The sequence below is a fragment of the Echeneis naucrates genome, chromosome 15 (assembly GCF_900963305.1).
Source record: "Echeneis naucrates chromosome 15, fEcheNa1.1, whole genome shotgun sequence".
Classification (NCBI taxonomy): Eukaryota; Metazoa; Chordata; class Actinopteri; order Carangiformes; family Echeneidae; genus Echeneis; species Echeneis naucrates.
This window is the reverse complement of record NC_042525.1, coordinates 21,645,416-21,706,363: the sequence shown is the minus strand read 5'-3', so window position 1 is coordinate 21,706,363 and position 60,948 is coordinate 21,645,416. Positions and strand designations below refer to the sequence as shown.

Here is a 60,948-nt window from a genome sequence, read left to right as displayed (position 1 = left end):
ATATGACCTTGTTCTTAGTTTATTGGCAAATTGAAAACATTAAAGATAACACAATCCCCTGAACAAAAGATGGTTCTTTTTAAATGAAAACATACCTGGGTCTCGGTAGGATAATAACAATAAGTAATATAACAAGGCTCAGTTAAAGTCAGATCAGTCTACTCACATTTGTTTGGGTAGCTCAAGCTCAGTGAGGCTGGTACGTCCCACGTGCTAAACGAGGGAGATAGGATGGGACAAAAACATACGGGGCTTTGCGATGGTGTGACGTCATCAGGAGGAAACGATGAGCAGGGAGTAGTCCCCTTGCTTTAGTGCTGTAATATTTTTGGTAAGTTCGGCACACACAATGTTAGACCTCTAGAGGTTAGCTGTCTTATTGATAAGTTTCCTTTGTTGGACCTGAGTAGGATATTTGTCTCAACCTATCTGAGCAGCATAGAGAAAGACAACATTAGTTCACACCCACAGTGTTCCGTATTTTCAGGTCTTGTCAGTAAAATGTTGACGGATAACTATAGTGGAGTATTACGTTCAATATTTGTCATTAAGATGTAGTCAACTAGTATTAAACGCTTCCACCTGCTGTCACTGTTTTATTAGTGCCAGGATCGACCAGGCCATGTTATTTTATTATATGTGCCACTGAAAGTCAGTTCTCCGCACGGGAAGTACCGGTGTGTCAACCGATTTGGTTCCCCATTGGAATTCGTGTTCCCCCTCGAAAAGCCATGTTAACTGACGCCGCCCACAGGACCAAACCAGAACAACTGGATATACGGAAAGCGAAGTGGTACAAAAATTTAGAAGACTTGAGTGAGATTGCAGCGAAAACAAGATTTCCATGTTGGTTTGAATATATGTTATTTAATTTGGTACTACCAGTCATTGATTGTAATGAAAAAGAGGTAATTGCAAAATCATGATTTCGATTCATGATTTTCGCGCCTGTTGTTTGGTTTACACTTTTGAATGAATACAGAAATACCATGCTTTTGTGTTGAATTGTTATTTTGTCAATGCGACAGTTTAATTTTGATCATCTCAATGACATTTACGTAGGCCTATATCCTTTTTATGGGCACGTCCTATCACAGATAATGGTTAGGCTTTCAGAAAAAAAATGTTCAGTGAATGGATCATTGATTTGGGTGACCATAAATGAATAAGCTTCATATTGAGGTCCAAGATAACGGAAGGGGGTGTAGGCCCTCTCTAATATCAACATCGGACAAGCAAAAGGATTTGTCTCCTTTTCACGGTTTGGCCGTGAGCTCGAGTTAAACATGAACATGTCGGTTACTTTTTCACTCTGTTCTCACTCTAGTTAACGAGCGGCTCCACTCTAACTTTGAGGAAAAAGTGATTTGTACTGCTCCTTTGAGGGCTCGTAGCGTGAAAAGTATACGATTTAGGAGAAAACGGTTTGATGTTCTGGGAAGAGCACAAGATCTCCTCCGTTTTAAAGTTTGAATAACATTTCTACATGGAAGTATGACTGAGCTACTCGACTGAGAAAATATGTGAAATTTTGAGGCGATTTTTCGTCGGCTCCCATTCATTCTCTATGGAAAATTTCGGCTGTTTTTTTAGGAATAAGAGTGCACAGTCTTCTACTGTGTAGAAGTAGTGCCTCTGAGCGAAAAATTTAGAAACACTAAATTATATTGATTATTATTATTATTATATTGATTTCTAAATATTTACGTGGGAGCACAGTCTCATAATTTCGATGGCTGTCTTTAGCAAAATATGTAAATTTAATATACTGGCCCAGCTTTTTCATAAACACAAAAGTTTCATTTAGGCAAGTCTGCATTGGTGGTTGCAAAACTTTGCATGAATTATGACATTGATTAAAGAATATTCTTTATCAACTAAAATATCACTCTTTATAAAACCGAAAATAATAAACCTACAAATACCTTGCCACAATGTACGGGTATTTTTTACATTTCCAGAAGACAGAGACAACAGTCTCAGTATAACAGTCAAAGTAAGCATAATGTCCATCTATATCATCATATTTTAATGTCATTAAAAAGAAGGATCTAATAATTCTAATTATAAATGACACCTCTTTTATCTATAACCACGGAGAGTTTTTGAAGCAGGGACCAGATTTTTTTCCAAACATAAAGTATTCACACTATTAATCAAGGAAGATATTCCAGGAGGAACAGAAACAATATTACATTGGAAAAGAGAACAGATCTTACGGTAATTTTTACAGCCGTATGGGTTGAAGCATACTTTGCCAACTGGTGAGCCAGATACATCAGTAAAGGGAACATTAAGCACAGAAACAGAGATCAGCCAACACACTGAAAGTTTTATTATGACGGTGAAATTAACGTAGCATGGGCTACTGCAGTTAGCCTGGTGTGACGTTTTTCCCATTTCGCTTTCCGTACATCCAGCTGTGTTTCCATTTGCGTTTCTTCCGTAAGTACGCACGATAACATAGCAACCACGCACGACTCGGTCGTGAATCAGCGTAAAGGGGAACAGGAACCTGGGGGGAACCAAATCGGTTGACACACCGGAGCACAGTGCGACTCTGATAAACATGGACCCGAGGTCTTTATATGTGTGCCCGGTGAATGTCAGCAGCTTTTGGTCGAAACTATCGAAATGGACAGCAAACCTTTCACTTTGTCAACTGGAATATTTAAACCACTATATCGTTTTGCCATTTTATTCACTGTCTCCAAACACAGAAACAGTCGCTTTTTCCGACCCATTAACAAACAGAACTAACGATAAAGCTTTGTAATGAATGTCATATTATATTAATTGACTAGTCCAATGATTTATAAACAAGGGTTACGTGCCAGCGTTTTTCGTCAAGATGTAGGTTAAAATTAATATACATTTTAAGCAGGCACTGCCTTAAACACCTAAAATGTCTGTGACAGCTTTGGTTTTTTTCCTTTTTGCAGACACAGCAGGAAGGAGGTAAGGTGTGACCACTCTCGACCAAACGCCTTGTGACAAATTCTGTTTTTTTGGCTAGTATGAAGGTTGGTACTTTGTGAGAACCTCCCTGATCCGTGAACATGGAGGGACGTCTGTGGTTTTTCCTCCTCGCCGTGTTGAACTGTGCGCTGGCCGAAGACAAGCATGTGTACGTCGCGCTCAACGACACGCTGGTCATGAAGCCTCGTCTGTCTGAACAAATTACAACAATCCTCTGGAAGCACGAAGGGAACCTGCTGGCTGAGTGGGACAATGGAAATATGGAATTCTTCGGGGACTTTAAGGGGCGTACAAACCTGGATTCAAAAACTGGAGAAGTTAAAATCAAAAGCGTGACTTCTGCTCAGTCGGGGTTGTACACAACGGAGATCAACAACAATGTCCAAAAGAATCGATTCAAAGTCAGCGTGATCCAGAAAGTTCCCGAGCCTGAAATAGTGGTGAAACCCCTGGCCTGTTCCAAAGCCTTGGATAATTGCACCCTGCACTGTGATAAAGCCACTGGGGAGTATGAACCTGTCACCTACGAATGGAAGGACGACGATGGAGAGTGGGTAGCAGGGACGAAGGAAAAGCTCATCAAGAAGGACAGTCACAAGATCAAAACCTTCTCCTGCAAGCTAAAGAACCCAGTCAGTGAGCGAGTTAGTGGCATCTTTAAAAACCCGTTCTACTATGAGTTTCAACATGCCGCTGTTATTACTGTGATTGTGATTCTTCCATTTCTTATTGCTGGTGTGATATTGTATTTGAAGCGAGAATCAATCCGTAATATCTGTGCCAATGACACTAATCGCCCAAAAGAGACTGCTCCCACAACAGAGAATGAGCAACTCGACGAAGCCAAATCAAACTCTGTCATTTAGTGGACTCTGGCTCATATCGGGATTCTGATGCCCTTGCCTTTAGAGCAAATCATACACAAGGCTTCACCTGCATTATTTTTTTCAGGGGGAAACAGAGTGATTGCACACATTTTATGCCATTTTATTGTGATATTGTGTACAAAAGCTTATGTTCAATCCCTTTTAAACTAATGCTTCATTACCAGGAGAGTGCTGGCGCTGACGAATTAATTTGATGTAGACTGGAAACCTTGCCTTGAACATCTGCAGGAGGTTGACTAAAAGGTCCAAGCTCAAACTTACTCCCGCCAAGCACCCTGATACTTAAACTACCGTTGCGTCATGTATGGCTTGAACCAGTCAAAGAAGAGGAACCACTGCCGCATATTCATATATCGCTGTAGCTCAAGTGGGTGAATTTTTGTTTGTTTTTTTATTTATCCAGATTTACCTGCTGAGGGGTTAGAGAATAACTTATTGTGTATTATATAACGATGTGATTGTCACTATCTGTGGTCAAGCAATCATCGCAAAAAAGCTTTCCTCTCTGATATTTTGTATCTACTATACATTTTGTGTTAATAATTTTTAAATATTGGTTTTACATTTTGTGTGTGTGTTTTTATGCCAACTCCTGTTGATGAACATGTGTTTGAATACCGAGTCTTGGTTTGACATGACTCAAAATACGGGAAGTGGAGCGAACCCGGAAATGAAAGGTCCGTCTCTCCCGTTTCGTTCTTCTTCGGTGGTGATGCTAAAGCAGAGCTCCTGCCTGGGATGGATGTAGAAGACGCGTTTCAAACTGTCGGCGAGTTTGGACCCTACCAGAGGCAGGCGGTAGCTGTTCTCGTCCTGACTCAGGTCGGTCAACGTTGGCGTTGAAACAACTGTTTCATGTGTCAGAGACAAAAGCCCCGGACGGAGTCTGGAGGTTAGCGGGGCGCTCAGAGCTACGTGGCTTCCTGAGCTCTGCCGGAGGGCTCCGTTGAGAGAGTGACTCCTCAGAATCAAAGACACGTTCAACATTTAAACCTTGAAACTGTCGCTACTTGTTGTCAGAGGGTGGTCATTCTGGGGTTCAGAAATATACACCAGACCTGGTTCAGAAAATGCACAAGAATAGTGTTAGCTTGTATACCCACGGCTCTGTTTAATCGGTCTGGACGAGCCACAGCTCGTTTCATCACACCAGACCTCTTCTGGCGTCGCCTTTCGGCTGTCCCGGCACCAACGGGTCGGACACACGCCGGGAAACGTAACCATTTCCACATTTTTGAAAATGGCCTTGGCTAAACGATGAAAGGCCCGATTATTCCTAAGCATGTCTTTGTATTTTCCCACTGAGCTTGTATTGTCTGCAATAAAAATGTATAATCACAACGTCCACATTTTTGAATGAGGTTTGACGAAGCGACCATCCCTAGTGTCCAAGCTGATCTTCCCGTGATCTGAAGGCCGAGTGTTTTCTTTAACAGAGTGAGATTTAGAAAGCTTCATGTTTTTATCATTATGTTAATATTATTTATTCACTTCATAGTTTGTATTAGTCAAAGCTGATTCTAGAAATCCTGAAGTATGGACACTATGTTTTCCATATAGTTATACCTTAATGGTTTCTCATGTTTAACATGCTTTACGGAATACCATACCAAATTAAATGTTAAACCGTACAAACAAACAAACAAACAAACAAAAAAAAGGTAAGAGACAGTGTGAAGCACCCTGAGTTCACCGTATCATTTCTGTGCAGGTCTTATTTATTTCTTTGAAATATGTAATCTGACGGCACAGTGAGGCTTCATTACAGTGCTGCTAATTCTGCCAAGTCAACTTTCACTGGCGTTTTTCATCCACCTAAATTGATCTAAGTCCCGATTAAAGTCTTTTTTTTTTTTTTTTTTTTTTTTTTAAAACAATGACTAGGATATAGGCTTTAATCAATCCCAGCACAGGTTTTTGAACTTGAACTCTGGATGCTGATGGTGATGACAGTATATTACATGTGACCTGTGCGTTTCAGGTGTACATGGCCTCTCAGTCCATGTTAATTGTTCTGGTTGGAGCCACACCAGACTATCGGATTGAGCCGCAGAGGAAAGAAAACCCATCCAGCCAGCAGGAACTCCCTCAACATGTCACCTTTACAGAGGACATTGACTCAATAGTGACCGAGGTCACTAAAGGGGGCTGGACCTTTTGTTTTTCCAGCTTTCATTCTCATTACTTTAATAATAATAATAAAAAAAAAATAGGTTCAGAAAAACTAATTGGTTTCTGCTTTTGTCTGTCCTTCCTCAGTGGTTTCTCATCAAGCAGCAGGCCTATAAGGTCAGTCTAGCTGGATCATTGTTCTTCGCCGGGCTCCTAATTGGAAACATTGTCTTTGGGCCACTCTCCGACAAGATTGGCAGGAAACCTGTCTACTTAACTGGTGAGGTAACCCACACATCATTATTAAAAAGGTTTTCTTGGGATGAAATTTGAGCTAGCTTTACTGTTAATTTACTGATGTATTTTAAGATGGTTTTCTTGAAGAGTCTCGAAGTGTTTGGTTTCCTCCAAAATGCCCTAGATAGTTGTAATGTTGATTATACTTAAATTTAATCAATTATGTAAATGTGGATTTAGTATGACACAATTTGCATGAAACTGTATCATTATTCTAATTGGTTAATGATTGCTCATGAATTTGAAACAATGTATTAACACCTATGTTATTGAAAAAGGTATTGAAAAAATTTCAGTCTGTGAACCATCAAAAATTCAGGAGTTTAACATATTCATGCAGTACATTGTAATTTAAGAGTTTGCTAAAGGCTCAATAAGATGATCCTACATGCAGCGTTGTACAGGAAAATGATCAGAAACGATTGGCAAACAAGCTGCGGCTGACAGGTGCTCAGAGCAATGAGACGACACAGTAAATATGCCACAAAACTGAAACTATTAGATAAAAGAGGTGAAAGCATTGAAACTCACAGAAATATTAGTTTTATTGCCTTCAGAGGATCCTGTCCCTCAACAATCTCCCCTCACTCTCGTTCTCCTAGGTCTGTTTTTTGAGGTGGTCTTTGGTTATGTTAGCGCTTTAGCCCCCAACTACGAGGTGTTTGCTTTATCTCGCCTCCTGGTGGGGCTGATGAATGGAGGGATCGGCCTTGTCTGCTTTGTCCTCACTCAGGAGTATGTGGGCAAGTCCTACTGGGCCATGACAGGTAAGACACCACCAGAATAGTCTAGTTTAGGTACCTGTCAGTGATATTTATCAGGTAAAGTGTTGTAGGGTGTGTGATTGTAACTTCTAAATGAACTTGCTCTGTTAGAAGTTTTTATTTCTGTTTTCTTCAGGGACTTTGACCAGTATGACATTTGCAGTCGGCATAGCCTTGTTCGGAGCTCTGGGCTACTTCATCCGGCCATGGAGGAGTCTGACCATGGCGGCCAACTCATCTGGTGTCCTTTTCTTCCTGCTCTCAGTGTGAGTTGAGTCACTGCCACACAAAACCAAAGCATGTAAAGACTATACGAAGGGCAGTTTTGAATAGTGGATTAAATATCTTTTAATGTTTTGATCAGGACTAGAATTTTGAGATTCCGCCTCTTCACTGTCACTTCACTGCTCTGTGACTGAGAGAGAGTTGGATATTATCCACACATGTTTATTTTTCTTGTTCAAACACACTGTTTTCTTAACATTAGCTATGAGCCAAGAATAACCAGCTATACTAGTCAGCTTCAGCCCACATAGTGTTCCAATGTTAACCATCATAATTGTAATTGTATATGTCTGTAAGCTGTTTACTTCATCAACTAAAGACTGAGATGAGTGAAAAGGAAAGAAAGAAAAGAAAACATCAGAAATTCATTGAGAAACTCATCTCGCCAATGTCTGTGCAGCACTCTTCCAGAGTCTCCTCGTTGGCTGTACTCTCAGGGTCGGACAGAACAAGCTGAAGAGGTAAACCATCTGTAGCTTCGGTGTCTCAGTGCTGAGCTGATTCTCATATCAGTCCTTTCTCTGGCCAACACACACAAACCATGTCAACATCAAGTGTGTTAGATGAACTGAGGTTTAGCTTCACAAAGACTGATAGTAACAATTAAATGTCGAGGGAAAAATCACAACATCCACATGTGCAGACGTTTCAACTGTGAGTTGACAAGACGTTAACTGACGAATCAAGATGCTGTGACATTAGGTAAGCATCGGGACTCCCATATCACTGTTAGCTCTAACCCTACATGAAGAAAATAAGCCTGGATTTTTACTGTGAATGAGTTAAATCTCTGAATCCAATCGAGTGTTAGCGCCACAGCTTCTAACATTGCTGTAGCTGGTGACCACATCCAGGTATTAATAACTAAAGGTTTGCTTTTACACATTGTGGTCAACTTCTTTGTATTTATGTATTTATTTAATGCTATGACAGAGAACAAGCTGAAGATCAGTCCTTTGAGGTGGGTTATTTAGTAAACCAGCTGTGGAAACCTAAACATGCATGTCTTTAGATGGTGGGAAGAATCCAGAGTAGCTGGAGGAAACCCACGCAAGCACAGGGGAATCATGCGAACTCTGCGCAGAAAGGCCCCAGGCCCAGTAACCGAACTGACAGGACAGCCGCGTCTCAGCATTTGAACAGTGTGGAACCTTTTTGCCTTTCCTGGTCTTGTAATTAAAATGCGGTTTTTTGTCACCTCAGTTCCGTAGTGTTCTCAAAACGTAGTGTTGAGAGACCCTTACACCAACTGACTGTGGACCATCTCACCAATATAGCTTGTGGAGCAGTTACTGACTGTATTCAAGGGCAGGAGTGGAGCAACTTTCTTCTGCATCTATGAAATTTAATTTAACCAGCCTGTTCTCATGGCGACTAATCAATAGTTTAGCATGCTTTAAGGATCCTCTATAGTACACACGTTTATCAAGTTAGTTATTTGTTCATGTTGTTTGTTAGATTGTAACTGGCAGTAGCTGACACAGTGTCTTCATCCGATCACTCACTACTCCCTCTTCAGTCCACAATATCGTCATTATGTAGTAATTATGAAGTAGTGTCTGAATGTATACAGATAATTATTATACCTACACTGTCTCGTAGTATCCTGTAATTCATCATGAAATCTAATCTTAAATTAATGGTTACTAACCAAGCAATATATTATATTGTGTTTAGTTCACAGTGAAATAGTGACAAATGGTTCAGAGGAAAAAAGTGACTCAAAATACGGGAAGTGGAGCGGAAGTGTTTTTCAGTTTTACTTCTACTTCTACTTTACCTCATTTTATAGTTGATGGAACTGTCTGCCTCGTGAGGAGGGAAGAGGGAATCAGTGAGCGATTTCAAACACAACCAGTGTCATAGGTTGTGCTAATGCTAAGTCTGGCTCCCTGTACTGACAAGCTTTCAGGTTAATTTAGCCTGGTATCACAAGTTGACAGGATTGGTTCCTGTTTTTTTTTTTTTTTTTTTTTAATGCATGAATTCTTGACTGTCTGGATTTGTGAGACTGATTCAATGGGGATTTATTTAAAAAAATCACAATATTGATATGTTTACAAGATCTTATTGGCTGTGCTACTGTGCTCTGATTGGAGGTTCTCCGTTACGTGGCACTGAGAAATGGCAACACTGCCAACAACCTTATGCTGCAGCGAGTTGGTGTCGCTAAAGGTGGTAACTGTGACAACAGGCACACAGGCATCCTCCAGCTAGTGATACATCCAGTTCTCAGGCTGAGGACCATGGTGCTCATGTATGTCTGGTGAGTATCCCACCATAGAAGAGAGAACAGAGTACAACAACAAGCAATTAAAGCACACACACACTGCCCCCCGACACAAGTACACACCATAGGACTGGAGTACAGAAACACTCCAAAATCTCATGGATGCAGTCAATCTGTAGTCAACAGGAAAACCCTTTCCCCCTGACATCATTCATTCATCTTCTACCACTTATCCATTTCTGGGTCGCAGGGGGTGCTGGATCCAATCCCAGCTTACACTGGGTGAGGGCAGGATACACTGTGGACAGGTCGCCAGTCCATTCCAGGGCCAAAACACTCACACTTAGACCTACAAACAATTTAGAGTCACCAATTAACCCAAATATGATGTCTTTGGATGGTGGGAGGAAACCCACCCAGGCACAGGGAGAGCATGCAAACTGCACACAGAAAGGACCCAGGCCGGGCAGCCAAACCAGAGGTCTTCTTGTTTCCAGACGTCATTACATAATATAATCCTGCCGCTTCCATGTCCTCATGTGGCCTCCGTGTCTATAACATGATGAAGCTTTTTGAAAGTAGGCTTGTGTGATTTCATCACAACTGCTTCCTACCTTTTTAACCGCTTTGTTTATAGACGGATTCTGGTTGTTTATAGAAAAAATTTGTATATGAATTTGGTCACGGAATGTCACGGAGCTGCTGTGTCATTAGTGAAAATATGTGTGTGTGTTCTTTGCAGGTATGCATGCAGCCTTGTGTACTACGGTCTGACTCTTGGGGCCAGTGAGACCTCTGGTAGCCGTTATGTTAATGTCGCCATGTACGGCCTGGTGGAACTGCCTGCCTACCCGCTCTGTATATACTTCATCAACAAACAGTGGTGAGACATGAACACTAACCAAATGGAGACACAGACACACGCTTGTCCTCAATTTTAGATTTCCTCCCTGGAAAACTATATAAAAAAATACAAAAAATTAAAACCAGTTATCTGAGGTCGTTTTCTATCACTCTGGAGTCACTTCGTGTCATAAAGCAGAAGTGTCCAACTCCGGTCCTGGTGAACTACTGTCCTGCATGCTTTAGATGGTTCCTGCTCTGACACACCTGATTCAAATGATCAGCTCGTCATCAAGCTCTGCTGAAGTCTGATGAGGAGTCACTCATTTGGAGCAGGAAACATCTAAAACATGCAAGACAGTGGCCCTCCAGGACCATAAAGGTAGAAATTTTCATCATGTGTGTTTAGCCCACGCTAACTTCCATCTGTTGTGCACCATTATTCTGCTGTACAGGGCTGGGAGGAGGAAGAGCATGGCCAGCTTCCTGGGTCTAGCTGGCTCCGCCTGTCTCTGCACTATGCTAATCCCCGAAAATACGGGTAAGAAAGAGATGATGCAGTGGGATCCTTGCCCAGATGGTGAAAGTGAAATCATCAGAGAATTTCAACACCGAGAGCCATTTTGAGCCACCTTGGTCTGGATAGTCTTGACCTAAAACTAAACCCTGATTTTAGTGCATCTTTTTCTGATTTATTGTGAAATGTTTTCAACTTCAGGCAAAGAGTAGATTTAAGTGATTTCCCTGGATGACACCAACAGACTGGACTGGGCTATTCTGCCCAGTGCACTGTGTTATGCAGCAGAATCAGAACAGTTAAGCTGCTGCACCACTGATTTGCTGCAAACATTTTCTGTGGTTTCAAACAAATTTTGGTAAAAAAAAGGAAGAATACAGATAGCAATTAAGCAGATCCAACTTTCTGAATCCACTCACACATTTGGCATATTTAACGCTTGCAGGTTGTGTTTAACAGTGTGTGTGTGTGTGTGTGTGTGTGTATATATATATATATATATATATATATATATATATATATATATATATATATATATATTTTTTTTTTTTTTTTTTTTTTTGTGTGTGTATAAAGATCACACCTGCTGTATGTTACAAAAAATATTGATGGAGCAGTGATCCCAGCTGCTTCTACACCTACTGTGACTCAAAGTCAAAGACACTCGTTGGAGTGGATGATGCTGTCCTCTCGCTGCCCTGTCCTGGTACTTGTGTGAAAATGATCTTCTTTGATTTTGTGCATTTTTGTGGCTCACAGATGACGCGGGGGGGGGCAGATGGGCCAGGTGTAATGTCTCAACATATTTTGCATATTATACCGGTTTGGTTTGGTGTTGTTGCAGGAACATTGTTTAGCATCACATCGTTGGCACTCCTGGGGAAGCTTATGGTCAGTGCAGCATTCAACATCGCTTATGTCTACACCTCAGAGCTGTACCCAACAGTTATCAGGTGGGCTGACCACGGTCTGCATGTCAACCGATTTAGTGACATCACAACTTCTGTAGTTGACAAAGTAAGGTCATGGTGTTTCTTCTCAGCATAATTTAAGGTTGGGCTTTTTCCTAATTCATTTCAGGAATGCTGGTCTGGGAGTGTGCTCCATGTCGTGCAGAGTAGGAGGAATCCTTGCACCATTTGTTCCTTCCATGGTAAGTGCGTGTGTGTGTGTTTTGCTAAAACAACAGCACGTTTTTTCCTTTTGTTAAAAAAAATGATCAACAGAAAAGGATTCATATGTGCCCAATGATATGGAGTCAGGACTCTCGTGGGGCTTTCCATGAATGCACATGCTTTGTTTCATAGTTGTAGTTTGCCGTTTCATAGTCGACTGAAGGACAGTCGAAACACATCAGGTAAAGAAAAAATTTGCAGTCAGAAAAAAAGAAAAAAACCTCACACTGTTGTTTTTCTGATGTTTGTGTGTGTCTGTGTTGCAGCGGGCTCTCCACACCTCCATGCCCTTCACTGTATTCTGTCTGAGTGGTCTTTCTGCAGGGTGCCTGGGTCTCCTGCTACCTGAGACCCTCAATGGGCCTGCAGCTGACACACTGGAAGAACTCAGCAGCACCGCTTGTGGTCGAGTGCTGGAGAGCAAGGTAATCCAATAAAATCACTTGACATACTTGTAAGCTGCTCAGCCCAACTGTGACCCTGTTCAGGGGAGATCAGACACAACTTCATGGTGTTACAGCCCAGCCACATCTGTAGGCCTCTCAAAGGAGTAAAATGTTTATTCTGATTGGCAGGGTAGCTGTGGTTGAACCACCGATTTATCAACATTTCTTAATATGACAGAAAAATTCGCAATTTCTCTATATACTACTGGAATAGAAGGATAAATGATAGGAGGTGGATATACATTACACAAAGTTAATTTATGAAACATAAATTTACACATAAGCTTTTCCCAGAAATGGATGCTCATCATGTTCTGCTGTTACTTCTCTCCATTCTCAAACGCAACGTGGTTGTCCTGTTCCGACAGATCGACTGCCAATGTTGCTTTGTCATTAGTTTGTTTTATCAACAACCACATCCAGAAAACATATATCTCAAACTAAATTTTCAAGGTAAATTTACTGTCATTTGAAAGTTTGCAATTTGTATTCAGGTCAGGAAGGATAAGATATATTAAGTTTCAAAATAATCTGTAAGGTCATTTTCGAGTTTATACAATGAATTACAAACTTGCCATACCCTAAATGTAAAAATAGGCCTGTCGACATAGTTCAGCAGTAGAACATATTTTTTGCATTCAGAGGCCCCGGATTCAAACCCTAGCCACAACACAAACAAGTGTTAGGCTTTCTATATACATTGTTCCTGTGAAAGCTTTGGTTAGCTAGCGTTTTAGAAATGTCATGAATTATAGGTTTAGTAATTCAGTGGTCCAGCTTTTGGTAGCTGCTGCAGTTGTGCTTGCACAGTTTGGCTTTGTCATGGTCACTTTGTCTGAACTGAATTGATCTCATTCACCATATTCATCTTGTCTTTTTGACCTCCAGGCTGTTTTATACGAAGACAATAAGTAGAAAACGAACCACTAATGAATCCAGAGGCTTCGTCTTCACCACCTGAGCGAGAGACAGCAGACAGACTCTCTCTCTCAAACATCTAATTCCTTTTGGACCTGCTGCCTAAATAATGTGTTGTGAAAATGTGAAGGCTGGTCACCTAGTTCCCTTTTACATGAGTGAACCATTTTGTTTCAAATGCAGCAGGGATGCAGATCCTGCCTCAAGAAGAGCATTCAAGGCTTCTCCGTGGAACGACTTCTACAGAAAAGCTGTTTGGTTAAAATCTCCAACTTTGATTAGTATTGCTGAATGTTATCACTGAGTTTGTGCCTTATAGGGGGGCAGACAGGCGATGAAGAGGGGACAGGTTTGCAACATTCAGGGAATGCCGGAAAATTAGCAAATCCAAAGGTTGGTTTTTAAAGTACAGTTAATTGTCAGTCTGGTTGTGACCAATCCTCAACCATGAAATGTCTCGTGTTTCTGGGTGCTTTGATAAACCAGCATTGTTGACATGGGACCAGTCGTCACCAACATGAGGGAAAGTTGGAAAATTACGACCTCAACAAATCACTGGAACACACTGAGATGAGACAAACAACCTTTTTAGATTGGCTTTCTTTTCTACATGTTAAGATCTGTGATGCTGAAGCTGGACACTGCACACCTTAACCTGAGGATCCATTTGGACATTGTTGTCTTTTGCAGCAATGCATTGGACATGGTTTCTGAACCAGTGATTCACTGCCTGTGAAAATGAAGAACTACAACCTGTTCTCGCAGTTGACACTATCACTTTGAAACCATGACATCACCTCCTTTTCTGGGTGCAAGGGCCAGGCAGTTTCATTCATTCATTCATTCATTCATCTTCTACCACTTATCTGTTTCTGGATCGCCGGGGCTGCTGGAGCCAATCCCAGCTCTCATTTGGCGAGGGTGGGGTCACCGTGGATGGGTCACCAGTCCATCACAGGGCCAACACACAAAGACTAACAGAGACCAACAACCACTCACACTCAGACCTACGGACAATTTAGTTACCAATTAACCCAAACGTGATGTGTTTGGATGGTGGGAGGAAACCCACGCAAAAACAGGGAGAGCATGCAAAGGAACCAAACCTGTGACCTTCTTATTGTGGGGGAACAGTGCTAACTACTGTGCTGCCATGCTGTCCCATTCAATTTCATCAAATGGAAAATTTACCTGTGTGGTACTGAAAGTTGCTTTAAAAAAAAAAGAAAAACAAAAAGGTGGTGGGGTTTGGGATGAAGAAATACATTATACTAAAGAGGAACAAAAGAACCAGTGGAACGTGACAAGTCATTACTTTTAGGAGTGTGGAGTACTGGCACAATTTTGTTTAGCTGAGCTTGTGATGGTGAGGATTAGGTTTAGATGTAGTGTAGGCGGGGAAATGTATTCATTTTTTAGTTTTTTGTAGTGCTGCTCCGAAACAGTGGCTGTGCACCAGGTCCTTGGAAGGAGGTTGGCCATCAGGTAGCAGGGCCCTGTTTCCCAACATGGAAAACTGTCGGGTGAAGGAGGCAGATAGGACTTCAAATTTTAACAAGAGGGCTCTTCAGTTTGGCCACTTGAATAGTTTGTTGTACTTTTTCAATGGTGCTTATGACACAACCTTTCCTGTTGGCTTACATGACATTGATTTTAGTAAGGTGTCTAAAGATTAGAGAAGTAATGGGACCAACACTACTCTGTCACCACAATAGTGGAATAATGTGTTATCACAATGCTTTTAGTGTTTTTGTGAATGTATGTGACTGTTGTTGCAGTGGGATGAATACTTTCACACCCCAAAAGACAGATAAATCAATAAAAATAAAAACTATTTATTGCCACCAAAAGCATTAGTGGTTGCAGTTACACACCATTAATGTAGACATGAACAACAAAGTTTTGCTGAGGTCTTCGTTTTCAATAAAATGTACAAGAATCCTTCACTTAAAACTTTACTAATAACCGTGTGCATAAACATAAATACTGATCATGAATGTCATCAAACAATAAATGAGCAAAAAAAGTGATGAAAAAATAGTAATGTTGGTGAAAAGGTGTGAACCCTTATTAGTGCTCTGCCAACTGTGCCTTTAACACAGACAAGGTGAATACATTTGGATGTGAATAAGTGATTCTGTGTATACAATCCTGCTTTTACAATGTGTATGATGCTCCTCTGTATTTAATGGTGTCTGTGGGTCCTTTAAACTGATGTTATCTATTTATGCTAAAAGTAAACAGTTGAGAATTTTGACATATTCTCTTGGACTTGGAGTCCTTAAGCGATGATGTATTAAATCTCCATTGTTTAGAAGTTTTTTTTTTTTCTGAGTGTCAGAGTGACTGGTGTGTGGTCGCTGATAGCGATGGGGTGGGTCTTGGTGTCCTTCACATCCTTCACAATTGAATTACTATGCGTCACCGGTGTTCTCCATGACAAGTTGGTGGTAGCACCCGTCAACGTACTCCTGCAAGCTTTCCACAGTTTCTTCTTCCAGATTTACTTGATGGGAATTGTTGGTTGAGGATTTGGGGATTCAGAGTGTTTCGATTGGTGTTAAAATTGAGCTTGTTTGGTTACCTTCAGGTGTGTGCCGCCATGTTGAATCAGACACTGCTCATTCCCTGTCATTCAATCAACAAGTATTTGAAGTAGTGGTTTAAGGGGAGCAGAAAAATGCTAAAAAAAAAAGTGTAACAAGTAGCAAAATATTCCACAACAATTTTTAAAGAGTATTTTTTTTTTTACAATTACTGCTTGGCCAATAGATTACAATGTATACGAAAATGGATTAAGCCAAACTAGACCAAGCATGGCTCAATATTGAACAAACATTTTGCAAAGAAATCCAAATCTCTGATCTGCCCTTTATCAGTACCACAACAAGCGTCACAGCTGCTTCAAGTGTAGTTAGTGGGAATTCCTCAAAAGGAATGGGTTCTCCACCTCTTGCAGGCTCATGCCTATCTGGAACAATCCTGACATCCTGCAAAATAAAAAATCAATACGTTTTTCAACATGGGTTAACAAAGGGATAAAACATTTAAAGCATATCCTCCAAGACAACAAATTCCTTACTCAGGCCTGGTGGTCTGTTCAGCGTTGTTGGGCACGGGGGGTTGTATGGTCTGCCTCCCAACATGGTGGTTGCACTGGGGTTGGTTGTGGGCCTTGCCGTTGTGCGGTGGGCCTCTGACTGGTGGTCTTACTGGGCTTGGGTGGAGAAGGATGGGGGTTTTTCTTTTTCATTTTTTTTCCCTTCCCTTTTGGGTGGAGGGGTTTGGGCGAGAGAGATGGGGTAGTGGGAGGGCAGCTCTGTCTGGGGGTGGTGGGCTGTGGCTCGACTGGTCCGGACAGTGGGACCTGGGACCTGGGACGGGAGGGTCGCCTGGGGGTTGCTGGGTGCCCTGGTGGCTCTGTCCTGACCTGTCTGCTAGTTGTTCCAGTGCTCTGCATCAGCTACAGTCAGCTACCCACAGATTGTACAGTCCCCCCCAAACGGAGGGGACTGTATACTGTACATTCGCATACATACAAGGTGCATAACTCACATTGCAAAGAAAACCCTGCTCTCCCGTTTTAGGTTGATAGTGTTGTTGCTGTTGTTGTTGGTTTGTTTTTGTATGGTGGTATACTCATGTAAAAGTCATGTAGCAAAAATTAAAAACATGAGTTTGGCTGGGGCATGGTACAGTGGAAATCAAAAACCAGGTCCAGTCAGCAATATCAAATTACAGTGATCAAGCCTGAGGTGATGATGAATCCAATGATGTGTTCCTCGACCTCAGAAAAGTGCACTCTGTCCTGAGGTGGAAACACCACAGAGGCTGATGTTGTCATCTAAAGCTGGAGGGAAGGAGATGGACAGTGCATGCAGCAGAAAAAGGACAAGCTCATTGAGAATAATAAGCTGACGCAAAAATTTCAAACTTTCTCCTGCCAGATGAAGAATACAGCCAGTGTGGAAGAAAGTGACCCCCCACTTGAAAACATTCTTCTGGAACAAAACACCAGTACGGGAGGTTCATATATTTATGGAGTTCTTGGGGATTTGCGAATATTTAGTGTGGTGAAGAAGAGAGATGTCTCAGAATCAATTTTTTCCACATCAGGATGGCAATGGTGATGGAAAAAGATGCTGAGATTTTTGAGGAGCCAAAAAACAGCCGCGAGGGGGGGGGTAAGGGGCTACATTTAACTGCTACCTTGATAACGACCATCTTCTGTCATTGTTACTTTCTATCTTTTTGTTTATATCACTTCATCACTTGTCAAAGTGATGTATGTAATTTTACATCATCACTGTTTTGTTCTGCATCAGGCAGCAGTTTTATTATCTTTTCTGTGTCACTCTAAAACCACATCAGATCATACATCTGGCTTGTGGTTGTGCCGCATTTAATTTTAATCATTTTGTGTTTGCTTTGTGCTTTGTGCTTGCCTTGCATGATTCCTGTAGTGCAGCAAGCACTAACAAGGGTAAACACAGAGACAGTCATCTTTATGAGAATATTTCAGCACATTAACCAAACATACATGAACCTTCTCACCATGTTTATAGAATTAAAAGACCAAACATACATGAACCTTCTCACCATGTTTATAGAATTGAAGACGTGAGCTGTATATGCAAATAACAAAAAGTATGAACTGTTAAAAGTAAGTAACAAAAAGTAAGAGAAAACCTTGTTGCATTCTTTTACATTACTCAGTGATAATAATGAATAAACACCTGAAATAACGGCCTCATACTAAACTGAGATCTGACCAACAGCTGAGGATGCCCAGTTTGTTTTGTAGTCTCACCTCTCGCAGACTCATCTGTCTTTTCGGCTTCTTCCCTATCTCTGCTCCAGACAAAACATCCTCTGATGTCCATCTGAGGGAGACAATTATGTTTTACTTAAATTAAGACCATAGGTATCATTTAGATACCCACCGTTGTTTTTATCACGTTTTCATAACCAGCGACAGCCTGTTAAAGCAGCTCTCTCATTTTTGAGTTCTTTTGTCTGTCAAGTGTGCTAGTCCAATTGCTTTTCTATTTATTCCTCTGTATGATTGCTTATTCTGCAGGTTAAAATGTAGCTTTATTATAATTTTTCCTTTTCTATTCCTTAGGTTTATCCTTTTTACTTTATCTCACTCATTTTTTATCCCCCATCTGAGGACCTAAGAAAGGATCTTACAGCGTGGGAAAGATACAGGGGGTGAAGAGGAAACTACACCGGGGCACATGCCTCCTGCTACCGCCAGGTGTCGCCGCGCAGCCTCGAAGGCGGAGGGATGACGTCATTGTTGGGCTATTTTCAAGATGGCGCTGGACTGTGGCCGGAATGCCGCTGCCGCAGCGGAGCGCTGAGGGATTTAATTAATCTTCTGCCCGGCAGCGACGTTACCTTTGCATCCCGGAGGAAATATCGCCGTTCTTAAGGCGCCCGAAATGGACGCGCTACACCCGACCAGCGTCAGGTAACGCAGACGGGCCCCTTGGCTAAAATGATAGCCCCTTCCTCCCAGAACAACAAAACCTGCCGGGGCACTCGTCGCAGGATTTCACGGCCTGAGTGATCATGGAAAAGGAGCGCGGCGGAGAGCCTTTCTCTGTCGACCTGAACGAGAACGAGGACGGAGGACAGAAAGCGGCTCACACGTCGTACATCAGCAGAACGCTGCTGGTCGGTGTCAGCGGGGGTCAGTACTTTGTGACCGCCGACAGAGACGCCCCAGACCAGAAGGAAATCATGTTGGACTTGGTGGCGGCGGAGAAATGCAGGTGTGTGGTTTCGGCGGTTCGGGGCCACCAAGGCTGCCTGAACGGATTCCCTGAGTCACTGGACCGGGAGGGGGACGGAGGAGAGGGGCTTGGCCTCACAGGGACCACAGCCACTTCCTGTCCAGCTGTGCTCGGAGCTCGTGTTTCCGCAGAGGCCGGCCGACAGATGCGGGAGAATCGCGCAGGTGAGAGCAGGGGGAAAGCCCCGGACCTCCCCGCGGACGGTGGCGCAGTACCTGCCCGTGACCAGCTGCTCCCGTGCCGAGCTGTAAACATGTCCAACGGGGTTGCTGACAGCCCAGGCCTCGAAGATCCTGGAGCAGACGCGGATTTGTATAAACCGACGGTGTTTTCTAGCCCGTTGCAGAGCCAGAGACTGGCTGAGGGCGACGTGGACTGTGAGGAAGTGATGGTAGCGAACGGCGGCTTCCACGCCACCACGGCAGCATGTGACTGCTGCCCCGACGTTCACGTCGGCCGAGCGGCAGAGTCGGGCTTTTGTTTAAGGCGCCGCGCCGACTGTAGCAGTTGTTCCGGGGATGAGCACCCTTCCTCCCCCGGTCCCTCCATCCCAGATAGTGCCAAACTCCCCTCGCCCTGCCCTTCCACCCCCGACGGCCCGCTGTCAGAGCCCATCACCAGGGACCTCCGTTTACCCGTAAGGCCACACAGTTTGAGGACTGACCCCAACCACGCCGTGTCTCTCAGCTGCGACGCGACGCCGTTATCTCCGGACGAGGATGGGGGCTTTTATTTTGGAGAGGCGGGACAAGAGGAGGACTTTCGGTCAGTTTTGGAAGCGGGTCGCCGGCAGAGCGCCCCGGACAAGCTGTCGGATCTGCCGGACTCCAAGCTAATGCCAAAGAGGTTCGGCATCGCTGATTTCTTCACCAGGTAGCATAAACTCATATTCACCAACTGAGATGTGTTGAATATGAAAAAGCTTTCAAGCTGTGGCTGTTCGCTAAACAAACACAATGTGTAACCCAAACATACTATTAGTTTTTACCTTCCAAGGATCCATACTCCATACATACTCGCATGATCTGGCTTGAGTGAAATGTCCAATATTTGAGTATTGATCTTAGACAGCTTCTCTCATTTCGTCTTGTAAGATCCAAATACAACAGTCCAGCCCAACAACCGAAACACACAAACTTGGGACTTGTCTGATAATAATAAACTCTGTTTAAACAGGAATGATTGTAGTCCACCAACACTTGTTTTCTGGAGCCAAGCCCCAGCTGTCAGTCTATCACAGGACTGACATATCAATACAAGCAGCCATTCACACCAACAATTTGAGTCACAGATCAACCTTCATGTGTTTGGACTTTGGGAGGGAGTTGGAGAACCCACATGGGCAGAAGGAAAACATGCTAACTCACAGAAAGGCCCCACAGGGCTGCCCACTGTACCACGGTGCTCCCTGGACATGAAATTGTTTTGCCGTTTAAGTGAAGTCAGGGCTTAAGCAGAAAAAACCTCTGCTAGTACAACATTCAACAAGTAGAAACATGTTTATATTTAAATTACAGATAAAAGTCTAAAAATGCTATGTTATGGTCTCTGACTTCTGCTCGTTACCTCTTCCGTCTGATCAAGGTATAATTAGACAAACTGAACTCATGATGGAGGATGCAGAAGGCATTTTTCAGCAGCTGGACAGGTTTCACAAACATGAAAAGTTGATTTTACTCAAACCTATTTGTGTTTTAACTCTTGGCTTGTGACTTGTCTCCTTGTTGGGTCAGTAATAATACGTGAACATTGGTCCACAGATCAACATCCTCTGAAACTACATTTGGGGTAACAATTTTGGTATTTTGAGACTGATGTGATAAGTTGATTGAGGTGCCTTTTTTTTTTTGACCAACCAAAAGTCCCCAACCCTAATATATTCTTTTCACAAAATACAAAAAGGAAAAAGCAATAAATTGTAACATTTGATGCTGGATTCATGCAAGTATTTTTTGCTATTTAAAGTTTTTTTTTTTTTTTTTAAATAAAAACAGTTTTAGCTCCACATGAGAGATGATCCATGTCCACACCAACTCCTCTGAAAAGTCATAACTTTGGTGTAGGAATGGAATTCAAGAAAACAAAAGCTTTGATGCTTTTTGGAACGGTTAAACAACAACCTGAAAAGTTAATCACATGGTCTATGGACACTTAATTGCAAACATCCAGAAAATGTTCCACATAGTTAAGGCAAGGAATTCACATAAATTTGATTCATTGCTCAAAACCAGTGTGGTCTACAAGCAAATCAGTTCAAATCTCTTGTTTAATTTGGTATTTCTCAGACTGTCTGAGGGTGACCACGCAGCTACTGAGTAGTTCAAGGCTATGTGCTGTATTCAGTATCAATTCAAGTTGTATGTAAACTCAAACACTTTGATTTAATTATGGGGTATGCAGTGTTGTGGGACCTGACTGACATTACAGAGGAAATGACAGAGCTGTGGGGATAATTCCACATTTTATACCAGTTTCTGTTATTGTGGTGGGAATAAAGATGACGTCAACAGGGCATATTAACCGCGTGACATAAATTTGCCTTTTCATAGCATCGGTTTAAGGCCTCTCATTGTGTAAAAGCTTTCATGTTAATCATGCCCCAGTTAAGTCTATGCACAGTAAGTGATACAGCAGGGCTCACTGAGCATAGCTTTGCTGCAGCCTCTTTCCTCAGGGCTTAGCCCACATTAACCATTCCCTCTGCTATTCTTTCTATTTCTCAAGCCAGTTCAACCATCGGGTCGATTCATCAAAAGCTTAACCTTGGCATTGCTGTGACTCTGACTAGAGGGCTTTTTTTTTTTTCAGTTCCTGAAAAGCTGTTATTCTGGGTGGGTTTGAACAGCCACACCTGCAGGTGCAAACATCACACTTGGACTGTCCTAAAAGACTGTCCTAAAGTAAATTACTTTACTTTAAGGAAAATAAGTTTTAAGTAGCCGTAGTGCTACCAAACAGCAGTGGTAGAGGGATGCACAGATGGTGCTATCAGACCTGTTGGTCATAGTGAACCAGAACCGAACTGAGGCCAGGAGGTGCCTTCAGCATTTTCAGAGCTCAAAGAAGAGCCAAGCAGGTTGGAGAAGGACTAAGCATCGCTGGCAGCCGCCTGGAGCCAGGCAGGTCAGCTGATAACTGAGGAGCACTTGGTTCAAAGATGATGCCGGAGGGAATCGAATAAAACTGTCTTCTTTCAAAAGTTGCAATGCAGGCATTAGCTGCTCCTAAGTAGTGTTGATGAGGATGAGATCAGCATCTTAGTTGCTACCGATGAGAAATGTGGTCCGTCCTTAAACATGCTGTCAGAATGAATAGTAAAGGGATATTCAATATTAAATATTGATTTAGTTTAATTTTATTTGTATAGAAGGCTTCAGGTTGAAGGAATTCAAAAGCTGAAAAATAGTTTACTGCACCACCCAAGTGAGTGAAGCTACACGCTGACAGCATTCCCGAAAGAGGAAAAGAAAGGCTCAATAAAGAGTGAACGTTTCCCCCTTAAATATTTCTGAATGTGAAGAGAGGCCAGTGCAGCTCACAGTTTGTATTCCTTAAGTGTTAACATGTATTTTGACTGGCAGGTGTAGTGAAGTTTCCGTTTGTTAACTCCATGTCTCTGTTGGGCCTGGTTGTGGTTTGGACACGGGCCTCAGCAGCTGGTCTGAATGTCATGGTGTCTCAGAGGAAAATCCAGACAGAAGGAGAGAAATGTAGAAGAGAAAACCTCCACGCTGGCTGTTTGGTTCACAGTGCAGGAGGCAGGATGGGGAGGGTCAGCAGCACAGCAGAGCAAATACAAGCAGGATGAGTCTTTATTTTACCCTCCTAATTTCAGGCTTGAGCCAGCATACTAAACCTAACTTTCGGGTTCTCACCAACAGCATCCTGCTCCAGTCACACTCACATTTTACGATCTTTTTATTCTTTCCAGCTCACATTTGGTAAAGGCAGGGTACACCCTCGACAGGTTGCCTGGGCCAACATAGAGAGACAGACAGACACAAACAAACAGTCACACTCAGACCTACGGACAATTTAGAGTCGCTGATTAACCTAAACATGCATGTGTTTTGATGGTGGGAGGAAACTCATGCAAGCTCCACACAAAAAGGCTCTGGGCTCAGGAATTGAACAGTGCTACACGTGTAATTTCTAATTCAATTCAGTACTGCTGTTAAATGTGTAAATTAGTTTTGTTCTATGTAATAAGTGCAGCATGTGAGTGAAAACTGCAAAGTGCAAAAGCATTGCTCAGTTTTACAGTGAGGACTTGGGATGAATAGATATTTTAAGTGTGTACAGTGTGCTGTCTTAGTCTACCAGAGCCAGCTGACCTCACAGTCACAACCAACTTGGCACAGTTTAATAGGAATGCATGCCATGTGCGTCCAGGCTCGATCTCAGAGGTCAAATCCTTTAGTTTGAATGCATGTTTTGAGTGAATGTCTGCTTAGTCTGTCTGTTTAGGCTGAAGCAGTGAGATGCTGGAGGTTCTCCCGTCACATGATGTTATACTCTCTGCTATCCTTAATACAGAACAGCTTCTCTAGCTCTTCGTATTCATGCTGGTTATAGTCTTAAAAAAGAACAGAATAAATTAGAATTGTGTAGAACAGCAACAGCAGTTTTTTACAGCTGCAGCTACTTGATAAAGAATATGTCTGGAAAAAAAATAAACATCAGTAGGTCAAATCCTGCCGCTTGCAAGGTATTTTGATGATGTGTGAAATGCTGCTAGCTTGGTTGCTCTCTCCACCTCTGTATTGTTCTTCATATGTGTCTCTATTGTGTGTGTCTGTAACAAAGAGGAGGCTTTAGCTGCACCTCCACCATAACAACTAAAACACACTTATCCAAGTGTTCAGTTCATTTGACTGAGTCAGTGCAACTTGAAAAACCTCTGTATATTTTTCCTGATTAACCACAGCTCAGTCTTTTGTAATGTTTATTGCTCATGGTCATATCACCATCCAATCCAATCCACTTTATTTGTTAAGCACGTTTTACAAACTGCAGGGTTGCCAAAGTGTTGCACAAAGCATCTAAATATAAATACAAAAGATAAGCTAAAATACACTATCTAATGGGGTTAAACAAATAAGCTATAGAGACTAAGAAACCTAAACAAACAAAAAACATAATATATATAAAAAAATATATATAAGTAAAACACAAGTGTCAAATTAATAGCGAGTTACAGTAATAAAGGCAGACACCACAAAACTTTCATCATGAATTAAAAGCCAAGGCATAAAAGACCACGAAGAAGAAAATGCAATTAATTTGTCTACTGTTTTGTCATGTTGAATATTGGTCTAACAGCATATCCGATTTAAGCTTCAATAAAACATGACAAAAAAAATGCAAAACTGCAGTGACATCATGGGAAACGGCTAAACTGTTACCAGAAGAATTCACCTAAAATTCAAATCAGGGTCAAATTAGTTGTCACATTAGGACAGGAACAAACAGAACATATTCTGCGTAGCAGGTTTAAAAATAAACAGAACGAGGAATCAAACTTTAGAATTAATTAGGAATCAAAACTAAGTGAAATCTCTGTTTATTTAAGGAGTTATAGCACCTTAACTGAAGCTGTCAACAGTCATTGGATTGATTTGTGTTCAAAGTGCTTAAGTACAAAAAGTAATTCTGTCGCTGGGTAAATTCACACAGACTTTAGGCAGGGAAATTGAATTAGCTCCAGACACCTCCAGTGAATGATAATTGACACACAGATGCAGCTTCTCCTCTGCTCTGTGGAGAAGAGGTGAAATTTCTTCTCAGATGTGTTCACAGCCTAGTTCACACTCTGCAGAATGAGACGAGAGCCACAGCATGTCGCCTTTAGATTTACAGTTACAGATGTGTGAGCTTCAGTTTGATTTCACTAAAAGTGAAGCTGCTGCTGTCTTTTCTCTTGCTGGAGTATAAACAGTGACTTTGCCTGTTGCATTTGGCTGAAGAATGCAGAAGTGGTTCTGTTTCTGCAGATAGGTGTGTGTAGTGAATCTGAATATGTGTGCTGAGAGTGTTACACATCACTGGTTTATATATAGTCTGTATACACAGGGGTAAAAAAAAAAAAACAGACCAAACTGAGACCAGTTTTTACTTCCTCTTTTCAGTTTCTGATGTGTTTTACTTTAATGGCTGTTGCCACAAGGTCGAAACTGGATAACTTGACTTGATTTGATCTCATACAAGTTATCAGTCTGTGTTCAGTTAGATAACTTTACTCTGCTCATACAGATTACAACTGAGAGAGAGGTGTGACTGTGGAAGTCTTGGTGGATGACTTAGAAATGTGGACATCGACTCTGGCTCAATAAAGTGAAGCCACAGCTGCAGTGTCCTGCACCCGTTTTCTCTCTAATGTCCAACAAGGAGTGACTCCACTGCTTACAAAAAGAAGTTTATGAGAAAGCAGCACTGTCCTGATGAGTTTAAAATCTGTACTTTCAAGTCTTCAACACAACATATTGTTTATTTTTTTAATGATGGTCTCATTAGGGGAAAAAAGACATATGCTACTCTGTGATTGACAGCCTGTACCACCCAATTAGTATAGAATACAGAGCAGATCACATCTCCTTCTCAGTCCTCTGTCTCCCCCCTCATTTGCATTTTTACATACAATGGACTGGCGACGTACACCAGAATTTCCCCCACCCTCGCTTGGAGCATTGGCTGATTAGCTCCAGCCCCCAACTCGACTTGGTAACACATAAGCAGTAGTATGTGACTGAGTGAGTGACAAACTATAAATGTTTTGATAAAGATCATCAGGAAATGACTGAACACTTCTCAATAATTGATGGATGGGAAATGAAAACAACTTAGTCACTGGTCAAGCTGCAGCTGTTAAGATTTGGTGAAAATTAAATATAAAAAATAAATTAAATTACTGCTCTTTGTTTCTAACATTGGACTAGAGGCTGACACACACAACACACCCACCAGAGTGAAGAAACATGAGCCTGCAGAGAGCAGAGGAATAATATTTGCTTGGCTGTTGACTTTGTGTGTGTGTGTGTGTGTGTGTGTGTGTGTTTTCTCATGCTTTCTTGTTCTCCATTGCATCTCCACTTCCTTGTCATCATTCCTGCAGTTCCTCTTTCTCTTCCCATCAGACTTGTCCTCAAACACGAATATGAAACTGTCGATCTGGCAGCTTTTTTTTCTTCCAGCATTTCAGAAAAATCAAAACTGCTACATTTGCACAAATGTGGTCTGCATGATGATTGGGGTGGCGGTGAGAGAGCAAGACAAAGTTGGGTACAGTAGGGAGAGAATGAGAGCAGGAGCAGCGGATATTCAATACAGGTGTAGGCAGGAACATGATGCTGCATGTTTGTAGAAATTATGCTTTATGGAGTTCATGGAGATATGAGAGCAGCAGGCAGCAGGAACATGTGATAGTGATGATTCACCACCTGCAGGATGAGGACAGGGAGAGAGGAGAAGAGCTGGGAGACACAGACTTGGGAGAAACATGGTTAGTAAATGCAGTACACATGCTTAGAACTGGGAGAGACAGGTTTAGGGTTGGAAGTTGGTTCCATAGAAGAGGAGCCTGGTAACTGAAAGATCTGCCTCCAGATTTATTCTTGGAGACTCTAGGAACCACAAGTAAACCTCCATGTAGAGAGCGGAGTGGCCTGCTAGGACAGTAAGGAACTATGAGCTCTCTGAGATATGATGGAGCTGAATTAACTGAAGGCCTTTTAGAGATTTGTTTGGACATCCAGATAGTAATGAGTTACAGTAGTCCAGCCTAGAAGTTACAAATGCATGGACTAGTTTTTCTGCATCATCCTGAGAGAGGATGTTTCTGATTTTCCTAATGTTTCTCAGGTGGAAGAAAGCTGCCCTACTGACTCCTTTTAGGTGAGGGACAAAGGACATGTCCTGGTCAAAGGTTAGTCCAAGGTTTCTAACAGTGGAGCTGGAAGCCAAAATCATGCCGTCCGGACTGATTAGATATTAGATAGTATTTTTCTGAGGTGCTCAGGGCTGAGTATAATAACTTAAGTTTGATCAGAGTTAAGAAGTAAAAAATTTTGGGTCATCCAGACTTTTATTTCTTCAAGACATGTCTGCAGTCTGACTGAGTGACTTCATTTGGCTTTATTGATAAATACAGCGGAAATTGATGCTGTGTTTCCTCATAATGTCTCCTAAAGGAAGCAGATAGAGTGAAGACGATTAGCCCAAGTACCGAACCCTGTGGGACTCCATGACTGACTACAGTACATGAGGAGGAGCTGTTGTTTACATGAACAAACTGATGTCTATCTGATAAGTAGGATTTGAACCACCTTAGTGCAGTTCCTTTAATTCCAATTTCATGTTCCAGTCTCTGTAGTAAAATATTATGATCTATGGTGTCGAATGCAGCACTAAGATCTAGAAGGAGAAGTATGGAGGCTGATCCATTGTCTGAGGCCATTAGAATGTCATTGGAGACTTTAACCAGAGCTGTTTCTGTGGTATGATGGGCACTAAATCCTGACTGAAATTGTTCAAACAAACTGTTCCCATCCAGATGGTCGTGTAATTGGTTTGCTCCTGCTTTCTCAATGATTTTAGAAATGAATGGGTCTATGGGTGTATAATTGACCAACATATCTGGATCAAGATTCAGCTTTTTAAGTCTGAGTTTGATGACTGCGGTCTTAAGAGTCTGAGGTACATAACCCAAAGGTCAAATTAGGTCAAATTAATCAGATACAAGATGAACGGCTTAATTGCATAGAAAATCTCTTTAAAGATTCTAGTAGGTACTGGGTCTAATAGACAGGTTGACGGTCTGGATGATGAAACTATAGAAGCTAGCTGAGAGATTCAGAGGTGAGAATGACTCCAGATGTAAAAGAGGCGTTGCAGTTGATTCAGCAGTTGTTGTATTCAGTAGGAGATTATTGTCTAATGTAAGTAAGAACTGATGGATTTCTTCTCTGATTATGAGAATTTTATCTGTTAAAAAAGTTAATAAAATCATCGCTGCTTAGAGCTAAGGGGATCACTGGTTCAACTGAGCTATGGCTCTCTGTCAGCCTGGCTACAGTGCTGAAGAGAAACCTGGGGTTGTTCTTGTTTTCTTCTGAGTGCTGAGTAATATGAACTTCTAGCACTGCAAAAAGCTTTTTTATATGTTTTTAGGCTATCTTTCCAGGCTCTGTGAGACTCTTCTGACTTACTGGAACGCCAATTTCTTTCTAATTTCCTTGATGTCTGCTTTCAGGCACGAATTTAGTAATTATACCAGGGCGCCAGTTTCCTCTGTTTGCTTACTTTCTTTTTGAGAGGGGTGGCATCATCAAGATTTGAACGCAGTGTGGCCATAGTGCTAGTCACAAGGTCATCAACCTGCGTATGGGAGAAATCCTCATTTGAATTTAGATATGGCATTGTTGGGAATGATGACCAAATGTTCTCTTTAAATTTAGCCACAGCAGCTTCAGATAAACATCTTCTATAGCTGAATTTATTCCTCAATGCTGTGGAGCCCATTAAAGTAAACTCAAATGTAATAAGGTAATGGTCAGTCAGGAGAGAGTTTTGGGGAAGAATTGTTAGCTTGTCAATTTCAATGCCATATGTTAGAACAAGATCGAGGATATGATTGTAGAAGTGAGTGGGTTCATTCACATGCTCCCTACTAATTGAGTTTAGTAGGGAAAGAAACCCAGAACTAAGGCTGTCGCTTTCTACATCAACATGTAAATTGAAATCTCCCAGTATAATGATTTTATCTGTACCGAGTACTAACTCTGATATAAACTCAGAAAACTCTGATTGGAATTCTGAGTACGGACCAGGTGGACGGTATACTGTAACTAACAGAACTGGCTTTTCACCTTTCCAGTCTGAGTGGGAAAGACTAAGAGTGAGGCTTTCAAAAGACCTGCAGCCAGATTTTGGTCTGGGGTTGATTAGTATGCCTGACTGACATATCACAGCCACACCCCCGACCTGTGGTAGGAGACATATGAAAATTAACAGGAGTTGGGGGTGTAGCTTCATTAAGACTAACATAGTCATCCTGCTGCAGCCACGTTTCAGTTATACAAAATAAATCAACCCAATGATCAGTTATGAAATCATTGACTAATAGAGAATTTGATGATAGTGATCGAATATTCAACAGTCCACATCTAATTGCAGTGTTATTTGATCTGAATTTGTGGCTGTTTTGATTTCAGTTAAGTTTTTGTTTTTGTTTTTAGCTCCTCTTCTCTTTAGGTTGTGTTGAGTAACTCTTCTGCCAAGTCCTTGGATGCTTTCTTCAGCTTTGGCCCGGTCACTCCCACGTTCCTCAGGAGGCGCTGGATGGACATTCCGGTAAACCCTCTGCAGCCAACCTCCACAGGGCAGATGACAGTCGAGCACCATGCCTCCATTCCCCTCTTCCAAGGGACAGTGAGCTCTGCCAGGATCACTGCTTGGACTGAGGGGGACCACAGGATGATGTCTGGTCTCAGAGAGGTTGCAGTTATCTCTGGCAGGAACTTGAGAACCCGATCAAGGTCCGCTCTTAGGTTCCAGTCACATCCAGGTGTTGGCAATGATCTTCTCTCCCTCTGGGTGATGTTCTGAGCCCCTGCTCCTTGTCCAACAAAATGAATCTGCTTCCGTGGTGTTGAAGAATGGTCTTCGGAAGTGTGTCGTAGGTGGCCCAATGAAGAAGCTTAGCCTTGCTTGGGGCATCTTCCACATATTGGACACTTGATTGTCCTGTTGACCACTCCCTCCCAGGTTCTCCACTGTCCTTGCTGCTGCTTGCTGGGTGCTCTGGTCTTATACTGCTCCTCTTCCGTCCTGACCATCTCTGCAATCATCAGGTCTTTCCTCTCCTTTCTTCTGGCTTTTGACCAAAACTTGGGGGATGTTCCCCACCCAAGCCAGCTCTCCCTGACTGTGTCGTGCCAACGATTTCACTGTGCATCAACCTGCTGATAGCCTGGTCAACTGCCTCTTCGGCCTTCCACTTGTGTCCTCAGTGCCTAGGTGTTCTTAAATTATTAAACTTGGGGGAAAAAAAAATTCCCCATAGAAATATCTCCTGTCAAAATTATAAAATGTCTAAACATGAACATGCTGGTGTAAGCACCTTAGGTGCTACTAATGGGGACAGGAGGTTACAGGAGGTTGAATGAAGATTGAATACATTTAATGAGGTTTGATTTTATTGAATTAAAGTCAGAATGTGTGGGAGTGAATTACCCTGTTTTGACAAACTACACGAACAGCCAATGATAACGAGAATAGCACAGCGCCGAGCCAATCACACAGCTGGAATAGAGTTACAGCCATGTCAGGCTAGGTTGACACATATAGAGAGAGTAGACGATGCAGACGGCCACCAGTACGTGAAGAGTGGGAGAAAATGTTAACAAGAGCCACAGTGTCCCCAAAGAGGACACCCCAACGGACACAGCCCAAGGCTCAAAAGACGAGGACATTGTTGAGAAGAAAAGTCAGAGGAATTCCGTAGTGTGGGGATATTCTGGCTATTTAAAGTCTGAGAAGAAGCAAAGTTGAGTGCACTGAAAATTGTGTTGAACTTTTGACGGGTCAGAACTGAGACTCTATTTTGTATTACCTATTTTATTTTTTTGTAATTGGCCAAAGAATTCACTTGCTGATTTGTTTGTGTTTTCCTTGAAGCTCCTGCCTGGTCAGAATTAAGATTTTAGTTTACGCTATAATAATTTTATTTATTTGAAATACAGTTCTACAATTTCTGTAGTACATTTCATATGTTTAACTTCTGACAGAAAATAAATAATATTTATACCAATATTAATGTGGTATCCTCACAGTTCACATAGGAGTGAAAAGAAATAGTCAGTTGATTTATATCGTGGTAGGATTCTGTTCCATATCGCACAGCCCTACATGCTGTCACTCACACTCACACACACACACACACACACACACACACACACAAGAAGGGGACTGCAACTCATTTTGGTGGACTATAGATGTTTTGAATGTATTTCAAACAGAAAAAATATCTTCTTCTCTGCTTTATTTGAACCACACCATTCACTGAAGATTTAAACACTTAAATGATGTTGACGTACAGTATGTTCAGTATGATAATCAGAAATGCTGAGCCATTCTTTCTATCTCACCCCCAGGAGCCTATTTTCTAGGAAATCCAAAGAGCCCAAGGCACCATCCCACAATGCAACAGGGTGGCGACTGTTTGGCAAGACAGCAGCCAGAGATGTTGATCAAACTAAAGACCCTGACTTCTCATTTTCTTCTGAGCAGGTCAGTTCTTTAAACATATACCTTATACCAGATACATTTTCTTTTCCAGGCTGAAGAAGTTTCTTAACTATCACCAGCTTTGTTAAAGGGCAAAGTCAGTGGACATAGAGTTTGGTGGAGACAAGTAAAGCTCTGATTCACTCGGCAGAGGGGGGCTGTGGAAGATGGAAAATATGTCTCATAAGTAAAGATGAAGAAAGAATGGTTCAAAATACAAAGTCATGGCAATGTAACATTGGCATTAAATTATTCACAAGTAGCACATTGATTAAAATTGAGATTACGCTGACACATAAATTTAAAATAAGCCCCTGTCATGGTGCAATATATAAGGTTGAATGTGCATCACAGTGCATCTTTACCACCTCCTGGCTCAACCTGATTTCTTTTTTGGTGAAAATTTTAACATATTGAATTAGGTCAAGGTTCTGTGTTAATACAGTGAAAGTATCAAAGAGAGAAATGGTGATCACAAAATTTATTCAGGGACTGAGCTGTCAAACCAGCTATCAGCTATATTCTGGGTCTTTGTGATGTCACAACAAAGCAGTGACCACAATCAGCCCACCTGAATTCAACATCCAAGTGTTTAGCTGAAATTTGCTATGTTTCTATTAGATCACAAAGAAAAAAACTGCTATCTTAACAGCGAAGAGCCTCATATCTCTTCTAATAACTGACTGACCTGCTCAGAGGTCTAGAGTGAAGCCTCAGAGAGGAGAGGTAAAATTACACTGACGGTTTTTGCTTCTGGAAGCCACAGATAATTCTTCTGAAACACTGAAAATGGTTAACCTGCATAAAAAAGTGATGATTTTTTTTAAGAATAAGTCTTAGAATAGGTCAGCCAAACATGGCAATTGAAACTCTTCAACATTTCTCTCTGGTTTTCTATCCATTAAAAGAAAATCATTTGTTGAGAATGAGCAGCATTTCCGCTCATGGGGTCTTCATAAACAGATGATTATGGTGTCCAGATGCGGCTTTGTTACTGGAACGCTTTGCTGTGTAGACCCAGCAAGCTGGGTCATCAAGCCTGTGAGGTGTTTGATTTGTCCGACTGATTAGTTGTGTGAGTAATGCTGTTAGTCAGCATCTGTTTACATACAAAATGGTGGTTGGACTGGGGTTGTAAAATAGACTTATGTGGTTGCTAGGCAACTTACATATACTGCCTGCAGCTGAGGAGGCAGACACACACACGCACCACACTGCTCTATGCTTCGCTTGCTGCTTTGTATAAGACCCTGCCAACAATGACACACACGCACAGCTGTTCCTCACTTGCCATCTGCAGCAGGTGGTATTATGGACACACACAGACACGCTTTCAGTCGTCCTGGTTGAGTTTAATTAGACAAAGTTATATTTTCACATCAGTCAAAGACAGCAGCTGTCTCAGTCTGTTTAGTCATCAGCTCCTGTCTTGTAAGTGTACCTTTAAGGGATGTCAAATCTCTACTGTCCTTATTTCAGCCTGGCGGTGGTTCATCTGTCACCTCTGTCACCTCTGTCACCTCTTGATGTGTCATGTAAAGAGAGTTGACATGATAACAGCAAAATGACCACCACAGGCCTCTGTGCTTCCTCTGCTCACATGATGGCAGCTGTATTCAGATGATTCATTTGGAAAGGAGCCAGCCAGATGTGGCTTGATTCAGCTGGTTGACACGTCAGACTCAGGACTCTGCAGGAAGCTGAGGGGGAGGAAAGGAGGCGGGCTCAGTCCACACAAATTGTCTCCTTTAAATTCAGCTCGTGCAGCAATGCAGCAGTTAGCTCATCTGTTCAAAGGAACAACCAGGGTTTACTGACCAGATGATGATCCTGACCCCAGGTGCAAAGACATATCATGATTCTTGTCATTACTTCAGATAGATATATAGATATTATGCAGCATGGATACCAGTGGGGGAAAAAAGAAAGCCGGAGAGTAGCCAAAAAGACCCTTCGACTTTGGATATTTTTCTTGGTTTGGTTTTGCCCACACAGATCCAGGGGGAGGGACCCTCATTCCAGCATGACCTAAAAGAAGGCGGTCCAGTCTACGAAGGATGTTCACTGTGTATCACTAGCTTTGCCTGACCTCATTGTTTTGTCACAATGTGTGGGTGCTGTCACACAGCAATCATGTTGTACTGATAGAATTCAGTACTTAAATTTTGAATTGTAATGCTAAACCCTATTTGAAGGGACTGCTGAAATGTGATTGTCTTGTTGTGCCTTTTATGGGCAGGTGGAACCCTCATGCTCTTGATAGTTGTCTACTTTTGCCTGTATGATTTCAGCCTGTTGGTTTTACTGGTTAACCTGCACTATTCCAGTTATAGCATATGGTTTTAGCTGCAACAGGTTTATTGATTTTAGCTGCTAAATGGCTTTTAAATGTTCTGTCAGTTTTTGATCACAAAAGAAATCCATGAAATCACTGGATCAGTCAGATGATTTCATATTTATGGCTGACTTCACAGCGAAGATGATCAGTCAGCGGTGTATGTCTCCCTCTGCTGGTGATACTCACAAGTGGGAATATAAAAGACTTGTTTATACACGTTAGATGACTTAATGTAATATATTTGTCACTTTTTATGCTGTATATGAGAGTGTGAGTGAGACACATGCACACAAAGAGAGATTTTATCAGACTCCAACTCCTCCCTCAATGAAGCTGACGAACAATCTCTGTCACACACACACACACACACACACACACACACACACACAGTTTGTACATGTATAACTTCATGTAGGTTTTACTTTGGTGTATAACATCGCTATTGTCAGTAACAATAATAAAAAACAGCGAATTTAGAGTAATTTTGTTCATTTTCACAGCTTTTTCAGTGGTTGTTGGTGCTTTTGCATGATCTTCCTCTTAAGGACAGGCCAGTGTCTATGTGCCAGAGAACTGCAGATGTTTAAATCTGAGTTTTCATTCATGTTGCTTTAAAGGTTGAGACAGAAAGATCACAACAGTCTCACTACATTCAAACATCAGCATTTCCATGACTACTGGGTAAACACTATCTGCAGAGAAAGAGCATGTGATGAAGAATGAACCTTTTGGTGAGATTCTCTTGGCGAAAATTTTATGTCAATTCTAATCAAAGTCTAACATTCAGAAAAATATTTTTTTATGTATCGTGTATCTGTATAACATGGATCCATCTGTGGTTCAGTCAGGTTTTCAGACCTTTCTGCTGGGATGGAAGAGGTATTTGTAATTTAGTGAAGTTCAGAGGATTTGACATGCAGCTAATAGCTAATGGTCCTGACAACTGTTAGCTGTTGAATGCAGGGTACCCATGTCTCACAGCACTCTATATCTTCGTTTCATGCCCATAGGAGGAGCAGGTGAAGGACTTGGGTGGGTCCACTTGTCCTCATCACCCCCCAGCGGCAGGGAGGAGGAAGAACCTGGAGTTTGAGCCTCTCTCTACCACAGCACTCATCCTGGAGGACCGACCAGCGTGAGTCACACACAGGGACCCAAAATAAGCCTTTGGTCCAAGTTGAGGAATCATGAAATATAGTAGCTTTGGTTTCATGTTAGATTTTATTGACACTCTGACACACACTGAGAAACCTCATCAGATGTTTCCACCAGGATTCAAACCACTATCAAAGTAACTTCCTGGTGTTAGATATAATTGTTAATGTTTAGTCAATATATGTATAATTGTTGCATGTCATCTGTAATTTTACACTTGGTTCACATTAAAATAGGTCTATAGACCCTCTGCCAAAAAACCTAATATGTTGGTTTAATGAAAACTTGCAAGCAAAAATTGGGCATTTGTCTTGAGGGGGAGGCATAATTGGAAAGGACACCTACCCAAAGTAAACATAATCTCACAGTCAGTTTCCTAAAGTTGTCTTGGTGTTTTTCAGCTCAATCTTTCTGGACATTTTAAGCACCTCAAATTTGATCAGTTTGTAATTTTGTCCACATGCAGACAGTTGATTTAAAGTCACCAATAGAAAACCACCATGCACACAGAAAGAACATCCAAACGCCATATAGAAATTGCCCCAAGATTCAGACATATGTACATTATATTCATAAATAACTTGGAATTGGCATCATGTCTTCTCTCATCATGCACAGTCAGAAATCTGTTGAATGTTGCCTATAAAACACATTTTAGATCCAAACAGAGTTGCTAATCTCAAATGAATGAATAAATGTGTAATGTAATGTCACACATGCTGTCCGGAAAACTGGATCCTCTCCAGTTTGGGTCTCTTGACGCATTTTAACATGGACTCCACACGACACACACTTGGATTCTATTTATAGACTTCTCTGCTTTGACCACTGTAAACGCTGACACTCAGCTGCTCTGCCTGCTGGACCTACAGATTCACCCAACTTAGATTTTATGGATAAAGGACTTTCTAATGGACAGACCACGACAGGTGTTTTTAAATGGTTTTAAATCCAGTACACTGGTTTTAAACACAGGGCTCCCACAAGGTTGTGTTTTATGCCCCATTCTGTTCTCTGCCTACACCAACAACATCACTTGTAGCGGGGATGGAATGAGTCTTTTTACATATGCCGATGACATGGGCTTGGTGGCCCACATGGACAGTTTGGAAGCTCCCACCCAGTACCAACTGGCAGTCAACGACCTGGTCACAACTTTCAGGGAGAAATCACTGGAACTGAACCACTGTCAATTCAGGGAGAGCAGCTTGAACAGGTGGAGAATTTAAAATATTGGGGGACGCAGATGGACACCCGTCTGTCCTTTCAAACACTCATCTACAACAAAACACTCCAGTGTCTTCATCTTCTAAGGAAGCTGAGGCATTTTAACGTCAGTAAAAAGATTTTAACAATGGTTTACCGGTCACTTATAGAATCCATTCTCAGCTTCAATATCACATCTTGGTACAACTTCCTCACCAGCAAAGAGAAAACAAAACTATTACGCATCACAGCTCAATCCAGCAATCCAGCAAAATAATTGGTTCACCACAAAGCCCACTGTCCCCTCTGTATGAGCGCCATCACATCCTCTCCATCATTCATTCATGCTCCTCCCTCTAGGCAGGAGATACAAAGCCCTTCTGGTCAGGAAAATAATCCACAAAAAAATCATTCATTCCATCTGCAGTCACAGCCCTTGACAGTAGAGGAACTTCAACTTAAACAACCCAAAATGACTTGCTGCTATTGTGCTTTATATTTTTGTAAATGTTTTAATGGCTTATTTGTGTTTGTGTATGAGAGTGTGTAAAAGTGATGAGCTCTGTCAAAGACAAATTTCTGCTACACTTTTGGGCAGACAACAAAGAATCTATCTGTAAGCAGAGAGAGTTGTAACAGTCACCTCACATAGATAACAAAAAATGAGGGTGGTCATTAACAAACAATGCAAAACAGACAAAATAAATGTTAAAACCAAATCTAAACATTGACATAGAGGCAGTGCTCAGTGGGATATTCTCAATACAAATTAAGACTATTGCAGATTTTATGTTGAAGAGTCGTGATCTTTATGTAGGCTCTCAGTAGTTGCTTAGCAACAGTGGCCATCTGGTGAGAGATGCAGCAATGAGAGAAAGAGACACTGTGTCACGGTGGCTGAACTCCTGACAGGTGACTCTGCCTTTCCCTTAGGAACCTACCTGCTAAGTCAGAGGAGGAAACCCAGAGACACAAGATGGAGTATGAGGAGATGGTGGCAGGAGCCAAGAGGAGAGGTAGGCACACACACATACATTGGTATAGTGTACATACAATACAATGCAAATAAATGAAATGATTTAGTATTTGCGTAACTCAAATGAATACTTGTTATGATTGGAAAAAAGCAGCAAGAAGAAAAAAAGTCTTATAACAATTAGATTGTGTTATTAGGCAGAACAGAAAAATCCTGCTACAATGGTCCTCACAAAAAGGCTGTAATAAAAGTGCATATAAAGCAAATTTAAACAGTTAATTATAACCAGTATCTGAAATTATCTCCTCAACTAAGTTGGCAAAGAACCACCAAACATCACTTTGGCACAAACAGGTTCTACTGGCGTAAACATTTTTGTTAGGAAGCTGTTGTTCTGCTTTGATTTGATCTGTCAAAGATCTGGCAGGTATTCACTCAACAGCTGGGTCAAATTGCCATTGTGTGTCTTTGTGTTTATCTCAGAGTTGAAAGATGCTCAAAAGAAGAAGCGTCAGATGAAGGAGAGGCACAGACAGGAGGACAGCATCTCCCATGCAATGGTGGTCTGGAACAAGGAGATCCTCCCAAACTGGGATGCCATGTACGTCTCCAAAGCTCCACATGTTCAACAAAGTGTTCACACCTTGTTCGTCCAGCATGTTGATTGAGGTCATTGTTGGTGTATGTAGGAAGGGAACGAGACGGGTCAGGGAGCTCTGGTGGCAGGGACTTCCTCCCAGTGTCAGAGGAAGAGTATGGAGCCTCGCCATCGGCAACGAGCTCAACATCACACCAGGTACAAACCCATCCATGAGCCTCACTGCCGCACTGGGTGGCATGTTGTCACCGTGAATGGACATAATTTGGTTTATCCTGACTCAGTTCCAGACACACCATCCTGCTCTCCCCAACACCAAATGTGGTTTAATCCACTGTTGAAAGTAGTCCCAGACAAATGTAGAATCGTCATGTTTGTTTTCTCGTGGAAAGTTATTTTATGTGAATTATGTGTCAAGATTTATTGTCCTAGCTTGAGTTACAGACAGAAGGGAAGTAAAGTGGGAATGAAAGATGTTGAAGCTACACTGCCTGTTCAAAACAAATAGGCAAGAGCCTCCCATTGGATAATTACTGCATGGATGATTATGTTAGTTAACCCTAACTGATGCAGTGAGTAGTGTCTCACTTCTTAAACAGCCATGTTGGAAGACACATCCTGTAGTCGTGGAAAAGATGTTAATCTGTTTCAGAAGGGTCAAATTACTGTCATGTATCAACCACAGAAAACATGTAAGGAGATTACTGAAACTACTACAATTGGCTTAAGAACTGTCCCATGCATTATTAAAAACTGGAAGGATAGTGGGGAACCATCATCTTTGGGGAAGAAATGTGGTTGGAAAAAATCTTCAATGATCGTGATCACTTAAATGTTTTGTGAAAGCAAATTGGAAAAAAACAGAACTCACGGCTATGTTTAATAGTGAAAGTGGGAGCATTTCCACACACACACAAAGGGGACTAAACAGGTTTGTAGCCTTAAGAAAACCACTTATCGAGATTGGACACTTGAGAAATGGAAGAAGGTCATGTGGACTGATGAGTCCAGATTTACCCTGTTCCAGAGTGATGGGCGCATCAGGGTAAGAAGAGAGGCGGATGAAGTGATGCACCCATCATGCCTAGTGCCTACCGTACAAGCCTGTGGGGGGCAGTGCTATGATCTGGGGATGCTGCAGTTGGTCAGGTCTTGGTTCAGCAACAGTATGTGCTCAAAGAATGAGGTCAGCTGACTACCTGAATATACTGAATGACCAGGTTATTCCATCAATGGATTTTTTTCTTCCCTGATGGCATGGGCATATTCCAAGATGACAGTACCAGGATTCATTGGGCTCAAATTGTGAAAGACTGGTTCAGGGAGCATGAGACATCATTTTCACACATGGATTGGCCACCACAGAGTCCAGACCTTAACCCCACTGAGAATTTTTGAGATATGCTGGATGTGAGATTTTTGTGTGGGTTGTGTAGCTTACTGTTTGGTGTTTCAAAGTCTGTGTCCGTCAGAGGAAATGGTTCTTTCTTGCAGAGTGCTCTCGTGTTTTCTTTGCAATTTGAATTTGGATGTTTTTGCCTCTTTGTGTAGAGCTGTACGAGATCTTTCTGTCCAGGGCCAAAGAGAAGTGGAGGAGTTACAGTGAAACCAGCTCAGTCAACGACAGTGAGAGCGGTATGACACAGCCCCAGCGTTAACTCTGATGCCCCTGTTACATTAAACATTGTTGGGGATGAACATTCAGCCCTTCTGTCAAGCTGTCTGCTGGAAATATACCTTGAAATTAACCTGAAAAGCAGCTGAAGTGAACTGACATATTCCCTTCTTGTGTGTTTTCCTGTTAGATGGAGGAGCATCTCTGGCTGACAGAGAGTCCAGTCTGGACCTCATCAAACTGGACATTTCCAGAACGTTCCCCTCTCTCTTCATCTTCCAAAAGGTAACAGATGTGCAGCAGATGTTTGTTCAGCTCCCATTTTCAAAGGTCAGAACTGCTGCTTGCACTCCCATTTTAGTCCCAAAGTCATCAATAGAACCTCCTTCTCCAACCTGACTTTCTTCCTCCTTACATATTTTAATGATCTCAGTAATATCCTCTTTCTCCTCTGCAGGGCGGTCCTTATCATGACCTCCTCCACAGTGTACTAGGGGCTTACACCTGTTACAGGCCTGACATTGGCTATGTAAGTTTCCCTATGTAAGATCAGATTATCCAGCAGGGTTTAAAATGTCCACCTCTTCATATTGTAACATTTATTCAATAGATCTGATGCATTAACAGTTGGCAGTTTGCTTAAATTGAGTCTGAAGATTTGGAAATTATTATTGAACTTTGTGTTTGATACCTAGCTGAAAAACCTCTTAAATAATAACCAAGCATCTATGTATGTGCTCTGTCAGGTCCAGGGAATGTCGTTCATTGCTGCTGTGCTGATCCTAAACCTGGAGGAAGCTGAGGCCTTCATCACCTTTGCCAACCTGCTCAACAAACCCTGTCAGATGGCCTTCTTCAGAGTTGACCATGAACTGGTACACATGCACAACTGTTTTATGTTGCATAACCTGCGGTGACATCTGATCTTTACTTCTACTCCTCATCCTCTCTTCACTCCGTCTGTCACAGATGTTGAAGTATTTTGCAGCTTTTGAAGTTTTCTTTGAGGAGAATCTGCCTCGTCTCTTCAGCCATTTCCAGATCAACAACCTCACCCCTGACCTCTATCTGATCGACTGGTGAGTCATCAGGGAGTAAAATACTGCTGTTATCAGAGGCACTCTTATCAAAATCAGCAAAATTGAACCACCTAGTGAACAACTCTGACAATAATCCACTTTGTCCAGTACATGAAACAGGGCATTAAATGATAATGAACTTTTGTTACAACTCCGATTCTATACCCATTCATATAAGTTCATAAATTTTGCATTTGTTCATATCCACAAGATGACATATTTGTGTCGAGTTAAGAACAAAAACATGTTTTACATGTCCTCTATCAGGCTTCTCTAGAGATCTAGTGACAACAGGTCAGAAACAAACTCGCACTACATGGTAAATGAATTTGACAGGACTTTAAACGCTTGCAATGAGCTAATGTCCAAACTCTAAAAAAAAAAAAAAAGAAACCTAATTTGTTTAAAAATAGGGGGCATGAGGAAACATTATACACCCTTAATAACTACTGTCTTGAAATACTTTCCTGTGTTTAAAATGTAGCATTTACGCATGTGTATGCAACATTTATTTTGTAAAAGCACAAAAGTACAAGCATTAAATTTGAGTTATACCACTAAAATACATACTTCTTCTGCAGATTGGTGCATTTCTAATTGAGTACACATTATATTATTGGAATTAATGACACAGGAAAGTGTGTATCACTTCAGATGTTGATGAATGTGTTTAGTGGTTTTCATTAGAATAGATAACTACACAAGTGGGTGGATATATGAGCAGCAGGAGCTTTGTGTGGCAGATTGTTGAGAGCAGCTTGTGAACAGCTGTATGATCAAACTCGTGCATTTTGAAATAAAGCCCCTGTTCAGATATTTGGACATATTGTAAAATGATTCTTTTTCCCTGTATGTGTAGGATATTCACTCTGTACAGTAAGTCCCTCCCCCTGGATGTGGCATGTCGGGTGTGGGACGTGTTTTGTCGGGACGGGGAGGAGAGTTTGTTTCGGACGGGGCTGGGAATCCTGCGTCTGTACGAGGACGTCCTGCTACAGATGGACTTCATACATATCGCTCAATTCCTCACCCGCCTGCCAGAGGACCTGCAGTCACATACACTTTTCACCGCCATGGCCAACACACACATAATCAGCAGAAACCGCCGCTGGAATCAGGTCAGTTCTCAGCAGTCAGTCCCAGAAAAACAGGCAACATTGCACACAATTGTCAAATGTTACAACTTAGAAATGTTCCCTGAAACCCTCGAATACAGACAATAGGTAGATACTCGCTAGAGCGCACATAATCAAGGGCCAAATAAGGGGTTTTGGGGCAGCAGCATTGCTTTGTCATCTTTATGGAAGCTTTAGGGGGTTTTATTGTACATGATGCAAAATGTGCTAATATGAAGGGCCATTTGGGACTTAATTACCTCTTCCATCTAATATCTGCCTAGTCTGCCTCTCCTGATGACGCAGTTTAGTTTTTGTGTTTCCGTCTGTCTTTTATGAATCATTGAAGACGAAATGAAAAGCAGTGATTAAATGATCATCTGTTAACACTTTCTTTCAGGTCTTTTCTGTTCTGATGAAGGATGGTATTAAAGAGACAGACAAAAACACCAGTCCAGCTACGAGAAGTTAACACTCACTAACGCTATATTCCTTCAGACGTTAGTGGTGAGGGTTGCAGCTCATAGAGCAACGTTCAGATGTTAACTGTGAGGCTTGAAGATCCATAGCCTGAAGATAAACTTGCACTCCAGAGGCCTGGCTATGAAGCTTGACGCGAACACGGGCCGGACATGAAGGTGGGGGCTGACATTACACGCTCAGAGAGCATGAGCAGAGCCGCGAGGCCAGCAGTTGTGGGAACCCAAAGTGGTTTGTCAATTTTAAACCTTTCCAGCAACCATTGGTATTTAACTGAGAGACTGAATCTGTCCCGACTGACTGTCAGTTAGATGTTTTACTTCCCCTGCAGGTTGGGAGGAAAAAGTCTGGCAGGCCAACTCACTGTTTGGCCCTGCTCACCATGCTGGGACATTAACACCACTAAACTCAAGTGTTATGCCCTGTGTAATTCTCAAAGACTCCACTTCTAACTTTTGGTGCTAATTATTTTTTAAAAGCTTCGAAAACATAAAAAACCTTCGGGACTGAATTAATATTGTAGTTCCTTGTGGTTCTGATCTCACTCAATGATTCTTTTCCTGCATACTAGCTTGAAGCAGTCTGGATCCAAAAACTATGGGAATCAGCAGTAGTATGGCTGATGCTAAAATACTGGCTATAGATTTTTTTTTTTTTTTATTTTCCGTGTAACTTTCACAACTTTTCATCTGTTGGCAAAAAAAACTCAGAACATGGGAAGTTGTATTTCTAATCAGTGCTAAGAAATCAAATTATACTTTTCATTGATCCTAATGAAATACAAGTACAGGTGACTAAGTATTTTGGGACTGATGATTTTAATTCTCATTTAAGTGTCATTTACATAGTTCTCCTGAATTGACAGATTGACACTACTATCATTACCATTACAATGAAAAAGAAAAACAAACAAAAGCTATCGATCAGGATGAAGCTCTTGCCTAATGTTGGAGCACAGTGAGCCAGGGATGATGTGTTTGTACAGGGTGTTTCCTGCAGGTGGGGACATCAGTGTTTCGTAGATCCAGATTTGCTCTCAGCACTTTATGTCTGCAGCACTGCAGCATCATCAGGACAAAACAAACCACGCACATCCACTTCATTAACGTAGTGTTAAGTGTTTCCTTTGTTGGTCGTTTGGGGGATTAAACCATGCCGTTGCTAAGGTGAGAAACTCTTAGCAAAGCAAACTTTGCGTTAAACTTATTACTTTTGGCTTGAGAATGAGGACTTTTAGTCGAGCTCCCCCTGCTTGCTGCATCATCGCAAGATACTGCAAAATGCAGGTAAAGATTTGAATATTTTTTAAAAATGAATCTCCCCACCAGAGAACTTGACTTAACTCCATCAATGTGGCTGTCAAATGTTAGAGATCAAGGCAGACAGTTTTCTTTTTCTGAACGTTGCTGCGTTACACTGTTCACATGATCAGATCTGCTATTATAAAATCCGATTGACATTTTTCATAAGGAGTTCATTCCAAGTTAATCATCCAGAAAAAAAGTCAAATGTAATCAGCTCCAACTTCTTAAATGTGCATATTTTGGACAGCTGATCACTTTATAGATGAAAGAATCAAAGCAGTAACTAATGATAAAAGTCATTTTCAAGTTATTTGCTTAATATATGCAACAATTAGGAGATTGATCTTTCACAGGACTGATGAAAGAACATCATTAGCAATCAGTTTGTCTTTTTTCTGTGTTTAAATCTTTTCAAAGACCAAAACACTTGAAGTTGTCATAAAGAATTTTCTTTTTTTTGCCAAAAATGAACAGTCCAAAAGCCAAAAATATAACCTCACTATCATTAGAAAAATGCTTAAAAAACAACAATGAGCAATTATTATTTGTTAAATTAAGAAGTAGTCGATTCACTGAAAATGAATTGAGTTGAGAAAAGCCCTTCCAGCCCTGCACCATGTGATAAGTGTCTTCATGAGTCCTGAACACGTTTCTGTTTAAGAGTTCATCACCTCCACACTTCTCTGATTTCCACAACCCAATGTAACTTTGGCTTTTATATTTCATCCCCAACCTCCAACCAGCCATGCATGCACACTACTGAGGAATACTTTCCAAACATTCACCAGAAAGTTCTCTAACAGCCTTAAATTATGAGATTAGGCGGGTGCTGCTGCCATGTAGTTTTTTCTGGTTGCCATTCAATCCGAAGACTCAACGGGTGGCCAGGAGTAAGAGTGAGAAAGGAGAGGTGGGACACGGGGTGGGGAGGGGTTTAGGAGACAGATTTTCCTTATTTAATGGTTGTGTTCCTTTTTAGTTTGACACCTTCTTCTTCTTTTAACCTAAACTTAGTTACTCTTGCAGTTTCTCTCTCATCTGAAAATCAAGTGACTGCACCACCAAACAGAAAGACACTGCAGTGAACTTAGTACAGACTGTCTCTGAATAATGAAATGGAAGTTTGATTGCAGCAGCAAAAAATCACAGCGTTGAGTTGTGTATTCTCCAGATCTCTACCTTTCTCCTTTTTCCGCATTACATCAGAAACAAGCAACAAGAAGACAGGGGGGGCGTCCAAGTGGAAGGGAGGTAAAACACTGTCTCACCCACTGTGCTGTGAGCCTGAGCTGGTCTTTGGTCTTTTCTGCTTAGATTTAAAGATACAAGTTTTGTGCAAGTTTTTTTTTTTTTTCCGAAGTTAGTCTGGAAGTCAACTGGGGAAGTGTGTTTTTACAAAAGAACTTTCCAAAAGTGTCAAAGCACTTGAAAATAAACAATGGAGAATTTTAGTGAGATGCAGCAACCATCTCCCACAGACTGAACGGTAATACAAACAGCACTTTCTGATTCATTTCAGTTACCAACTAAGCAAAAAACTTACTTTATAGTTCCAACACTCTGCTCGTGCTCTTTGAACATCCAGAGGATCAACACACTCCGTCATGAATAAAGAGAGCACTTTGTGAGCGTGAACATGAGCTGCTGTACAGGGACACTAATCACTATCAGACCAGTGATGCTTGTAACAAACTGGCAATAATGAAGGAATCCTTTATGAACTCATTCCCCTTTAATGTAATGACTATTTGTTGGAAATAGTCCTTAACATAACAATTTGTCTTCTATTCATCAAATGTTTATTTTTCCACCAGTAGAATTATTGTCTCAAACATATAACCAGAAGAACTAATGTGACTGTGTTCTGGTGTGGACTTCAGCACATCTGTGAGTTTGGAATCAAGTTAAATGTTACTTCTTGTTGGCGTTGAATGATGAAGCCTCACAAAACTAAAGTGTCATGGTCATTGGACAACAATGTCCACTCAGAGAAATAGAAAAAAATGAATGAGCCTGTTTTGACAAACATTTCGTTTTGAGAGTAACTCCCAGGTTGAAAAACAACCGACCATCTGGTGGCCCTGAGGGCTCAATGCACTTCAACCAGAAGACATGAAAATAGACAAAACACAAAATTCAAAACATCAAATTGACAACAAAGCAACTGTAAAATTCTCAAAACACAACCAAATACACAAACATACAACAACTACATACAAAGCAACAGAAGTGTTTCCGCAGGACACTAAAATGTGTCAGAACTGCTGGGAAACAGGGTTTGCACATCCATGCACGTGTCCCACCTTGCTTTGTCCGATTAGTGTCACCTGGAAGTACAGGTCAGTAGGGCATTTGTAAATCTGGTTGTGTTGAGTAGTCAAAATGCCAAATGGTTTTTCTCAATTGCTTTGTGTATTTTCTGTTTGAAGGTGTTTTCTTTGAGTCAAACTTTCAGGGCCATTGTAACAAAATAAGTTATTTCTCATCTGAGTTAAACTATCTGTAAGCGGATGTTCATACATAAGGTTCTGTTCCAATGTTAAATATTATTGCTATTTATCTGATGTTGTTGTATTCCTTTTGTCAAATATGATAACAATGCCGAAGTTGTCATCAGACAAAAAGAACAAACTATGAGCAAAGAGATGATCCTCTCTCATCCCAAAATGACATAACATAAACATGATTAGCTGTTGTTGCTGTGTAAAATAACTTGATCCCAAATTGGACACAGATGTGTTGAAGATTGATCTCTCTATTCCAACTTGGAAAATTAAAATTGCAATGTAGAGCTGCACCAACAGCAATTCAGTACAGTTACCAAGAAGCCTCTGCAGTTTGTTTTGAAGTTCTTCTCACCTCACTCCACATTATTGACGAAATATTCAAAAAGCAGATGAGGAATGATGAGATTGTGATATTTCCCCCCCTTATGTTCCATTTTATTTAAGTTTTGCTATTGTCTTTGGTTGTATTTTATACCTCAGTGTCATTTAGCTTTGTTTTATCTGTTGTTTTTTCCTGTCAAATTTCAATGTACACTATATCTATATATATATCTCTATAGATATCTATGTATATCTATAGATATATATATGTATAAAATGCCTTACAGGTAATGTAAATAAACTGTAAAAATGTTACTTCTTTTCATATAATGGCCACTAGTTATGTGTAAATAAATATTTCAGCAAACTGAATTTTGTCCTTTCCTTGAATGTCAGGACCAAACAGACCTCTGAAATCTGCAACATAAATGAAGAGTGACACTAACATAAATGAATGGGAGAAAAATGAGTGCAGAAAACATCAGCTGTATCGGGACTGTGCTGAGACATTTCCCCGATAAGCTCAGCACACACAACTAATATCAAGGTATTTAAATTCATAATTTACAAGCAGTAATTCCCGATCTACTATCTAGATTTCTCTGAATGAACGAATGACTGGTTTAACGTCAGACCAGCCTTTGAGGTGTGGCGGATAAATATAACATAAACTGCTAACCTAAACCCTGACCAGCATAAAAACGGATATTTATATAATAATACAATAATAAACCTGAATCCACTGTGTCCTTGGTCCCTGGTCACTATGGTAACATTTAAACATGCCTTCAAAATAAGATACACCACAAAAACAAATATAAAGTAGATAAGTTATTTCTTCTTTCTGTGCAGCCCGGTACCAAGCGACCCACAGACCAGGGTTTGGGGACCACTGAATTAGATGACTTTAATGCTATTTCCTCACTTTTTCACTCCTTTCAATGAAGCATTAATCATTACATCAATAAAAAATTCAATTTATAGTATACAAATAATGTAATTTAATCTATTCAATCTATCTATTTAAATGAAAATAGAGGTAACCCACAGTGTTGATTTGGTAAAGTTTGGTCCACCAGATGGCGTCCGATGACCAGATATAACCTGCCAGCTTTCTGACAGGTGGACCTCCATCAACTGCCCATCAGAGATCTATTGGGATTTTCTACACGTGGAAAAAAATCCACAAATAGGCAAAGTGGCTGAGTTTGAGCTTCATTGCCATTTCCAGCTGCCAGTTCTAAACTGATGTTTTCTTTATATTTTGATTGATATTTTCTGGACACCGGAAACATTTTTTTGGGTAGTTAAAAATGATATTAACACGCTTCTTAAGCTTCATCCTCAGCCAAAGTAATATGGGATCGATGAGAGGAGAATGTGATTTAATGGTCCAGGGCAGCAGGAGATTCAATGTTCCTGACCTGTGGCCCAAAGAGGTTTTCAACATCGGCCAAACAATTGTCTGCAGAGTAGTTCAACAGAAAAAACAGATTTTTGAAAAATAATAAGTAAAGAAATACATTTTATAATTCAGTTTTTTTTATATAATTAAATTATCACATTCACAGTTTAAAAACCTTCATTGCTTTCTTCCTTCATGAAAGTAAATCAATGATGAATCAAAGATATGAACAGTTATATTTCTATAATTGCCATCTCAGATTTGTTCCTAGCTTCTCTGTATTGCTTTACAGTTGATGTGCCGTCATTCACTCAGGAACCATCCACCACCTCAGTCAGTAAATGGTCTCACGTTGATTCTTTGGTTTCAGCTCAAACACTTTGCTAGAGTGACTTGTGCTGTTACATCCCAGAACATAAGAAATCAGTGCAGATCTGGTTTATTTAAGAATCTGGTCTCACCAGGGTGTTAAGGCGTTGGCGGTGAATTCTCTTCAAAGCTTAGCAGATAAGCAGAGACCACCACAGGCAGGGATATCAGGTATTTCCTAGGCCTACGGTGGAGGGGAGGCAAAGCCGTGAGGGGCCTCCTGGTGCATATGAGCAAAGGAGATGAATCTATGGAGGTATGTGGCAGCAGTCTGGGGGCTTTCCTGTAGAGGTGGGGCTGGAGGGGAAGAAGGAGTCTGGTGCCCCAGGGGCCTCTGGGATACCACAGCAGGAGGCGGGGAGGCCGAGGTGAGGGCAAAGGAGGCTGGATGGAGGAGAATGGATGAATGTTCAAAGAACAGAAAAAACATCAATGGAAATTGAGTCTAAAAATATATACTCATCAACCCGCAGTAGAAGTGAAGGAAGCCGAGGGCGTCTCCGGAGTTTACCTATTATTTTCCTTCAGTGCTTTACTTAATCTGTCATCCTGTTTTATCTCTGCAAGTGCAGCATTCAGTCTGTGGGGAACATTTTACTTTGGGAAATTTCCAAATGTGAAGTTAAAATTCACATTTTGTCCCAAAGTTGGACATTTGGTGAAGCCACATTATCTGTTAGTGATATTATCTCACGCAAGCTGTGTGAAATAAAATGTAGTGTAAATAAAACATAGTGTTTGATATTATATAATGCACCTGAAACCTTAAAAGGTGAAATTCAAACATGCACATACCGCAGTCTGAGCATTTTGTGGAATCCTTGTTTGTACCAGTTGTTTTCCTTTTTTCTTTTTGATGGGGACAGTTAATGCTAATGAACATCAGTACATAAACGCACCAGACTGTAGCAAAAGTGCCATTTTATGCCCATTGACAGATTTGACAGATAAAAACAAAATGTGTTACAGAACTATAAATGTAAACTAGACAAATGAAAAGATATGCAGAAGTCAAGACAGGGTTTGTCAATACACTGCGACATCACTGATCGGCCTGGTAAACAGGTACTCCAGTTTTAATCCTCTTTACAAAGGCTTCAGTTCAATATGAAACCTTCCAACTAAAACTCATTTATTCATCTTCTACCACTTATCCATTTCAGGTCACACAGGTACCTGCCCTCACCCAATGTGAGGGGCGGGGTCACCCTGGACAGGTCTCCAGTCCATCACAGGGCCAACAAACAGAGACAGACAGGGACCAACAACCACTCACACTCACGCACAATTTAGAGTCAGCAGTTAACCCAAATATGCTGTCTTTGGATGGTGGGAGGAAACAGGAGTACCTGGAGAGAACCCACAGATGCAAGCACAGGGAGAACGGAGAGGCTTCAGGCCCAGGAATTGAACCCATGGCCTTCCTGCTGTGAGGCAACAGCACTAACCACTAGGCTGCCCTCCAAATCAAATGAATTAAGTTTATTATTAGCTTATTTTTCCTCCGTGCTGTCTGAAGCTCTGTGGTATTTTTTTCCTTTTTTTGAAAAATGTAAAGAAATTTATTTAAAGATCTAATATTTTCTGATACTTTCTTGAAAGTTTCCTGGAAATCAAGATATAAATGTCAACCAGGGCTGTGGCCAGATGATCACTCTGTTTTACATGCTGCTGGACTCTATGGTCTATATCTGGTGTATATCTGCAATATGTCATTTTTCCCCATTTGCAACAAATTGACATAAATGAACCTGTAAATTAAAGCAACAAAAAAGTCCTTGATGTAAATAATATGACAGCATTTTGTACCAAAGTTTACTGCGTAAAGATCACGAGGGACACAAAGAGGAGGTAATTAATGAGTGTGAACCGCATTATGTGCTGACAGACATTATACACAGGATTCACCTTTTCTGGAGACAGGAAATGAAATGAATAATAAACATGATATACAGGCAATATTTACATTTTTAGAAAATGAGGTAAAAGAAAACAAGGGGGTGGGGAGTGTGTGTTTGTTGTTGCTGTGGATGACTGGATCACTCATCTCTCCCTTTGCTCTCTTTCACTCCCCCACTACAGGCTGTTTGGGTTCAGTTCACATGAGCCCTTGAGGATGACTGTCCAGTGATCCAACCTCCGTCACCACGACAACCAAACCATTTGATTGGCAGGTAAAATTCAGGAAGTCACACAGAGGAGCCTTGAACTCCAGCTGAAGCACATGTGATTGTATAAATTCAAACACTCAGGTTGGCCTTCTTCCTTTAAGACAAGAGGTAAATACAAACCAGCTGCTTCCAGGTCAAAAACATTACGTGATGAAAACGTTCAATTCATAACACTGTTTTCATAATACAATGAAACCACTGTGACTCATCTTAAAGCACAAACCAATAAATTGTACGTTTTTTGAGAAACTTCTTTTTAATTTGAACAATTTCAAATCAAGTTGAAACAGCTCATATTTTGCAAAGGTAAGGAAAATGAAAATTACAACTTCATTGATTTGAATTTATACACAAATATATTGTGATGATTAACATACTGCATGCTCCTCTGAATGAGCGAAAGTTCACACCAACACAACAGGAGGGAACGTGAGTTGCGTCTGAGTGAATGACCTCATGCATTCCCCTCATATTCATGTTTTCATGATTGTAACTTCATGACTATTGGAGGGAACATATGACATTTCAGGACAGTTTGGGCTAATCAGAAAGTCAAAGTCTCTAAAAAGAGAAGAAGGATAAGAATAAAGACAAAAAGAATTTTGTTCTATTTGTTTTCGTGTTGCCATTCCATGTGGCACCACTGTACTTTAAGTGGTGAAAAGCAGCAGTGATAGCTGAAGTTTCTAAAAATATTACAGGAGCACATGGATTTACACAATGATAAGTCAGTTAAGAAAAACAAGCATACAGAAATAAAAAATCAGTCAATCGTGTCAAACTGGGAAAACTATTTGGTTACATCTGAAACTTATTTGTTGCAATCAAACGTTGTAGAAAAACATTTCCTGAAGCTGACATTAAGATTGGACGACCATAATGGCGAACAGACAAACCAACAGACCTGCGTGCTGCGTGTGGCAGCATCAGCGGCAGAGATGGCACAAAGCAAAACATCATGTTTGAATTTTCAAAGACCCAACTGATGAACTTCCTGCTACTTTTACTTTTAACACAGTTTAATCTGATTGACTATTGAGTAACATAAATGCACAACCTAACATTCGACTTTCCATATGACCTCTCGCTCTCTTTACAAAACAGGAAGCTGTAATCCTTCGTGGCCACGGCACTTTGCTGTGCTTCTTATCATGAAATGAAGAGTTTTGCATGACTAACACTCTCTGAGCCATGGCTCCTTCATGTTTGTGCGGGTTTCCGTGTTTTCCCAGTGTCATACATGTCCCTGTCAAACATGCGGAGGATAAATTGAAAATCCTGGAGCTGTGTGACTGACATGTTTACTGAGAGTGACGCACAGCAGGAAGGAAGCATGGTAAAGGTTACATTTCACATTTCCATAAGAAGGCACTGAGCTGATTGAGCTTATTGTGGCCCTTCAAGCAGCCTTGCATGCTGTGAAATTGGTCTCACAAGTGTCAGTGTGCGACTACTTTAAACCTGTTGTTGAGGTTTGTATCGGGAGTAGCAATAGCACATATGAATTCTGTTGTTGCTTATATGCAGCAACAGTTTTTTACTTTTATTTATTGAGTGCCTACTCCAGTGTTTGAAAAGTTAATGCACTCAGGTTGGTCTTATCCCTTTCTGATAGAGACAGTAAAAAATCTGTACTCTGATTGTCTATTTAAGAATCAGCACCATCCATTATTAACAAGAGACCACTTACAAATAACCCATTCAAGGTCACAATATTGATATTGTTTGAGTGTTTGCAGAAGTGTTATTTCAAATGTTAGGGTTTCTGCAGGACGTCTAAACCAGGCTGTCCCACCTGTGGAAAGGCCTTAGACCTCCAGCAGGGGCAGGAACTCATCGGAGCCCGTTTCCCATTAGGTCAGTGATCGGCCGAGAGGCCAATTCTCTTTAGCTCCCCTTTCACTCTTCACACACCAAATACCGCCGGGTCAGACGGAGGGAAAGCCGCTAGGCGCCGAGTTGCAATTAGACGCCCCATTATATAAAGGCATATTCAGATAACAGGGGCACCAATGAGGTCAGTACGTGCCTTTTGTTGTGGGATTAATGAGATTTTTAATAAAACAAAAAAATGCCTCCTTCCTTATTGTAATGACCTAATGAGTGTGCCGGTGGCGCCAGGCCATGTTGGTGGGAAAGTCCTGCTACTCGTCTCTCGGTGGCCCCCCTCTATTTCATCTCTTCATTCCTCGATCCTTTCCTTGCACCTGCATCCCCCCAGTGCTGCCCCGTGCTTTCCGGACCCCCTCCTCCAGTGTTTGTATTCAAAGCAAGGAACCAAACGAGTGTTTAATTACCATAAAATGCTATCGGCATTTACCCCTCTGACACAATGAATGGCAACATAGAGCTCATTGAGGTTATCAACAAGGGGACCACTGGTCAATTGGGTCATTGATTTGGATTGTTTGACAGACCCGGAGCCAAGGCCGCAGAAGCAAGCAAAGTTCAAAAATCCCCCTCAGTTGAATCGAGAAGTTTGTCACAGAATCTGTTGGAAGGGGCTGTCAGGAGTGATTAGGGGGCATGAAAGGGCTCAGCGATCAAACAAGGCCTGTCCCAACGCTGCACATTTAATTAGAATTTGCATGTCTTTGTCCCTGACCCTTCAGCAGGCATGATCTGATTACAAGGGTGAACAGTTACCACCAGGGGAAAGGGGAACTCACAGTGTGCAGCCGCGCTTATTTGTCTAGCAAAACTAAATTGGTTCTTTGAAATGAGGAGAAATTCTCAGCCTGGTGAGCTGAATCAACAACGCCGAGGCAAACAGGTGCAGGGACGCTCAGGTTCAAGTGCCACTGCAAACACTTCCTTTTTCTCCTGCTGAATTTCTGTCGCCTGCTGAATTCTGGGAGTTTGGGGAGAGGAAAGAGGGGGGTGGTCATAGTTGCTCGCTGGCTCATTAATTGGGAGGCACAGCGCCCTTTGACCTCAATGATGCAGGGTGACAGGCTAAACGCGGAGAGGCGATTGGCTAGCAGCTTCAGCGGTTGAACGTGCCACCAGTGGTGTTCCAGAGTGGAAAAGGGCAGCATGGAACAAAACGCCGCTCCTTTCTTCTCTCTATTCTTTTTTTCTTTTATTATCCTTTTGAATTTTCTTTCTTTTCTTTTGACAACCAAAAATGTAATTATCATGCTTTATTTCTTCACCGATTACGTCTCTGCCCCTCCCACAGTTTTTTGGATTCTCCCTCGTTTGAATATCTGTGCATTTTGTCTCAAAGCTGTTTGGAAACAATTCATAAAAATCTTCCTGTATGAATAAAACTCATTCCACATTGATATTAGGTTTTAAACGGAACACTATTTATTGTTTCATTACAAATGAAATGAATAATTCATTCGCACATTATTATTTTTATTATAATTTTTGGTGGTGGTAGTAGTGATAGTTGAATGGAATACATTTAGAGTTGGTTGATCTGCTCATTAAATCCGTTATATTTCCCATTTTCATCCTAACACACAGACCCATTTAACTACAGTCTCAGTTTTTAGACCTGTTACGTGTCCCTACACTGTGATTTGATGCGATCTGCAGTATTCATATGTGTGATGGAGGTCATTAGTGTGTTTGCATGTCGTCTCCTCTCCTGTCTTTGTTGTGTGTCTCCAGTTTGTCTGGGATGAAGGCACGCACCCGTCCTGCTTCCACATGTCTCTTTTACCTCCACCCACCTCCAGACCGCTACCTCCCCTTTTCTCATTATTGGGCTTCTGTCATTACCTCTTTTGCTCTAAACCCCCCTTTTTTATTCTTCTCCTTCCCCGCTCTACCTTCTTTTCACCCTTTTCGCTTTTTTCCCTTTTCTACAACATCTCTGATACTTCCTCCTCCTCCTCAACCTTCAAGTCAGTTTCTTTCTACCTTCTAATAACTGTTTATTAAACGGAAAGGACAAGGTTCTTGCTCTAACCACACTCACACACTCATCTTCTGCCACTTTTTTTGGGGGCCTGGTGCTGCTGGAGCCAATCCCAGCCAACGTCCCTGGTGAGGACGGGTCACCCTGGACAGGTTCCGGGTCCATCACAGGGCCAACACACAGAGACAGACAGAGACCAACAACCACTCACACTCAGACCCACAGACAATTTAGAGTCACCAGTTAACCCAAACATGATGTCTTTGGACGGTGGGAGGAAACCCGGAGCATCTGGAGGAAACCCACTCAGACACTTTCTTGCTGAAGCAACAGCACGAACAACGATGCTGCAATGCTGTCCTTTGGTTTAAGTTGCATGATGATTTTCTGTTTGATTCAAGCAGCCTGTGGACATGTATTTTCACATTGTCACTGTCTGTGATGTTTTGAGAAACCTCATCCCATGTGCAGAAGTTGCAATCTGACATTCACTCCCTACGTCTGACAGTGATTGGCAAGGTGTGCAGAAGTTGATGCTGAATCCTTTCAGACTTCTCAAAGTGCAACACTATAAATACCGATACAGTTCTGTGGATGTGTTTAGGACAACTGATGTATGATGTTGTAACTCACTGGCTTCGTTCAGGTGTAACTGAGTTATCACTGTTCCATCTTTCTGTTTCTTGTCCACCCACCTCTCAGACAAAGCCCCCAACCCCCTATGCCTCAACTCTACAGCATGTATTTGTGTCAGTGTCTATGGCTTGTTGCTTCTCAGTCCTTTTCCCCCTGAAGTCTTAATCTTCACACTATGATTATTGTCTCGTTTGTTCATCTCTGCTCTAGCTCTACCTTTGTGCTCATCTGCTTCTTGAATTCTATATTAACTCAACGCTGCCACTTTCTTCTCCTCAGTTATCTTTCTATCTTAGCTTTAAACTGGGGAGCCAATTATTTCTGTTTGTATCCATAAGAGGCTATTGTTGTGGTATTAAGAGCCAAAAATTGCCTCAGTGCAGTTGTAAGTCAAGAGGACTCCACGTGAATCAAATCAAATCAGATTTATTTGTATAGCACCAAATCATAACAAAGTTACATCAAGGCACTTTACATGTAGAGCAGGTCTAGACCAAACTCTTTATAAATTTATTTAAAGAGACCCAACAGATCCCCCGATGAGCAAGAACTTGGGACAGTGGCAAGAAAAAAACTTCCTTTAAGAGGCAGAAACCTCAAGAAGAACCAGGCTCAGGGGGGGGGCGGCCATCTGCCTCAACCAATTGGGTAGGCGGTGATTGTTTTGTAGTGACATCACAAAGTTCCAGAAGTCCTGATGGTTTTGAGGATCAGTTTTTGAAAAGACATGGACAGTTACCTGAACACATTACATGACCCTTAAGAAGTAAGATAAGATCCTAATTTATGTTAATTTGAACTGATTTTCAAGAATGTGATTATGAAAGCTCTTCAGAACTATCAACTTGCATATCTTCATCTTGATTATGTGGTTGGAGTTGGCCGTCTACCTTTGTATTCCGAAAGTTTGGCTCCACTGTTCCTTTTATACTTCACTCTGACGCAGAATATGCAGTTTGTCAAAAATGATGCTTGCATTTAAATCTGCGTTACTTCAGCTCAATTTGCCATCGAGCGGAGTGGGCAGTCTGCTCAGGACGTCCTGATCCAGAGTAGATCTTGTACTTTGTATTAATTTGTTTGTTTTATCTACGTCTCAAAGACAGAAAGTCCTGTGAATCACTTTATACCAGGTCATTTTCCAAATGACAGGAGCTGACGTTGGAATGACGAAAGTTGAAATGATATGATTTCACATGCCGAGCTCAGGGCACCGAGGCGGAAAACGGGCTCCTTGTGCTTGGCTGTGGTTTCTGTACTCCCTGAACCCTGAAATAATGACCCTTCCTTGTTCATTAATGTCTACTTACTCAATCATAACACATCAGAAATGAGTTTAGCATTCAAACGCAGGACAATTGACCTTGTGTGTGCCCTTCCTCACCAGCGAGCTGTCACAGGGCTTCATCCAAATTGAGGCAATTAGCTACGATGTGTCTCCCCCATTAATCTGAGTGTTTCCACTGTGTCCTAATGACAGCAGCAGGACATGGCCTAATCAGCCCAGGCCTTTACCCAGAGTGCACATCCACTCCTCGCACTCACCCAGGGTGAGTAGGGGGCCAAGGTTACCAGCCAAAAACCATCTGCAACCAGATAGCATGAGGAAAACGTCCAGACAAATAGCAGCAGTGAAGCAACAGAGGGTTCAACTTCAGGGCCCAGGGTTCAGGGAAGGACAAGAAAAAACAGGTCACCAAGCATCAGTAGGCTAATGTACAATATGCAACGGTATTATATATGTATACGATATGCAACATCGACCCGCAACCTTCAGTAGATTTCTTGATGAATTCATTGTTTTTATTCATGCAATAAAAACACAAGTTTGGATTGTCAAGAAATTAAATCAGATAATAAACCAAGAAGTCAATTTACCTGCAATGTACATGGAACATACCTATGCGGTCCAACATCTCAGACCTAGGAACAGCCAAGACGCTGCAAACAAACCTCCTGGTTTCTCCAGCCCTGTTGCAGTCTTGCAGAATATATTCTGAATATTTACAGTTTTGACATAGATTTGTCTGTTTGATGACAGATTAAATCTGGCCATGAATGCTGCATTATATTAAGATAAAAACTTAGCTCTTACAATCAGCATTTTTTTTTTTGATAGTAGTTGAAGCAGGTTTACGCAGCTTTTTAATGTATTGGTAGCTACCTGAAGGGAAATAAATAAGAATTATCCCTGAAAGTCTGAAACTATCCACAACCTGGTTAGTGAACTACATCTTTAAATTTGTTAAAATGTTATCTTGAACATATGTCTTCAGTGGTGATATGGCAACTATTCATGTGCATTCGTTATGAAAATCTTTAATTTTGTGTTTGATGAATTCTTAAATTTTTATTCCCATAGAAAAAATTTATTATTTATTGCATAGATCATCAGCAACATATGGTCTATTTTTTTTTTACCAACTGGCAATGTTCCAGCCACAAACCCACTTTTGTAACCTTGAGGCCACCGCCTAAATGGGATCGGCGCTGAAGAGATTCCTGTCCAGTTGACCTCCTCTTGTCCTTGTGTACATCTCATAATACACCTCATTTTGTCCTGACCTCACATGGTCTGAGGTTGCTGGGTTATATAAGCTCTCTGGACTGGCTTTGCATAAACAGATTCTTCACTGGGCGGCAGCAGATTCAATCATTTTCAGCTCAGTTGTAATTAAGATGAAAATGTTTCGCACAGCCAACACAAACACTGACGTCTGTTTTCTCTCCTCCATGATCTCTTTACTCATATGAATGTGTTATTGTGCTTCTGAGGGTAACAGCAGTACCCTTTGCTACTTATTTTGATGGGGAGACACTTGTACTCCATTTTAACCCTATAATACCTGACTAATGGACAGAAATTTACATGTTTTCTTTATTTGGCCATTTAGCAAAATGTAAACAGATAAATTAATATATAAATAGAATGATAATAAATAATAGTAATTTGCATATATGCATTTTTGTTTGTATCATATTTGATACATCGGACATTACATCCAATTTGGGCAATAAGAACTTTTCTCCTTGGCCATCTGTCTTTTTCAATCCCCTTTTCTTTTATTTTGCCAAATGATGGTCTCAGAAAATCCATTAGAGTACATTTAGTTTTCCACATTTTCCCTCAGCAGCAGTAAATCTTTGGTAATATTTTATTGATAATAAATCATAATAAATGATTAATACTCCACACAGGAGTAACAACACCAGAATTGACGCTGAGGCTACCTGGACTTATCAGAGCAGGGAGATGGTTTTGTCGTAGTCCAAGCAGCTTGTAAAGCCAGAGAAAACTTCTAAACGAACTGGGCTGAAAGGCTAATGCTAAGGTAAAATGACTTTGCTTGCTGCTTAAACTAGCATTTAATAGAGCAAAGGTTAGGTGAAATTACCAAAATTAGCTGTTAACCTTTGCTATGTCAAGCTTAAATAACACAATCACAGTAAAATAAGTTGTTACTTTTTGACTATACAAAATATTTACATCTAAACACTGAGAGGATAGCAAATTCAAACAGCGTCCTCAATATTTGCTTCAGGTAACCTGTGACTCATGGAGCAACAGTCTGGGTGGTTAGCTATTAGCTAGCTCTATGCAAACTTATGGCCACACTGCAGACATTGCTTAAAGTTACAGTGTTTGGACACAAACTTCCATCAGTAATTATTAGCTCATGTATAAGGGAAAATGCTAAAGAAGCCAAATTCAATATTCCTCTAATAATCGTAAACCAAAAATCTCTGTGTGATTCACATGGCGCACATTCACCTGACAGCACAAACAACCACATTTCATGGATTAAGTAGTTCAACTCATTAAAGTTGGCACATAAAAATAATCAATCAGCACCTCAAGGGTTTTTCCTCCCTACATAGTTATCAAACAAATTGCATTATCGCATTTATCTGCCACACAGAGATATTCATAGATTGTCATGGGGTAAGAAGAAGGGATAATGGGACAGAAAGGTTTAAAAGGGCAAGACCATATAAAAACTTCCATGAAGTATATTTAAAAGGAGCTACAGAGTCTGTGGGTGCACATGCATTCGTGCCTGTGTGCTTTGTGGGCATGTGTGCATCTCTCTTTCTCTGAATGAAATAAAAGCTTGTCTTGTTTGGCGGTGCAGCTAACAGTGAAAAAAGGCTAATAGGGCTGACCTGCTGCTCACCCCTCAGCAGCAGAAACAGAATGAGAAAGAAAAACAGAGAGAAGAGGAGCTGCTATTCTTCTTGTGCATGAACGAGAACGGTGAGCGGGGGAACAAACCAGCGCCGGGTGGCAGATTAGTGCAGGTTATGCCCCTCCAAAGAATGGAAGAAGAGACGGACGAGGGGAGGAGAGATGGAGGGATGGAGGGGTGGGAGGCGCCTGTCAATACAGCCGCCGATGAGAACAGAGAACAGAAGAGACAGAGGAAATGTCGACGTGTTTCTGTTTGATGAGAAAAAAGAGGAAGCTTACTTTTTGAAAATAAGTGGTGTCCATAGAGTCTAAAGTCAGACTACCATGTGGTCTTTGATTATGAACCAGGTCTAAGTTCCATAAAAATCCAGTGAAAGTATCAAAGGCCTCAGTTTACAGAAAAATGCCCACAGTATTCAGAAACTGACTCTTAATACCAGCTGTCAGGACTTTTGGGACTTTGTGATGTCACAACAGACCATTTACCCCCTTAAGCTCTGCCCACCATCAATGAGGGTCATTTACCTGAAATCTGTTTGCCTCTCTTCTGATGCGGCTCACCAACCTGTTGCTGCTCCTATCTATTTCACAAACTGACTCTGTCAGAGTGAGAGGGCCTGCACCTCATTTCCTAAGCCTTCAACCTCAGTGGATCAGGAAATCCACAGGTTGCAGAGTTGCTTTGATTCCCAGCTCCTCCATCCGATTCTCCAAAAGTGCCCCATGTCTCTGAATGAATGGCGGTGGGGTGGGGGTTGGTATTGTATAAATCCAGTAATATCAGGTTAAACCAATAAAGAAAGATCTGCTCTTCACCCAGAGAACACGCTAGGATGGATGAAAACAGCAGTTAAAATCATGTCATGGAAATTTAGGACGTTTCACATGTGCTTTTCTTGTCAGGATTAAGTGTAAATTTAACGTTAAGTTACATGCGACACAACGACCAAAAATACGAGTTTTCCCTCTCACTCTTTTTCACATGCTTTCTGTTTATCCCTTCTTAGATGGTGGGTGCCACTGGCAGGAGGAAGCTGCAGCCGTATCTGCACACACACGTTGAGTTTTAAATGCCATCCCTGCTCCCTCTAAAAGCTGTTGTCCCTGAAGTTTAATGTTTTGGACTTCTGGCTTTCTGTTGTGCTATTGAGTCGAGACAAAGATGAGAGGGAGTGATGACTTCTGTCACAGGAGGCTATAAACTCAAATCTAAAGCTGCCGTGTTTTTATTCTTCTGAACTTGTCGACTCCCTGCGGCTGGGAAGGGATTGGCGCCTGACTGGCCCCTCCTCTTCGATAGTTTGGTCGTCGTAGGAATGCCTAACCAAGAAGTGACTCCTTATAATAACCACCGTTGTTGTTGTTGTGGAAACAAGCTTTAGCTCTTAATGATGGCTTCTCTCGAACACTGCCACCATCACATCAAGCACATTGCTGCTGTCATCGGCATCAGGACTGAGGGAGAGACAAGGTTACCAGCTACTGACAGAGCAGGGACAGCCTGGTGTGTGTATGGTGTGTGCGTGTGTTTGTGTTAGCCAGGTTAGTGAGGCCGACGTGTGTGGTGCGTGGACAGGGCTGATCACAGAGTTGCTGCCTCCTGTCTCAGTAATTTACACTCTCTGATCCCACACAGACACACACACCAACATATCCGGAAACAGCCAGCACTTCTCTAAGTGTTGATGTCTTAACAAGACAAACATAGGTCAGATGGGTGGATGAGACTCTGCTGTCAGCCACTGAAGCTTTGTTGGACACGGTTCATATGTCTGACTGACAGAAAATCTGTAGAAAATGTTGCACAAATGTGAAAATAAAGTTCCATTTGAACCTCCTCGTTGATTCACGTTTTGTTGCTGGTTAATATTTCATTACGTCCTATTGTGCTAGACCTTTACTATGTTCTGGATTTGAGAGATATTTGAAGCAGTTTTTAGGGCATACCAAACTTTAATGGGTTATCATATTTTATCTGGTGTTTTCTTCTCAGATCTAACTCTGACAGTTAAAATGACTGTTTGACACTTTTTAAGGTGCAACAGATGTGATTTTATATGAAAGGAGTCACTCCCAC

General features: G+C 41.4%; 3 protein-coding genes across 3 annotated transcripts; all 3 read left to right on the top strand.

The window, feature by feature from the left end:
• The first annotated feature begins 266 nt into the window (after nt 1-266).
• Nucleotides 267-4,428, top strand: LOC115055630 (uncharacterized). The gene is made up of 2 exons (XM_029521573.1): nt 267-331; nt 2,943-4,428. Exon 2 carries the CDS (start codon nt 3,060-3,062, stop codon nt 3,843-3,845), a length of 786 nt encoding a protein of 261 aa, XP_029377433.1. The 5' UTR covers nt 267-331; nt 2,943-3,059; the 3' UTR covers nt 3,846-4,428.
• A 141-nt stretch (nt 4,429-4,569) lies between these two features.
• On the top strand, nt 4,570-14,397 carry slc22a15 (solute carrier family 22 member 15). Its single transcript, XM_029521571.1, has 13 exons — nt 4,570-4,688; nt 5,848-6,000; nt 6,126-6,258; nt 6,878-7,042; nt 7,176-7,305; nt 7,725-7,785; nt 9,424-9,590; nt 10,297-10,437; nt 10,853-10,938; nt 11,759-11,867; nt 11,995-12,067; nt 12,356-12,514; nt 13,424-14,397. The coding sequence occupies exons 1-13, from the start codon at nt 4,605-4,607 to the stop codon at nt 13,448-13,450; spliced, it is 1,488 nt and encodes a 495-aa protein (XP_029377431.1). The 5' UTR covers nt 4,570-4,604; the 3' UTR covers nt 13,451-14,397.
• A 4,374-nt stretch (nt 14,398-18,771) lies between these two features.
• tbc1d12a (TBC1 domain family, member 12a) lies at nt 18,772-46,580 on the top strand. The gene is made up of 13 exons (XM_029521154.1): nt 18,772-20,127; nt 31,404-31,539; nt 34,885-35,009; nt 37,169-37,251; nt 37,695-37,812; nt 37,901-38,007; nt 39,361-39,444; nt 39,615-39,709; nt 39,882-39,953; nt 40,171-40,299; nt 40,394-40,503; nt 41,363-41,621; nt 42,019-46,580. Exons 1-13 carry the CDS (start codon nt 19,031-19,033, stop codon nt 42,088-42,090), a joined length of 2,487 nt encoding a protein of 828 aa, XP_029377014.1. The 5' UTR covers nt 18,772-19,030; the 3' UTR covers nt 42,091-46,580.
• Nucleotides 46,581-60,948: the final 14,368 nt, after the last annotated feature.

Bases quoted from the DNA above. Each gene is read 5' to 3' on its own strand.
- tbc1d12a (XM_029521154.1), top strand. From the start codon at position 19,031: ATGGAAAAGGAGCGCGGCGGAGAGCCTTTCTCTGTCGACCTGAACGAG. The intron at 35,010-37,168 runs GTGAGTCACACA...CCTTTCCCTTAG, and splicing joins ATCCTGGAGGACCGACCAGC to GAACCTACCTGCTAAGTCAG. The intron at 40,504-41,362 runs GTGAGTCATCAG...CTGTATGTGTAG, and splicing joins GACCTCTATCTGATCGACTG to GATATTCACTCTGTACAGTA.
- LOC115055630 (XM_029521573.1), top strand. From the start codon at position 3,060: ATGGAGGGACGTCTGTGGTTTTTCCTCCTCGCCGTGTTGAACTGTGCG.
- slc22a15 (XM_029521571.1), top strand. From the start codon at position 4,605: ATGGATGTAGAAGACGCGTTTCAAACTGTCGGCGAGTTTGGACCCTAC. The intron at 4,689-5,847 runs GTCGGTCAACGT...TGTGCGTTTCAG, and splicing joins CTGTTCTCGTCCTGACTCAG to GTGTACATGGCCTCTCAGTC. The intron at 10,939-11,758 runs GTAAGAAAGAGA...GTGTTGTTGCAG, and splicing joins GCTAATCCCCGAAAATACGG to GAACATTGTTTAGCATCACA.